General features: G+C 51.0%; 2 protein-coding genes across 3 annotated transcripts in view; one reads left to right on the forward strand and one right to left on the reverse strand.

Annotated features, from left to right (window-relative positions):
• The first annotated feature begins 11,413 nt into the window (after positions 1-11,413).
• On the forward strand, positions 11,414-43,255 carry LOC104511796 (calsequestrin-2). The gene is made up of 11 exons (XM_010154543.1): positions 11,414-11,821; positions 25,271-25,355; positions 27,183-27,283; positions 29,026-29,137; positions 30,526-30,599; positions 31,033-31,163; positions 35,258-35,303; positions 37,774-37,828; positions 38,484-38,584; positions 38,912-38,986; positions 42,351-43,255. Exons 1-11 carry the CDS (start codon positions 11,588-11,590, stop codon positions 42,537-42,539), a joined length of 1,203 nt encoding a protein of 400 aa, XP_010152845.1. The 5' UTR covers positions 11,414-11,587; the 3' UTR covers positions 42,540-43,255.
• A 15,452-nt stretch (positions 43,256-58,707) lies between these two features.
• Positions 58,708-65,778, reverse strand: part of VANGL1 (VANGL planar cell polarity protein 1) — a 30,203-nt gene continuing 23,132 nt past the window's right edge. For both annotated transcript variants that reach the window (XM_010154544.1, XM_010154545.1), the window contains 3 exons: positions 63,208-63,340; positions 60,949-61,183; positions 58,708-58,968 (listed from right to left, as the gene is read on the reverse strand). In XM_010154544.1, coding sequence (XP_010152846.1) covers positions 58,708-58,968; positions 60,949-61,183; positions 63,208-63,340 — 629 coding nt within the window. The remainder of the gene's footprint in view (positions 58,969-60,948; positions 61,184-63,207; positions 63,341-65,778) is intronic.

A 65,778-nucleotide genomic window follows, 5' to 3' on the forward strand; every position in this document is an offset into this window, starting at 1 on the left:
GAATTTCTTCCTGATATCCACTCTAGATCTCCCCAGTTTTCAATTTAAACCCATTATCCCTTGTCCTGTCACTACATGCCCCTGTAAAAAGTCCCCCCCAGCTTCCTTGTAGCCCCTTCAGGCACTGGAAGGTGCTATAAGGTCTCCCCGGAGCCTTCTCTTCTCCAGGCTGAACACCCCCAACTCTCCCAGCCTGTCCCCATAGCAGAGGGGCTCCAGCCCTTGGAGCATCTTCGTGGCCTCCTCTGGACTCGCTCCAACCAGTCAATATCCTTCTGATGTTGAGGGCTCCACAGCTGGACGAAGAGCTTCAGAGTTTGGGTCCTAATTTAGACCTGTGTGAGTGGGCACTGGGTCTGCAAGAAGGTACAGCCTTGATAAGCTACAAAAAGGCGCCCCAGAAACGACACCATTGATTAGAAATCTCCGATGTGTACGCATCTGGCAGTTGGCGAAAAACTGTTGGTGACTGGATGTGTATTTCTGACCACCTGTCACAAACCAGCCACGAATAGAAAAGAGAGCGGAATCCCATTAATTGCACTGTATCATTTGACAAGCTCTATCTAGCTAAATCTTGAAGGACCTTCAGGGGTTGGGCTCTGATCCAGGAAAAGAGTGACCCTCATGCTTAACTTCTAGCTCAAGGGCAGACCTAATTGAATGCAAAATTAAGCCCAGGTCTAAGTGTTTTCCCCAAGTTCAGGGTGATACAGGCTATCACTTCAGAGAAGGTCAACATCACAGCATGTCAGCATCAGCGGGGAGAGGGATGGAGTGCTGCTTCCTAGTTGACTTATGCTAATAGATTCCCCACCTGTGTCTAGTAATTTACAGGCAAAAAAACAACCTTCTGTCAGTGGGTAGCTCTAGATAGCAGCTGGTCACCGTGTCTGGTTCACTGGAGTTCAACGTGAACAAAGTCTCTCCGGGCCTGAGGACTGTGGGCAGGTTCGCACACTCCTGCGCCCTCTCCCTGGGTACCGGGTTCACTGGGTTTCCTTCATAATGTTCCCAGGGGATGGAGGGAGCTTAGGGCCCGGTACTCAAGCAGTGGTCTCTCAGCTCTCATCTGAGACACAAATTAAGGACAGAAAGGAAATTTGGGGAAAAAAAATATTGCAATTATAAATGTCAAAAGAAATATTTTCGCTGTTTTATCTGAACTGTGCTGTCTAATTAAAACATAATTGTGAAGTCCTTCATGTTACAGAATCTGTGTTTTCTGCCACTGGAGAGTTTTAGCTGAGTATTTTTCAATTAGCACTTCAATTAATGTCATTGAAGGTTTGCCTGAGATAATTTGTAGGTAGTCTTCCCCTTTTTGGTACATGCAGTTATGTGGGTTCACACTGTCAGTTTAAATGATGGTGTTCAGCCACGTATGTCCATGTATGTTCACAACTCGTGGAAGTCAAGAGGACTTGCTTAAGTCTTAAGTTTCACAGAATCATTGAATCACAGAACTGTTTGGGTTGGAAGGGACCTTAAAGATCATCCAGTTCCAGCCACCCTACCATGGGCAGGGACACCTTCCACTAGACCAGGTTGCTCCAAGCCTCATCCAGCCTGGCCTTGGACACTTCCAGGGATGAGGCATCCACAGCTTCTCTGGGCAACCTGTCCCAGTGCCTCACCACCCTCTCCAGGACGAACTTTTTCCTGATCTCCAATCTAGACCTCCCCTCTTTCAATTTAAACCTGTTCCCCCTTGTCCTGTCACTACAGGCCCTTGTAAAAAGTCCCCCCCCAGCTTCCTTGTAGCCCCTTCAGGCACTGGAAGGTGCTATAAGGTCTCCCCGGAGCCTTCTCTTCTCCAGGCTGAACAAGCCCAACTCTCCCAGCCTGTCCCCATAGCAGAGGGGCTTCAGCCCTCGGAGCATCTCCGTGGCCTCCTCTGGACTCACTCCAACCGGTCGATATCCTTCTGATGTTGGTGCCCCCACAGCTGGATGCAGCACTCCAGGTGGGGTCTCACAGGAGCAGAGTAGAAGGAGAGAATCCCCTCCCTCGCCCTGCTGGCCATGCTAGCAGGTGTGTACGTGGGGCCTTTAAGATGTTTGAAAAATATTAAGTGAATCATTGAACCAGGCCCTACCCTGAGTTACTTAGCTGCCTAAATCTCTGCTTTGTGGGTCTAATCTGGGCAAACAGTAATCAGAATGAACTGTAGGAGCAACAAAAATATGTTTCTCATCTTCACAAGACTAGCCTTAAATATCTAATTGCCTGTTTAAACCCTGAAAAATGTGCTACTTGCAAGTGAAATAGTGATCCAGAAATGACTGCAGCCTGAAATTGGTCTTTAAAAGGTCATTGTGTTCATAAATCTGCAGGCTTTAACTCAGACAAAATAGTAATATAAGTAGTCCAGAAAATGTCACTTTATGGCAAGGCAGGCATTTTTATCTTCGTCAAAACATCCCACATAGCATAAGGAAAGCTCTATAATCCTCCTAGGAATAATTCCCTCTGTACTGTATTGAAAAGGAAAAAAATAAAAACAAAAACACACAGAAAGGAAAAAAAAAAAACCCACCAAGAAACAGGTTTTGATCAAGGAACAATGATTAAATTTACTTATTTAAAGCTACCTTTGTTTCCTGGTACTCGCTGGTAAGAACTGAGCACAAACTGCTGTGCTAGATCATTTTGGATCCTCTTTTCACATATGACATTTGCCTAACTGCACTAACAGTAACTCCAGCTCAGATTACTCTGTCCCTGCCCAGTATATGCACACCTGCTAATCCGGGGAGCTTCGTAGGAGCTGAGTTGCAGCCTTCAGCGTGCGATGCTACACACAGCCCTGACCTGCACCTCCCGAGAGACAAAAGAGCCAAGACACCACGAACATGCTGTGGGACAGAAGAGGACGAACACCATCACCATCCAACCTCATTTCTTACTTCAAACCTGTCACATACCCCAAGCTGACTTGTATCTCCTGTGCACCAAAATACCCCCCATTCAGGGGTCTCCAGCCTTCACTAGGGCCACAGTACTCAGTAAGGGGCCTGTTGGGAGCAACGTCCTAGTTTGCTCTCCCTGTCTAACCATGAGGAATATCTGCACGTTGGCCACAGGCTGGCATCTGGTGGTCTGACCTTCTCGCTGGTGCAACTCCGCTTGGAGTTGTACAGCTGGCAGCTGAACAACCAAGCCCAAAGTCATCTTGAACTTAGAGGAGAAGGGTCTGAGCCATATCCTGTGTAGGAGCCGTGCCCTAGGCTTTGAGACCCTCCTTACCAACAGTGCCAACAACAATGCACCTGCAAAACAAAATTCTTCCCCTGCCTGGAGACAGCCTGTCTCCCACAGGGATGTAGGTGTTCACACTTTCCCTGCAACACATCCCAGAGTTTACCCTAGAAACCAGGCTCTGGCCCTCTGTGCATCCTCTTTGCTCCATCCCCTTTCCCCCCAGGACCCTTCTGCCGTGCCCCCCATGCAGCTGCCTTGTCCTGTCTGCCAGGAGCTGGGAGGCCCCTTGGCATGCAGGGATAGGAACAGGAGCACACGGGGATGGGAACAGGAGCATGCCCTGTGGAATGACTCTCTGCACCCGGGGGAGGGCTGACCTCTTCAAGCTGGCATGCTGCAGGCAAGCGTTATAAATAAGAGTGAACCCAGTAGCCCTTTATGGAAGCCACGGCCCAGGCCTCAGCCTGGAGGTGCTGCCAGGGGGTGCTTAGCCTGGAGAAGAGGAGGCTCAGGGGAGACCTTATCACTCCCTACAACTGCCTGAAAGGAGAGTGCAAAGAGGTGGCTGTTGGTGTCTTCTCCCAAGTGACAAGTGATAGGACAAGAGGAAACAGCCTCAAGTTGCACCAGGGGAAGTTTAGGTTGGATATTAGGAAAAATTTCTTCACCAAAAAGGTTGTCAGGCACTGGAACAGGCTGCCCAGGGAAGTGGCGGAGTCACTCCCTGGGAGTATATAAGAGATGTGGAAGATGTGCTTAGGGTCATGGTTTAGTGGTGGACTTGGCTGTGTTAGGTCAACAGTTGGACTTGATGATCTCAAAGGTTTTTTCCAACCTAAGAGATTCTAGGATTAGCTAGAAACCTCAGGTTAGAAAGAAAAGCAAAGCCACGCTCTGGCACAATATCATGCTGGCGCCAGGCTTGTGGAGACGCAGCTACTGCCTTTTCTCCAGGAAAGTGCTGGCTGCATGTTTTTGAGTATGTTGGGGTTTTGTGTGTGTTTCCCATAACAGGGCTGGTGCAGGAGGCTGCTGCTGGGGTCTCTTCCTTCTAACAGGGCTCCTCTGAGCATCCAGCCTCACCAGCTGGAGCTTCTGCCTCCACTCCCCATCTCCCACCACGAGACTAGGAAATGTTCTGTACTGGGATGAGGAGTCTTCAGCAGCACAGGCCAGTGCCTCTTCAAGCATGGGTGACAGTTTCTAAGGAGAGGTGCAAAGAGATTCAAAATGAGAGGTGAGATGTTCCTCCAGCCAAAACACTGCTAACCATCTTTAATTGCTGGAAGGTTTGATAGAGAAGCTTTACCCTCTTTTGTGGCTGCAGGCAAAAGCTTGAGCACAGGCACCCAGAAGCTGCCATGCTGGAGAAAAAATATCACAAGCAAGAGACTTCTTGGGATCTCCTGGTTTCTAAGCTGACTTAATGATCCCATGGAAGGGGATACCTGAGTCATTACTTCTGAATGTTTGGGAATGCCGTGTAACTGTACCCCAGCTACTTAACAATATCGATGGTGGGTTTCCTTCTTCACATAGAAGATTATGAATTAAAAAATTGCCTGACATTAAAAAAGAAAAAAGGTATGCCCAGAGCATTCATAAAGACATGCCTGTAAGACATCAGTACTGCCTGGAAAGCTATTCACCCTAGAAATGCACATGCACAATGGCTGCCAACAGAATTTTTAGAGAGATTCAAGGCTGTCCCAGGCTGTACAGAGTCCCGTTAGAGAAGAGGGAGGTCAAACTGGAACAGAAATTCAAGAGCAGCAGATCCTTTCTCTCCCCTTACAAAATTAAGGAGCACACTAAGCTTGTCCAGCTCATCATCCAAAAGGAATGAGGTGCCTAGTGGCACAGTGAGCTCACCCCAGCGCTTCCCGGCCCTGCCAGCTGCTCCCTGGGCAGGCATCACGGTCCAGGCAGGGGAGGGGGAAGGTTTTGAGGGTCAGCGCAGGAGGATGGGAGTGAAGGAGAGCTGAGCTGCCACTCCAGCGCAACAGGTGTAAATCTGCTGGGCACAGCTCCGTCAGCAGCAGCCGGCGCCATGCCGCTAAATTAAACACCCCTCCACTCATCAAGATGTTATTAAATACGCCCGTGCTCTCGTGGCTTAGGAGAAACCCGAGGTGCAAGTGGCACGCCAGACCTGGCCACCCCAACCCTGCCTGGTGCAGGGTCCTCGGTTTAGAGCCTGGGCCTGGAGGGCTGGGCGGTTAATGCGTGCACAGGTGCGTGCAGGCAGCGACACGGACGTATGCTCGGACATACCGGTCATGGCCAAAGCTGGGCAGGAGTCCAGTGATCCCACCTCCTCCAGGAAAAGGGCAGGGGGTTGATGGTAATGATCAGGCTGGGCTGTATGTGCCCTAAGGGTTTCCAGAAGGGAATGCACCATGTCAGACCATGTGGTTTATTTCTTTTATTTTTTTATTAGTGTTTATACTATGATTGTATTGCCAGTAATGGCTGGGGGCCCCTGGGCCAGAGCTCAGCCTGTACCCACTCACACCCCAGCTCTTGGGTGACCAGCTTTGGGCCCCACTTGCACATCAGCTCAGGGCTTGGCTCTGGATCATCGGGTTTTCATGGACATCACCCACAGCTCAGCTCTCACTATCTCTCACGGCCAGGTCACTGAACCAGCTTTTTGAAAACACAGCCAGCAGCAGTTGTGTCCCCTTCTCCAGCTCTCCAGCATGCCAGAATCCTCAGGAGCTTGGACCATTCCCAGGATCCCTGCTTGCCTAAAGCACTAACCCCCATCACTCTAGTGTCTACACACCTTGCAACATCATACCGCCCCCTGGCCCTGCCGGCATGGTTCGGAAGCGGAACCGAGGCACAGAGGGATTTTTCTGAAGCTCCATGGGAAAATTTGAATGTCCATCTCCTACCCACAGTCACTTCCTGTTCCTCCCGAAGCAGCAGTCCACATCTTTCCCCCTGGGTCATGAGTTCTTGCAGGCATATGCACGGGGACGGTGGGACACTGAAGTGCAGCCCTGCACACTTATCAAATATGAGTGGGGCCATTGCAGCTTATGTCATGGTCTTTCCTGGAACATTTTCACTGAGGGTTTTTTTTGCCATCTCACTGGTCACTCATTAGTAGGATCCGGGCTTCTACTAACACGTCTAACACGATGCAGGTACGGCCAGGGGCAAAGCTGTTGCCCCAGCTAGGGTACATATAATGCCAATTTTAAGCTCTTCCTTCTTTGAAACCCCCTGGGTGTGTTAGAGATAGCGCCTGTTTGCTGGCTCCTGTATAAGCAACAGAAACAATGCCAAATACCCTCGCATCCCAGTGCTACATGCAGGAAGCTCCCCAGGGGAGCCCCTCCAGCCTTTCCAGGGTGGGATGCCTGTAGGTAAGTTGTACCCAGCTCCCACGGGCTGGCAGAGCTCTCAGCCCAGCCGGGAGGGGTAACAGGTCACTGGTTCTGTGTCCTGCTGCAGGCTATCCGCAGCCTTTTCCAGGCCACCTAAAGGGTACCCCAGCGACTGCAGCAGGCTGCCTTCACATGTCCCTTGTCAGACCCCCGCAGCCTTGTCTGCTTCCAACATATCTCCTTATGCTTTTCATTTTCAATGTATTGCTTGCTTTCCCAGCCATTTCCAGCCATGCCGATGGGCCATTTCCATTTTGCCCTGAGTTAAATCCTTTCTTGCTGTGTAGGGTTTATAAACGCATTAGGGGGTAACTACCCCAGTCCTTCCGGGATGGTCCCGGTTATGACCTTCTAAACTATTTTCTGACCTGTGTAAGACACAGGTGCCAAACCAGGTCCCAGAGAGGCGCAATGATCCCCATAAGGTGGCACAGAGCAACATTAATCTGGGAGAAATGATGTCTAAAAAAGACAAGACTTTTTGAGATGTCAATGGGCAGAGACCCTACGTGGCTCAGTGAGTCAGGACTTCTGAGTTCAAGGGAACTTGAGAGATTCAAGGGAATCTGAGTTCAAGGGAACTGATGTTCCCTTTGCAACTTCTACATAATTTCATGTAAGTGCTTTTGTCTGTGCTGTGTTTTATTTTCCTCATCAGAAGTAGTGCCTGTGTGTCAGAAAACAGAAGGGTTTGTAGCATCTTCTTGTCACACAGCAGGTCTCGGGACACCCAAGTCTAAATATACGAAGATCTCTGTCAGTTTAATACAGGAAAAAAGGGGAGGGAATGTAAATGATACAACTTCTCTGCTTTGTACTTGCCATCACTGACATGACTGTATTAGAGTAATATGAGTGTAAAGCACCATGAAGGACTCGTCATCTTTCAGGGCTGAAGGGAATGGAGGGAGAACTAGGTTTTCTCACACTGCAGAGCTTTCCTCGAGGTGACAGTGATCCCCTCAGTCTCCTTAGGAAGGTTCAGCATGTCTCCGAGGCTTCCACCCTAACGACAGCACTACCCTCAAAGTTATTACAAGCTGTGACCTTGCTTGGCTAGCTGGTGGCAAAAGACGTATTTTCTGAATACTCCTATCTTGCAAAACATACAAGGTCTTAGGAGCTTGAAAAGAGATTAGCTAAAGCAGAACCTTAAATCCTGAAGCTCTGGAAAAAAAAAAAAAAAGGCTCACAAGCATTTGGATCAGCAGTGGCTAGGGACCTCTTTTACTGCGTAAGCTGGAAAGGACAGTGAAGGTGAGAATGGCAGTGTGGAGTGCGGCCGCAGTGGCTGGGAGGGAAGAGCAGCAAGTGGATATCCCTGATTTCTAATACAAGTTGGGGGAAAAAAAAAACCAGCAAAAAGGAAATTTTTATTTATCCTACACCCCTACCCTGCATTTCTGCAGGCCTGACGCGAAGGGCTGAGACTGCACTGTTCTGAGCACTTTGCTGTATTTCTGTCGCTGGCTACCTACGAAATTCAAAGAAACAAAGCAAAATCCTGCTTCGATGCGTGTCAGGGGTGGGTTTGCAACCTGATTCCCTGGAGTCAGAATTTTGCTCAAGGTATGTACCCCAAAGAGCCTAGAATAGTGGATAAACCAACAGCAAGCTTTTCCTTTAATTCTCACTCTCTTTGCCTGAAGTTTTGGGGCCAGTTCTGAATGTTGTTTGAATAATGGGAGCACACGCCCAGATGGATGGGCATTGAGCCTTGTCAGCTCATTTCTCAGAGAGCTTTCAGGTGAATGGTGGGGTGGTTTTCCAGGGGACAGCATCATACTGATTTCTAGAGGCAGGACTAAAAGATGGTTAAGGAGTGGAGCCTTGCAATCAGCTTGTATCAGAGACTAACAGATGCCAGCTTTTCCAGGGAATGAGCTCAAGACAAATGTCTCAGGACACAGTGCTGACCATATCATTCCCTCACATGGCGCTGCCCACAGAAACAGATGTTTTGGCAACCATGGACAGCTAAATGGGATCAAGAAGACCTTGAACTATGCAGAAAGACAGCACAAAGTATTTTTAGTGAACCTGTGGATGTAAAACTCAAGATTTCACAGAAAATCTCTTTGCCAGCCGCATTCTCTCCTCCTATGGGGAGCTGCTGTTACTCCTACCCTACGGGGGGGATCTGTCATGCAGAGAAACCTTTCCTCAGTGTCCCATAGAAATGGGCCTCCAACAAAACTCAGTTTCCCCAAATCCATGAGGTCTAAACACTGTCCTTTTCCTGACAGTGAGCCTGTCCTAAAATGTCCACAGGATTTAGCACTAACAGCCCTACTGAGGATTTGAGTGGAGAGACAAAGAGATGGACTTTCTGATGACCATGACGTTTGGTGTCAGTCTGCTGAAGGAATTCCCTTTGGAGCAGAAGTGAAGACTAATGGTCACAAATCTTCGCTACTCATGCCATAGGCAGATAAAATAGATGTGTTGGGAGTTAACGAGGCTACACTTTTCGTGAATAAAATATCTTTTTGTTCCTTTTATTTAATAGGAAAAAGAGGAGAAAATGAAAATTGGGTTGTGTCTATTTTTAGGCAGATTAAAAAGTTATTCAGACCAGAGAGAAAGTTCCTCGAAAATAGCTGGAGCGATATGAAAGTGGAGCAATTGCTGAAGATCTACAAGAAAAAAAGGAGGGCAGGAACCTGAGAAACCAATTGTGAATTGGTGTGAATGTTTCTTTTTTACAGCCCTGTCTGATGTGTGCCTGCTGCCAGCAGAAGCCTGCTCCTCCACCCCAAATCCATGGGGTCCTTCCAAGGCAACCAACCAGCTGCTTGTATGCCTGGTCATCCCACAAGCTCAGCTGTGCATTTTACAGCCTAAACGTCAAGCAAAAGCCCAGCCAGTCCTTGCCACCCATTGTGACACAAGTCCTGTGTCTCTCTAAAAGCAATCAGTCATATCCAGGTTTGTCCCACCTCCCTCTAGAAATGAAGGGTGCCTCTGTAGGGATTACATTTCTGAGGCTGTCCTGCTCTCGTTTCTACCCAGATTCCTCAGGCTTCACTATTAGGACTTCAAGTTGCAGGCAAACACTGAACCTTTGAAAAGGCATGAGCGGACACGAACAGGAGGATTTGGAAATAAGACAGACTTGGAAACTGTTGTCCATGGAGTTGCAGTCTGTGTGCCATGGGCTGTTCAGCTTGGAAGTGAAAGCTAAGGGGATGTGTGCTCCTAAATCACCCAGGAGGTAGGTGTAATCTTCCCAGGGCAGTGATTGAGTCACCATGCCTGGAGGTACTCGAAAGACATGTGGTTGTGACACTTAGGGACAGGGTTTAGTGTTGGACTTGGCAGTGACATGTTAACAGTTGGACTTGATGATTTTAAAGTTTTTTCCTACCTAAAAGATTCTGTGATTCTATAATTGCTAAGTAATTCTTAGCAATTCTTAGCCTTTTACCCCAAATACTGAAATAATCCCAGCCATACAATTAGGTGGGCACAGCTAGTTAGGGCGAGAGTTGCATGCACCAGGAAGGGACATCATCTCCTGCCCGGTGGGGACGGAGCACGGCTGTGATGGAGCAACATGCAAGAAGGAGGCCTGATAAGGCCACTTGTCTGCACATGGCTTTGGCGGGGGGCGGGGGGGGGGTGCGGGGGATGGACCCGTGCCCCCTGTCAGGCTCTTCTCTGCCAACCCCTCAGCGTGCCTTCTCCAGTGGATCCGCGTCAGCCCGGGTGCTGGCACGCGGCCAGCTGGCCTGCCTGCATCTGCCTGTTGCTGCCAGTCATGGGCCAGCGCCGACACCCCCGGAGGAGGAGGTGGGAGAGGTGAGAGCCTGTGCCACTGAACCATTCTCCCCAGGCAGCATGGTACCGGGGGTGCAGCAAAGAGGCGGCCAGCACTGAACTACCAGGGAAGAGGGAACTGGTCACCGCTCCCGGGAAAAGAAGAGGAAGGAATATGCAGAGCCACTTGCTGGGAAATGCAGTGGGGTTGTGTGAAGACCCCAATAGGCAGGTCCCCAGAAGGGACGCTAGCAGCGATGGTGGCATCTGCCCATCGTCTTGAGAGCCCTGGCTCCTGCCCCAGGACACTGGCCTGAGCATGTGCCTCTTGCCCTTCATCCTCCTTAGTACAAAAAGCTTTTAGCCGCTCACCAGCAATGTACAGGTCTCGGTAACTGGTGGGGCATGGGAGGCTGCAACATAGGCTTCCCTCTGCTTTGGGATTATAGGTCCATGGGTGAGCAATTCTGGTACCCGACAAGCAGAGAAGATGCTTCAAAAAAGCTTAAATGTCAGACAGCAGCTCCGGCCAGTGCCCCGGGCAGGAGAAGGAGGAGGGAGTCCCGCGAGTGCTCACCTCCTTTGCTGCTGAGGACTTTTCCTCTAGAGGTGCAGATGAGGATCTGGAACTGTTTAACCCGAGATCTGTCATCCAGAGCCTAATCACTGTGATGCCCTAGGGGATACAGAGAGATACCCTTATTATAAGTTGCAGCAAATACCTTCTATTTTTGTTAAGCTCTAGTAGGACAGACTGTGCTTTGGTTCCCTGTACAAGCAAAGTCTGTCCCTCCACAAACCCTGCCTGTATATCCCAGCATCGACATCTTCCGCTCCCTCCCTCTTGCTCGCTCCCTCTCTCTCAGAGGATGCAGAGTGCCAGCAAGTCCCTCAATGGTGTCATATCTGTCCTTTTTATTCATTGCAGGGTTTATTTTTAGCTTGAAACAACTGCTTCCTAAAAATGGAGTTCCTAATGACACGGGAGCTGGACACAGCTATGTAAGGTATCCAGGGCTTGGCCTGACAGCTTCTCCTGTCTGTCTCTTTGTTGTGAGCCCAGGACAGCAAAGTTTGCTGCTCCTCACCAACCTTGCGGCGTTTGGGCTGACCAGAAAGAGAAACTCGGTTTGAACTTCACCTGGAGCCTTTGGTCTCCCCCTCTTCCTAAATCAAGAAGGAGGGGGACATTTACCCGCCCTCTGCTGCACCCCAAGGGCTCCCCCATGAAGGCGACTTGCTGGATCCTGGCAGGTTTCTACCTGCTTTTCTTCTGCAAGGCGGAAGAGGGACTGAACTTCCCCACTTACGATGGGAAAGACCGAGTGATCGACCTGAACGAGAAGAACTACAAGCAGGCCCTGAAGAAGTACGACATGCTCTGCCTGCTCTTCCACGAGCCCGTGAGCTCCGACAAGGTCTCCCAGAAGCAGTTCCAGATGACAGAGATGGTCCTGGAGGTAAGCACCGCTGCGTGTCCCAGCTGGGGTCGATACCGCAGCATTGGGAGCCGTGGAGAGGAGCCACTGGACAGCACAATCAAAGGGTCTTGTGCAGGGGTGGGGTTGAGGACCCCAAGTTTTGGTTTGTTTACTTGGATTTGAGTTACCCCCCGAGCTCTGTGAAGCCTGGGAAAAAGCCTCTTTTGTGCTCTTCTGAGTTGTTTGCTGGGAAATAAGCTTTTTGAATTGTGCGTCAGAAACGCAGGCTATAGGGAGTAACCTTGCAAACCTCCCCAACATGAACTCAGCTCAGCTGAGCTTTCACAAATCTCAGCACGGACCCAAGTCCATAGCTTGAAATTTTTAGATCCTTTTGCATTCTGTACAAGCCAGTATCCCCCTTGGATTCTGGATTCAGTCCCATTTTCTATCCCACTAGGAGCAATCAGCCAAGAAGCCTTACCAAACTGTGCTGCAAACAGGCGTCCTAGCTCCCCATCTCAAAAACTCCCCGTTGGTGAATCATTAAATCCCCTTTTGTTTTCCTGACACTTGGTTGCCTGCTTGGAAACAGTCTGTAGCCACTTGTTAATGCAACCATTCACTTCTGTGCTGGAAAAAAAGTGTGTTGTTAATTCTTCAGTGAAAGAATGATTAATTAATGCTCAGTAAAATAAATCATGGTAAAATTACAAAGTAGATTCATAGCATTCTTTTATAGTGTAGCTGTGATCTAGGGAATCATACAGCAGCAAGGCTGGATTGTTAGGTGCTCATTTCCTACCAGGGTCTTACTAAGATTTCCTTAAAGGACACACTTGAAAAGAAAGTGAGAATTGCAAAAGAAAAACATAAACTTGATTTATCAGATCCAGAGAGAAAATGCATTGCACCCCTAGGAGTATAGGGAATGTGAATTAGAAAATATGCTTGCTGAGGGCTAGGACCTGCAAAGGTACAATGTCAAGTTCCAAGTCTGCTGACCTCCTCAGCAAACTTGGCAACAAAAAAGATTCAAAAGCTCACCAGGTTTTACTCACCTGTCAGGAAACAGTTATGTGCTGCAGGTGAGTGATCAAATAACATCTGGCAAAGAAAAACCAGCGCTGGAACTCCAGTTGAAACGTTTATGGGTGGTAGTATAATCGCGTTATTATTTAATGGGATAGCTATTTCGTGCTCGATAGACGGCAAGCGGTTACTTGATACATATTTATAGAAACCTGATAGAAGCAGGTATCTGTTCTGTACTATCAGTTTTAGTCCCCATGACACCTATACCCATGTTAGCAATCAGCCCTATCAAGGGCGCGATGGTTACAATGCAATCTGGCTTAAAGCTTTTGTTTTGCAGGGTTTGATTCAGCAGCGAGTACATTAGCTTAGGGCTCCGGTGATTTGGTTTCAAATTGCCTCTCTGTCATGGAATTCTTATGTGACCTTGGGCAAAAGAGATGGAGGATTAGATCAGCAGCAGCCTACGTAATTGTAGTGCTCCAGTCCACTAATGCTCAGCTACCTGCTAACCGTGCCACACAGCCACTAGCGCTTGTGCCTCTGACCTCAGGATTTCCCAAGCACTTGTGGTGCTGATTCAGTGCACGTCTCTAAGTTTCATAGTCTGTGTATCCCCCACTCCGGGACTGGGAGCCGCAGCAGCAGTGATCTGACAACCCAGGCACAAGAGCGACCTGCACTTTGCCTCTGTCACCCCAGGGAACTCAATGGGGAGAGGGTCTCAGAAGGCAACAGAGAAGACAGGATGTGTCCTATCTAGCACAGGGCACAGCCCAGCCAGGTCCTAATGCTCCCAATTTCTGGACTAAACCAACCATGGGAGCACTCACAAAAGGAGTGGGCAAGACAGGTTGTAATCTGTTCCCTCCTGTGACAGCATTCACCTCCCTCACCTCAAACCATGATGTGCTGCACCATGGGGGTGACTCTCGGTCGTTCCCCTGCCAGAGCTCATCCAGCTGTGAACTTCATCAGGACAAGGAGAGGGGAAAGAAATGGCTGCAGTGGCTCCATGGCTGAGGTGTGGAGCCGTTCACCTGGGAGATGAACTGCCTGGGATGGGCCTCCCTGGAGGCTGTCAGCAGCTGAACCCAGCTCCCTTGTAATTTGGGCAAGTACTCGGAGTAGTAGGCACAGGAGCAATGACAGGGCCTCTCCTTACTGCCAAACCTGGGAAAAGTTCACTCGGGAAGGCTTTACGTATCTAATTTCAGTAGAGGGTTCAGGGCTCTGAGTGCTGAATGTCCTTTACGCCCCTAATGAGGTATCTAGGAGGCAAACACTCCAGCCCTCATTATTCCCTGTCAGACAGCTTGGGAGGTTCCTGGCGTAGGGTGCTGCCTGTGGTAAGGTGCTCCTTTCTGGAACAGCTCACGTTATTCCATCTGACTGCACTGACAATTTGCCTGCTGACCCACACTGAGATGTGCTGCTTCCACAGCCTGGAAAGCATCATGTCTTTAGCCTCACCTCCCATACAATGGGACTGGTCTCCATCATTGGGAAAAATAGGGAGCCTTCATCCAAAACGCAGGCAGGTGTGGAGCTAAGCAGCGATCTGAGCTGGGTGGTTAAGAGTTTTTATGTCCTCTGGCCTGTGCACATGAGAGGGCACAGGCTTAATGGATGATAAGTCCAGAAAACCCTCAAAGAATCCATCCTTTCTGTTTCTCTCACATGCATTTTATAGGAAAAGTATCCAAAAATCAAAGACCTGGAGAAATATCTTAGACACCAAGAACACAGGAGAGATTCAGCATGGTTTCCTTGAAACGTGCAGCTCGTGGTCAGTAACAAGCTCTGATGGTGGCTTCTCCCAAGAGTGAGTGGCATGTGAGGCTCTCTCTTAACTGGGTCCTCTGGGGTCTAATGGGGGCTCAGCTCACGTGGCAACATTTCCTCTTTTCGGGGCACTTCAGTCTCTTCCCTTCCAAGTCCCTGCTCTTCAGGAGATTTGCAATAGCTTTATTATGCTTGAGATCCCTGTCTCCAGAAAATTTGGCTGAAAAGGGCCAACAGCTAGAAAAATTATTAGGGGGGCAGCTGACAGACAGACAGCTGCGGGGAGTGAGAAGAGAATCACGAGTGTCTCACATCCTTAGGAAACTAAGCTGAAAACCTGGCAGCACATGAGTGAAGTTAAGCACGTATTTAGGGACTTTATCAAACCATAACTACGAACAGCAGACTGAGAAGAAAGTGATGTAAGAGGAAAAATTCCCTCCCCAGGACAAAAGCCCGGCATGCAGGACTGCTGACACTGTCACAAGCTCAGGCTGCACACCAGCTACCAGAAGAAAAGGGATGCCATCGTTTAGCTGATATTACATCAGTGGGACAGCACGTAGGGTCTTCTGCTCCCCACACCCAGGCGTACTGGGAACTGTCACCAGATTCCCACACAGCCCAGAGTCTCTTTCCAGTTTAGAAAGAAGGTGAAGGCCATCATGACGCTGTCCTGACAGCTTCTGCCACCTACACTGCTGGGTGCTACCTGGTGAGGACAGGGTCCAGGGGCAACCGAGCCCCTCTGGGAGCAAAAGCAGCTTCTTTGGACCATTGTTCGTACGTGACAGCGGCTCCAAGGACGGCAGTGCCAGCCCCTCAGGTCAGGGTGGGAACGCTGGGGCTGTTGGGTTAGTCTGTCAGGAAAATGGTCAAAGCAATGTTTGGAGATGCAACTTCCTACTGCGTTCTGGCTAGGGGTGGAAAAGGGTAGGGGAAGGAGTGTAATAAGACAACCCAGGGCAGAGACAGCATGAGCACGGGCTGCTTCACAGCTCAGGTTAAAGGGCTCTTCACCCGTGCTTGCCTTTCTCCTACAGCTCCACTCTGCACCACTGACTACTGCAAAGTACCTGCAGCTTGAGTGGGGAAAAGTCTCTGTACAGGGCGATGCCAGAGGCTGAACCAGGCAGTGCTGGAGCTAACAGTAGCTATTCCTAGTGAGGAATACAAGAGCCCTGCACACCCCATGAGGTGAGCACAGTGAAGAAGCAGATGACACAGCCAAACACAAGGCTTCATGATAAGTATTTAATAGACAAGTAAGAAAAAAAGCTACTTGTCCTAAAAGGTCTCAGCTTGAGTGAAGGAGGGGTAAAGGAGGAAAACATTAAAGCTGTGAGGCTGCAAGATACCGGCTCTGCTTTTTGTCTTCTATAGAACTCACTTGCCATAGTTCATCCAGTCTCCTACCACCCTTTCACAAATCTTCTCCCCTCTCCCTCTCATTTCGCAATCTCCTAAATATTGGGATAGTTTCTCCTGCCAGTGGGCCAGCACCCATTCTCTAGGAATCCTGTGGCAAGAGTAATGAGCAGCAGGGTTAGGGGCTTTCCTTTAGCACTGGAGAAGCTCTCTCCAGCTACCGGGTTTGTCTCACTACCACAGCAGGCTGCCTGCTGTGCAGACCATCGGCTCCGGTACCCTCTCCTCTGCTGAAACTCACCCGGTCCTGCCTCCCCTGTCATTCTTCCCTTGTCATCCATGTGCATGTGTAATATCCTTAAAAAAAACCACTCATTGGTCAAGCGCAAGTATTTTAGGCCCTTTAATGCAACAGTGCCCCAGGGATGAAAATTCATGCCCTAGCACAAACCAGTCTGCTTAGAGGAAAGAGAAGAGGGACATGGCGCTCTCTTTTCCATATCAGGTCTAGGATCAGCCTGGCTCCTAGCAATAAGTGGCAGAACAAAGTGAAACTCCTTAACGTATTTGGCTAATCCTGTAACACAAGGGAAAATCTCTACGAACCTGGGGACATGACTCCATGAGATCACATGGCATGAGATCTCCCCTCCAGTGCCCAACCAGTCAGAAGTTACCTGTGTGAGAGGGAAAGACAGATTTTGAACTCAGTAAAAGGCCAGGGTTAAACTGGGTGCAAGGTCTAGCTACTCCCGGTTGACTTGCAAGGGAGGATTTATTTTCAAGTGTTGAAACTACTGCAGTTTCCAGCTCAGGATGGAAAAACTGATGCAAGATCAGGTGGGCTTGGGGTAGTTCCACCCACGTAGTCTTGAAATCTCGAGAGCAGATGGTTCCCACGAGAGTTCAAAGTCATGTAACCTATAGCAAAAAGGCCTTCTCTGCTTCTGCTGCGACACAGAAAAAGGTTTACAAGTTTAGGTCTGTGCAGTTTATCCCAGAAATTCACAGGAATCAGGAGGCGACATTCTAGTTTATCCTCATCTCTAGGTAGAGTATAAATATAAATATAAATATAAACCCAAGCGCTTTCTTTAAGCACCCTTCTCTGTTTCACAGACTCAGATTTCAGCCTTTTTCTTTGAAAATGGGCATGTTCACAAGACAGTGCCTCAACACGATTTCCCAGGCTGGGTAGACAGGTTACACAAGACATGTTCACTAGTGCCACAGAAACTGCCAGGTGCCAGGGTCCCTACAGAGCAAAGCCCCAGGGTGACAGATGAGGCACATCTGGCTGGATGGGTATGTGCAGAAGCCTCCAGTGCAAGTGCCTTGTACATAACTGCAATAAAAGGGGTGTTTTGGTTTTCATGGCTACTAAAGCAGTGCCTTCCACTATGGATAAGTGAATGCAAAAGTAAGGAAGTAAGGGAAAGAAAAGGAAAATGTGTGCACTGATTACTTTGAGACCAGGTATGTAGGTCTCAACTCATCAACAGCCAGCAGAGAAACAGCACTGATTTTTAGCAGTAACACTTAGGAGAATTTCGCTCACTGACATGCCAGTCACAAAATCAAGTTACAGCGAGGTCCCTGTTTCACAGATGGGCACATTGACATCCAGGGACAAGTATGTGATTTGGCCTTTCTGTATAACAGTGGCAGAAACAATTTCCAAGGCTGTTTTACCTGTTATTGCCCAGTTTCTTTCTTTGAAGTCCCACCATCAGGTCCCAGCAGTGAGTTTGGACTAGCTGCATGAGCAGCATCTAGCATAAGATCCCGCTTCCAGTGCCACACTGCTCTATGAGAGGCACCTTTCTCAGCTGCTGAAGTATGATTGAAGAGAGGTGTCCTGACAGCAGTTGTCAGAGCAGAGACCAGGATCTAAAGAAAATCAAGCTGGTTTCATCCAGAGACCCAATCTCTATGCAAACGCCACCTGGAGATGCGGAAGACCGCTGCGAGCTTGGGTTTGCTTACTCACACGGTGCAAGGCCAAGCTTCTTGGGCTTTGCAGGCTTTCTCAGCCCTGGCAAGAGGAGCTCTTCTCACTGCCTGGCTGGAGAGCAGGCAACCTCTGTAGGGGCCATGCAAGACCTTAAGCCACATGGAGACTCCTTCTGTGTTGCCCCTCCCTTCAGCAACGCAGTTGAAGAAAAACACTGGAAAGCCCATCTTCTTAGGTCTCAGCCACCCTCCCACACTAGTCAGCTTCCCAAAAAATGTGTCAGTGAGAGTTTCCCAGGCCTTCCTGCTGGGCTGGCTCCCAGGAGGCTAGGTCTCACTCTTGTAAAACGAGATGCCCTTGCCCCATCCTGAGTGGAGGGCCTCGAAAGGACAAGCTTGGGGTCACACTCGCCTATTTGGTGGAGGTGTGTGGAGTTTATAGTTATCCTTTCACATTCTCCGCCTCAGACCTTGGCATTTCTTAGGAGCCTGCCCACGGGCCGGGGCAGCTGTTGCTCTGCCAGGTGGACCGGGTATGGTGGGCTCGCCCACTGCCACCTTACTCCAGAGCCTGGTCTGCCAGTGCCCTTCATCTAAAACCAAACTAATCAAAGCTTGTGACTGCCCTTCCGTCATGCCTGAGCTTCATCTGCGGGCAGTGGAAAGGGGATACAATAATTCTCTTTAAACACCCAAGAGAGAGGAGAGCTATTTAAGCACAAAGCCTAAGGATAAGTGGGCTATGAATAAACTAAGTATTGAAACTAGGAAGTCCCTAATCACCAGAGGAGGAAGACGTCAAGGGGAGAACAGCCCAGTGAGTTTTAAATGGACATTGACCCGTTTGTGACAGATCGAATAACACGGTCCCAGGTTTGATGACCAAAGATGTCCTATTACAGCCTCTACCCCTAAATAACATGCACCCAGGCAAGGAATCCATGGCCCAGGAAAGATGTGACTTAGCAAGATCCAAATTTTCCTTTTTATTCTTTTTTTGTCCTTTGCACGCTGGGATTTACCTACATACATGAGACAAAAACTTGCCCGAGGAAATAGAACAAGCGGCAACGGCATAGAAATCAATTCCCAGGGGGGCCACAGAGCAGGCATTCACTCCCCCCCTCCCCGGTGCCCTGAGACACCCATCGCTCCCTCCTTAGCAGTGCTGATGGTGCTCATTCCTGTGTGCTTTCTGGCACAGCTTTGGCCAAGGCCAGCTGCAGTACATGATACGTCCTGTTTCTGGGAACCCTGTCCGGCCCTGGCAGGAGATGGACCACTGTCAGCTAGCAGAACTCTGACACCTTGAACCCTGCGCAAAGAGGGCTGCGTGTTTTTTAAAGCTTTCCTCAGTTCTTGCTTCTCACCTCCTTGAGTAAAAGGCCTTTCTTGTCTCAAGGACCCCTCCGTTCCCCTTCACACGTCCTTCCCACGGATGCAGGATGGGAGCTCCCAGCTCCCCCCTGCAGCATCCCGGGCTCTCTGGGGTTTCAGAGGTGCTGGCTTACACTCACTAGATCAGAAACGCGAGAAATCTGGCCTGTTCCTGGGAGCTGCAGGCGTAGGAATGACATGGGAAATGGTCTGTGTAGGGGAATGGGCTTGAGTATCAAGCACGCTTCCCTCCTCCAGCACCTACTGAAAGAAACCAGCTTGCACTGGCTTCACACCAGCATCCAGCCATCAGTTTCAGAGCAGCCCCTCTGCCAAGGGACTTTTCCCAAGGACAGCCCCCACACTGGACCTCCAGTCTCTGTTTTGTCGAAGGGGCGCTTAATGGGGCGGCCCCTGGGCACCATCCCAGGCCCCGCAAGCTGGGTGAACACATGCACGCATGCACACTCGCACGCCCCGTGCCGTCTTGGGCGTGCGAGCCGCCCAGCTGAGTCGGCAAAACATCTGTGATGCAGCGCCAGCAAGGACTGGCCAGGAGCAGTGGCAGGTGGCCCCAGCACCCGTGGGTGCTGGGCAGCATGGGAGGCAGCATGGGCATCAGCCCCAGTTAGCTCACGGCTGGGGAGGCTGCGCCTTGGCTTACAGCTCGCTAAAATTAGGGATGCCCGCTGCAGATAAAAATATAGCCCTAACTATGCGAAACCTTTAGGGAGGCAGCCAAAGAGCACATCGTATGTCTGACTGGGCTGAGCGGCTGCGCGGCAATTAAAGCCACCGGCCGGCGTTCTTGGAGCGTTACCTGTGAAAGCCACCTCCGCGGGAGTGACCTTTGGGTGTTCCATATTTGGGGACTTGCCTTTTAGTCCGAGGAGCAGCCACCCCCTGGGAGGGCAGGTTCAGCAATAAACAGCCTTTCCAGGCAGCTCAGGTGGTGGAAAAGGGCAGGAAGGTGAGACCAGCATTGCTCCCCCCCGGGTCCCACTGCCAGCAGGGGTGGCTCTAGTGGCAGCTGCTCCGCAGGCTTCTGCCCCTTCCCTTTGGCCACCATGACGCTTCAGGACTTGTAGTTCACCGGTCTGAATTATGCAAGAACCCAAAATGCTGCTGGCGGGGTGCGCAAGGGGATGCTAGAGGAGGCCAGACAGCATAAGCAAGGAAAGATATCCCCTTCTGCTCGCCAGAACTGCCCACCAGCTTTGACAACAGAGAAGCCAATCGTAGCGTGAAGGCATGAGGTCTGCAGAAGGATTCAAAGTTTCTGGGGAAATATCCTAGACTATTGCCATCTCCTTCGGCTGTTTCTGAAAAGAAAAACCTAACATTCTGGGATATAAAATCATTATCATCACATCAACCAGGTTCTGACCACCAACACCAACTGCAGCTTTAAAGGAGAGGAACAGTGGAGAAGCGTAGATTGCTTGAGGGACGTTCCCTCATCATCTTTGTATTGCTTGAGTTTTGTTCTTCCACTGCTGCCAGCTAGGGAAACAGAAAGCTCCCCATGCTTCGGAGAAGTTCACTCATGATGGCTCTCCCAGAGACCCAAATGTCCCTAGCGCCCTGCATCCCAACCTGAGTGTCTGGGAAGGATGAACTTTACTGCCTGTGGGAGCACCAGGCAGGTGCTAGAGAAGTGGGAAGAAAATCCAGACCACAAAGATATAATGTCACTCTGCAATGAAAAACTGGCCATGCTGGGACACCCATCCCTCCCACCCCCATTTGTAACCCTCTCTGATGGATTTTGTCTGCCATTTAGCAGCAAAACTGATACCAAATGCAAGTTTTGATATTGTTTTGGCACAATCGGTATCTGCAGCTGGAATAGGAACGCGGTCAGGCAACTGGTGACACTTCTGCTGCTTTATAACCTATAATTCTGTAGGAGTTCAAAATGACCCTGCGGCTCTTTTTAAACCTCCCAGAACTTCCCAGCACCACCTCTACGTTCAGATATCTATCTACTTATCTACGGTAGGGGTGAAGCTGAGATGTTCTGTCAAGGAGTTGTTTCTTTCCATCCCCATTATTCAGGTTGTCTGCGACTGTTGACACCAAGATGAGGTGCTGTTTGCTTCCTTGCTCGGTGATACTCAAGCTCCACTTTGGGCTGGCACCTCTCACACATCCCAGAGGGCCATGCACTCCCTCGTTCTTACCCAAATTCAAGTATGGACATCACCCGAGGGAAGTGGGAGGAAGGAGGGGTGCTCCCAAACTCACACCTCCTTTTCTCAAGGCTCCACAGGACACAGCTGGTGATACTGTGGCTAGAAAGTGTGCATGGCAAAGTCTTCGTGCACACGAGAGGAAGGCTGCAAAACATGCGTGGGGTATAAGCTTGCAAGCTACTGGGATCTTTGCTCATGGTCTCAGCCAGCTCTGCCTGCCCGAAGCTCCTGCTTTACCGCAGGGACTGCATGACCAGTTAGGTCCAGTTCTTCCCGGGCAGTTTCTCCCCTCCATCTCCCCATGCAGCTGTTAAAGCTAAATTACTCGCTACAGAGGCTGACACAAAGGCGAGGGCGAGGGCTGGCCAAGACTTCAAGCAATATGAATTTAAATGGAGGAGGAGGAGGGGGAGGAGGAGGGTCTGTGTTCTTACATTACAGCTGCCTCTGTCCCAAGGTCCTGAGCCAAGAGGATTGTCAGGATTAGAAACATTATCTGCATTCAAATCCCACCAGCATTATGGAATCAGAAAATACTGTAAGGGGATATATAAATGCCTGATACTGTAATGAGCAGGGGGCAATCGGCCAAGCTGCTGTGCCTCTAGCATACTCTTTATTTTGCTGACTTATGGGGTTCCAATATAGGTGTGGGAATACGTCCTCACCTCAGCACTGGTCAGACTCACCTGCTGCAGTGGAAAGCACGGGCAGGAGCGATGTCTAGTCCCTGCGTAGGTGGCACTAAAAAAAGCCACCATAGGTACCGCCACCCCGCAAAGGTCTCCTGCCTCCAGGCGCTGCCACAGTGGGAAGAATCCCTAGAGCCTTGTCTTGCATAAGGACTCTGCTGGTGCAGGACTCCAGTGTGCTGTGGATGGGCGCAGGCCATACTGCTCACCTCATTATCTCGTTAGCAGGGAAGTCACACACTGTGCACCTCTTCTCTTGGGACAGGCCCCTTCAGAGGAACAGCTCCAGACACCCGTACCCAGAGTACATACACCTCACAGAGACAGTCTAACTGGGCACACGAGCCCGGTCACACCAACAGGCACACCTCCAGCATTTCTGGGACCTCGTTTTCCTCCTGAACCTTAACGAAGCGCACACTCCCGCAGCCTCGCACAAAGGGGATTTCATCCCACCACCCACATTTTCTGGACAAGTTTGCTCTTTCCCAGCAAGCTCCCATGCTCACAGCTCCACAGCTGCACCCACAGTCCTCCAGAGAGCTACCCTGTGTATGCCACACGCTGACATGTGTCACTCCTGATTAACACTCCCTCTTTGGCACCCAGCTACTTGTCTGCAGCAGGTATTGCAACCTCACGCAGCAGAGGCGTGTTTCTGAGCTTCTTCAAACACCCCCACAACACCCTAAGCATCTCCTGTGTGCAGGAGTCAAGAACTATTTGGCTTAAACTGCCTTGACTTTGTCTGGCACATGGCTCACATAGCTGTAAATAGCTGGATCAAGTATGGACCGGACTGGACATGACTGGACAGTGTTCTACCCTTGGGCTTTCTCTATTTCACCTCTGGGCACAGTCCAGCCAGAACCTCAAGAGTAGACTCTGAGGAACTTCTTTGCAGCCCTACACAGCTGCCTACAAGGGGTGACTTGCTGATAATGTCCCCTAAAGCTGATGATTCCACAGGCTCCGTCCCTTTGTCCAGTAAAGGCAGATGCCTATACTGGGGAACAGAAAACAGCTTTTCCCACCATCGCCTGCTTGCAGGTGTCCAGGAGGCTGGCAAGAAGTGTCCCTCTCTCCCTGCATTATTGTGTACCAGCTGCCCTCAGGTGCTGTAAGGTGGACAGCTGTGGTCCAAGCCAGGAGATGAGATGCCAGATGAGTCAGAGCAGTGCTCAGATGCTTTATCAATGGATGTGCAAATATGGACCAGTACTCTGCCCCATCCAGGCAGTATCCCCTGGAAGAATGAGCCCTGAACGTGCAGCCTTACCTTCATTTCAAAGCACTGGCAGAGAGCAAGGAAAGAGCGATAATACTGTGTGTTTTCTGCATAAGACAGAACACCCCTTTTGCCTCATTGGTGGGGTTTTCCCCCAAAAGAATTTCTCCCTAAAGCATTTCCCCCAGGATGCTGTGATGGTTAGTGGAGAATACGACCTTCTGGATGGCTTTGGGACAGACCTGGGGACATGGATTAGGTGGAAGGGAGAAGACAACCACATTCCCTGTCACTCCCCTTTGCCCAAGCAAAGTCCCTGAGCCTTGATGCCCACGGTTCCCACCATCTCCCCCCAGGATTTCAGGGAAGGACTGGTCGCTGCCAGCACCAGGAGCTGGCTGGCCTCACGATGCCCCAGGGTGCAGGTGAGGGGGCTGCCCCGTCGCCTTTGCTCGCTGATGCCTTTAATTGCTGCTTGCTCTCACAGCAGCAGGGCACAGGCTATTTATAGCAGGGAGTCAAGGGGCCGTGCGGCCACGGGGGCAGCGCCGCTGGGTGACATTCAAACCAGCTTTGAGGCTAGAGGGGTCGTGCCAAAATGCGTCCTGGGGAATGGTGTTCCTCATAAATCAGCCCACCCTCCCTCTGGCCGTGGCTTTTCTTCTGCCCCCTGCCAGCCTCCCGCCACCAAGCACAGGCAGCTGTGCCCTAATAGGGACATTCCTATCCCATAGGTGCTGACCTCTCATCCCCATCATCCCCCTCCATCTGGGAAGGGGGACAGCAAAAGCCATCAGCATCAGAGGCATTCGTGGAGCAGGGAAGGAGAGGGGGGAGAAGGGGGCTCTTACAGCTGCTTGGTGGTCTCAGAGCCTTATTACCACCTTGTAGGGTCTCTGGCATGTTTGTGGTGGGGCTAAGTCAATCATGTGATGAGTAAAGGGGCTCATTTCCCAGGGTCACTGCATCTCTACGGAGCCCATCTGGAATTCACAGGGTCTCACCCGGGGCTGCTCCCTCCCCGGGGCACTTGCAGAGCGTCTCTCCTTTCCTCACGTATCTATTTTCACAAAACAGGCAGGAACTCAATATCTTCAAGAGGCCCCTTCGTCAAAAATGGTGGGGAAGGGGGGAGCAGTGGTTTCTGAAGCTGCGAAGAGGAAAACATGAGCATGGCTGGGATTAGCCTCCTTTCCTTAGGAAAAAGAGGGGACCAGGAACTGGGGTTGACTGAAGCCTGGACAGGAGACATGATTTAAATCATTTCACAGGAGAAGGGACCACTTTTCCCAGGCCAGGATTCCCTCCGCTTTATTTTTCTGGGAGACTGGTTTAGATGTCCCACCACATGTACGAAGGAAACAGCGATGCTGCAGTGCCCTGCATCCTCTCCAGTTTGCAGCCACTGCTCCCTGGCACCAAGCACTCCCGGAGTTAAAATATCCATGGTGCCCACACGTCACACTGCCCCGCAGGAGGTCACCAAGGCACCAGGGAGGGGACAGCTTTTGCATTGTGTCTGTGGCACAGGTCTTTCTTCCAGCCAGGCCCAAAGTCTCCGATTTGGCCAGGAGCCCTCTCCCTATGCCCAAGCGTCACACACCAATTAGCAGCGCATGGCATCACCAGAAAGCTCAGCGCTGCCACACAGTGGGAAGAAACCCAACCCCTGTGACCTCCTGGCAGCTTGTCTCAGCAGGGAGGCAGCATGTGACACGTTCCGTCCATTGGTGCCCTCTGAAAGCAGAATGTGGGTCACTTGTGCCTGTCGTGCCCTGCGAGCAGAGCGTGATTCCCTTCAGCTACCTTGTGGTGTTAATGTCACTAACGGTGGGCTCTCTGGTTCCTCCCACAGCTGGCAGCTCAGGTCCTGGAGTCCAGGAGCATCGGCTTCGGGATGGTGGACTCCAAGAAGGATGCCAAACTTGCCAAAAAGCTAGGTGAGTCCCATATCTGGTATCTCTGGAATAGCTCGGAGAGGGTGTCAGAGTGATGCTCAACAGCCAGCCCTGCACAGGACAGCCAAATCCTTGTCACCAGGATGGGGAGGGTGATGGATTGGACACTGACCACTAGCCCACCCCAACATGGGAGTGAAGTTAGGGGGTGAGGATGAGACGGGAGAGCAAAACTCTTCCTGGCAAAACGGGTGATGGTGGCAATTGCACACTGACCACCAGCCCACCCCAACATGGGAGTGAAGTTAGGGGGTGAGGATGAGACGGGAGAGCAAAACTCTTCCTGGCAAAACGCTGGAGAGTGCCAAAACCAACCCAAGGGAAGAAGAAAGCCATGATGGTGGAAGCTCACAGCTTGCTCAGCTGTAGACAGGGGTCATGGAGTAAATTCGTGCTCTTCCCGCACAGAGACATGTCTGACCCTGCCCTGCAGAACCAAAACCTACAAGGACATCACATAGGCCTCCAAATGTCACCATGGCAGACTGACCCCCAGCTGCTAATGGGGGAGCCACAGCCTTGCAATGGTTTGGCAGCCAGGTGCCAACCCTTTTTGACTTGCTCCCCAGAGCAGAAGAGGAGACCTCCTGTGAAGGTGCAAGGCTGCTGCAGTGCCCACCCCTGGAAACAGCTGCCTTCCTACTTCAGCCCACAAAGCAATATGGAAATAAGGGCACCTACAAGAAAGATGGAGGGGGACTTTCACAAGGGCCTGTAGTGGCAGGACAAGGGGTAACGGATTTAAATTGGAAGTGAGTAGATTTAGATTCTTCCCAGAGAGGGTGGTGAGGCACTGGAACAGGTTGCCCAGAGAAGCTGTGGATGCCCCATCCCTGGAAGTGTTAAAGGCCAGGCTGGATGAGGCATTGAGCAACCTGGTCTAGTGGAAGGTGTCCCTGCCCATGGCAGGGGGGTTGGAACTAGATGGTCTTTAAGGTCCCTTCCAACCCAAACCCTTCTGTGTTTCTATGATTATGGCACATAAATACCACAGTACCTAAATATACCACTAGACTTAAGGTCAGGGACTGTTCAAGCACACTGGACTGTATACTGGGCTGTAATTTTCTTTCCTAAATTAGAGGCCAGGTCTGCTGATGGAAGCTAAACTAAAGATGAGAGCTTCTGCCTCTCCAAGAAGGAACAAACTACCAACCACCTTGACCAATGGTACCCTGCCATCATGCACTGCAGGAGCTTAGTGACACTGATTTTGGAGCCCTCACCTGTGGCAACCAGCCGTCGGTCCAGTGATACACCATTCAGATCTGCCAGCCTGCCATCTGTGGCATCCCTACCATAGGTCCCTAAACCTTTTGCCAAGGCTAGCTAAGGCACAGAGAGTTTGAAGCTCACTTTGGCTTCCAGTTCACTGTTTATGTTCACATAGTTCAACCTTCTCTGGGTAAGGAGCACAGCTTGCATCAAAATCCATTCTCCATCTACTGTCAGGTTGTTGAAACTTGCCATGAGTTACATCCCAGTACTACTAAGTGCAATATAGATAGCCAAACTAAACCAGGTTCCCAGTACAGAGCTCTTCCAATTGAGGCTAAACTGTGACTGGAAGGCAAAAGTTCAACATTTGGGAAGAAGCTAGCACAAGTTCTGGCTGAGGTCTGTCCCTCGTGCCATAAAACATCAGTCAGGAGATTGCTCAGCTTGTTTCTGACTGGACCAACACTGCAAACTGGCAGTTGCAATTTCCCAGGAGGCGTTGCTAGAAAAACAAGCAAGATGCTCACTCTGTAGTAAAAATGCTTTTAGTGACGTGTTGACCAGATGATGATTCCTGTCTCCTCCTTTCAGGCTTGGTTGAAGAGGGAAGTCTCTATGTCTTTAAGGAGGAGCGGTTGATTGAATTTGATGGCGAACTGGCCACGGATGTCTTGGTGGAATTCCTCTTGGATGTAAGCACAGATAAGCTCAGAGCTAGATAAAGCCTTTCAGAGAAGACTTTGCAAATACTCACTTTGCTACAAAAGATGGGTTTATCTTTATCTGAAATTTTGTCTCTGTTTGCCACGTACTGGTAGAGATGACACTAACAGCTTCCCAAATACTTGCCTGGCATTGAGTTTCCGGGGAAGCTGGTACCTTTATATGCCCCAAACCACAAAGGTGTTTTACGCCATTTCCCATTTATGGTGTGTTTGTTTGGAAGCAAGGAACAATCCCACATAGCTAACCGCTAGTCACCTGCCTCAGTTAGCAAGCTGGCATGCAAACTTTGCCATCTGCAGATTCTTTCACTCTTTCTGGGTTTGGTTTTTTTTGGTTTTGTTTGTTTGTTTGTTTTTTAAATATGGGCAAGCAGGGGAGCTGGCAGGGTTTGCTTCCCAGGCTGCCTAAGCAGTCACCTGCGGTGCGGAATGATGGTAGGGAGAGGCATGTCCAGTGAAAAGAAACATCTCCCTAGGCCCCTTAAGTCTCCTACAGCAACGTCAGTGGCTGCATGCACCAGGTACCACGGCCAAAACACATGCAAGTGGCTTCAGGCCTGGGAGGGCCACGGACAAGACAGGTCCTTGCTGCCACCCCCGCAGCGATGGGATCCCTGGTTCCCATGGCTCAGGCCACTGTGGCAGCAGGGAGCTGCGCACGCTGCTCTGGATGCAGCGGAGGCACAACTGCACGCTGGAGCATCACTCGCAAGGGGTGCAGCGAGATGTGTTTTGGGAGGTTTTGTTTGCTGTGCTTCGCGGTGTGCCACTGTAAAATCATGTTCTGCAAACAAAGGGAGAGAGTAAGGATTTCTGCTTGTGTGTTTTCCACACAAGAGGGAAAATACCCAGCAAAGCAGGGAAATAACACCAAACACATCTGTGGTGCCTCGGCAGCCTGAGCTCAAAGGGAACCAAACCCAAAGGTACCCTACTCTTCTGTAGGCTGCACAGTGGCCTACCTGCATTTTTTTTTTTTTCCCCCTAGTGAAACCACACTTGATTTACAAAAGTATTGCTGGGCAAAATAATCAGACCAAATCTTTTCGCCAGCAGTGGCTAATTGAGAAAACAGAAACAAGGTTTGGACTAATGACAGGCTGAAACAGTTAGGTCTTCCAACTTCCTCATCAACACTGTGATGTGTCTGGGGCCAAAGCACGGGTTTAACCCATTCTGCGTAGAAGGATTAGCCAGGAAAATTCGCATCCAGACTTTCCGCTGCTCCAAAACACTGTTTGGCTACCCTCTAGTCTGCCAGTTTTAATGTTTTCCAAAAACAAGGACTTTGCAATGACCTCTTCCAGCAAATGACGCTTGAAAACAAATATATACATCATCCACAGAAGTTCAGTTCCCGTATCAGCCCCTTTTAACTGCTCTCCCTTTTTCTCAGCCTCACTAAAACCAGCTGCAATTGCTACCCCTTCTCTCGCAGCACAGCAGGTCCCTCAGCATCCGTTTGGGTGATCCAGACCTCTCTCAGCTTCCCTCTTGATGCTTCAACCTATGCAGTGAACCTAACAGCTCCCTCTGAGGGTGACCTGCATCTCTCAGCTCTTCTCACTGAGGCAGAGAGCACTAAGTAGGGTTTCCAGTAGCAGCAAAATCGGGTGACCCCTTTCTCCCCACTTAGGCCATTAGCGGGACACCCTGGCAAGCATAGGTTGGTGCTGCAACTCACATTATCAAATGCATTTGTCACGCAGCTGCTAGAAGACCCTGTGGAGATCATAAACAGCAAGCTGGAGCTTCAGGCCTTCGACCAAATCGACGACGAAATCAAACTCATCGGCTATTTCAAAGGAGAAGACTCCGAACGTAAGATGAACGTGTTCCTTGGTGGGGCTTGGAGCCTGGCTGGGGACGCTGGGGTCAGTTATCTGAATGAACGTGAAGGGTGTTTGTTAGAGGTGTGTGGCAGTGCCAAAGCAGCCAGTGGTTGAGGTGGAGTTTGCAGGCAAATTTCTGCTGTTGCTATGCTCGAGCCCACTCCTACACCAACTCCAGTGACCCTTCTGCTGGCAGGAGAAGGGGGTGATAGTCCAGGATCTCCTGAAGTATGTCTGCCTCACCCAAAACCAGCTGAGCTTAGAGTTATGCTGTGTGAGCACCTAAAGGGAGCAAAGCTCACCCTGTTAGGAGCAGTGAGCCAAAAGGTTAAACAAACTCAGATGGAGGGGGGAATAACGGGAAAGAGAGGGGGACACATTAAATCCTAACTTGGCAAATATAAAGCAGCGGTAAGCAGGATGCCTTAGGGCAGCCCAGCAAAGGCACTGAGCTGTTTCTCCTAGCTGAGCCCCAAGACTGAAAAGAGGCTGGTCCCATGCCCTGAGGGATGTGCAACTTGGAGATCGTTGCAAGCAAAACCATCAGCTTTCATGAGTCTTGAGAAACCCTCATGCGCGTCTCTCCCTGGCAAGTCCCAGCAGTCCCCTCTGCCAGCCACCCTGCTCGCTGGGCAGCACTGGCAGCATCCACCCCATGCTTGCAAGGCTTGCCTTTAGCAAAAAGACAGGTACACCTGAACGAGCAAGGTATCACCAGGTCTGCTGCACCACAGCAGCCATCCACCTCTCCCTTCGGTTTCCTCGCCAGCTCAAAACGGGCTGCAGGGCAGCTCGGACAGAGCTGCACCCCTAATGCTGTTCAGTAACAAGTTTTTTGAAGAAAAGTAGGAAATACCTGTTGTAAAGAGCTCCCTTCAGGCTGAGAGCATCCTTCCTGACCAGAGCTGAGGACCTGATACCAATAACAGTGAAAATGTACCTCGCTCCTCTCCCCTCCTCCTGCAGCAGAAGCGTGCCTCATCATGCTTGGTGAATATTTAGGGAACAGCAGCGATCCTTAATGTTGGAGCAACTCCATATATTTCCCATGTATACTGCAAACACCCTTATCCATATGCTGGACTTGTAACCCCTGGATCTGCTTCATGGGACTGTTGATTTTGGTCTCAGTTAAACATGGCATGCTGGGATCTGGAGTTTTCCTAAGCACTGTGGGAGTGCACAACACGTGTCCTGTTCACTCCACATGAAATGGTCCTTGTTTGTAAACCCTGGCAGGGTGGAAGAAACACAGTGCCATCGTCTGATGCATTTTGCAATAATTTATATTTGTTCTTCCCCAGTGCCTTCTGTGCTGATCAGAGCGTGGCCAGCTGCCTGTGAAATCTTTTCTTCATTCTCCTTTTCTCCTTCCAGATTACAAGGCATTTGAAGAAGCTGCCGAACACTTTCAGCCGTACATCAAGTTCTTTGCCACCTTCGACAAAGGGGTAAGCATCCACGGACCTCTCAGCCTCCACCACCTGTTTTTCAAGCTCAGGATGTTCCCAGATTTAACATCTGGCTCCAGCTTCTTATTTTCAGCATTCCTGTAATTTGTGGTATTGGTGTCCGCATTTGGATTTGGCCAGGTCATGAGATAAAAGGCCATTGCTGCAGCGTGGAGGCAGCTCCTGGTCTGGGTTTGGAAACGAGGTCCATTAGGTTTGGGGACCTCGACTCTGGCCTTGCTCTGCCCCAGTGCTTGACACCAGTAGTGTAGAGAGCATCAGTGTTTTTTTAACCAAGGGAAGATCCATTCATATTTTGTTGGCCACCCTTAAGTGTGCAAGCACCTTGACCTCAGCTCTGCCACCGGGAGAGGCTCTGGGTGGGCAGAGGCATGTCGGGCTCACCCACTTCTGACCCTCTGCACTGCAACAGGTTGCCAAGAAGCTAGGCCTGAAGATGAACGAGGTGGACTTCTACGAACCGTTCATGGATGAGCCTGTTCACATCCCGGATAAGCCTTACACAGAAGAGGAGCTGGTTGAATTTGTGAAGGAGCACAAAAGGTGCGTAGCATACAGGATGCTCCTGGCCACTGAAGGTGGGTAAAAGCTGTCTGTCATCACAGGCTTGCCCCTCTAGGGAATCCCTCTCAAGAAAAATTAGGATGTCAACCACCTTTTGGCAATTTGATCACCCAGGTTGGAGACTTCAGCTGGTCTTTTCCTACTCCCAGTATCTGTGCCACAATCAGAGCCCACCACCATGGGGCTGGGACAGCACGTCTTCCCTCCTCCTCCCCACTTAGCCCTCCCGCAAAGCACAGGGAGGCTTGCAGGCAGTGGAGGGTGGGAAACTTGCCCATTTGCCCATGCTTTTACTTTAGGTCTGTACAGAAGATGATCTTCTTTAAGGCATCTCAAGCCAAAATCAAATTCTGTCCACTCCTTCCCCAAAACAACCTCACTGATGGGTATATGCCTCTCCTCCAGGACAGCTACATCTGTAGGCAGGCTCTGATCTCAGACCAAGCTCAAAGGGACCGTGATGGGCCACACCTCCTGCTGACTGCAGGTGGAGAGAGGCAGCCACTGCTGTGGCTGTGTTGGGCTTCAACTGCAAAGGTGCTGAGCACCCACAGTGTTTGATCAAGTCAGTGAGAGCTGCGGATGCTCCATGCTTTTGCCATCAGGTTTATTGCACAGTTCTTTAGGAACTCAGCTACTGACAATTTGGAAGCGAATGGAAAGTCTGATCCTGTGTAAATGCCCCAGGTTAAATATAAGGGCACAACTACCTCTGAAGTGCTACATTTTTATACCTTTAAAAATACAGCACAGTGTAGAGTCACACAGGCTATCTGCTGCTCCCGCAACTGCGTTTCCCAACAGGAATTCAAGGGACCAGGAAAGATTTCAAGAAAAGCAGGGCCATCAATACTGTTAGAAGCACCCAAAATCAGGCTGAGCGGGAGGTTTGTGTTCACGCACGGAGGGTTTGGAGACAGGAGGTCACCTCCAGAGGCTGCAACTTGGAAACAGATCTCTGCTTTTTCTGGAATATGAAGGGATCCTTTATCCCCCATGTACTCACAGGTCACTTTGCTGACCTCCTGGGCTTCCTGACCTCAGTCCTTCCCATCTTTTATTCCCCAAGCTCTTTCTGTCAAGCAGCAGCATCAGGAGGCTGATTAAACCCACTCAGCTAAGTGCCTAATAAGGCAAGCTCTCCACCAGCACAAAATTGCAGTGGAACCCCCCCCAAGCCTTACACGTTCCAAGATGCTATGTGGTGCTTGGTAGGAGCGAAGGGCTGGGCCCTTTATTTTGCAAGTGCCAAGGATCAGAAAGGAATTAAAAGGTCTGATGAAATCGTATGCCTGAAATCCCAAACCTGCCAAGGTGCTGCCCTGACAGGGGGAAAACCCTGGGGTGACAGTGATATGTTCCCAGCAGTTAATGCAAGTTTGTCAGAGCCTTGTCCACCAGGAAAGGACCTAAAGCCAAAATCTAGGAGTGGACTTAGTCAGAAAAGGAGATTATCAGGCCTGAAGAGAAAAACAACTTGACCTCAGCACCTGCCGTGTGCTCATTCCCTTAGACAACTCAGCAGGATCTTCTCCCTTGCAGGAAGGTGTAGAGGCTCACTCGCCTCCTTCCTCTCACACAGCAGACTTTGTCCCTTCATCCCAGCTGGAGGGCATGGGCCAGCTATCCCTCCACTAAGGTGCAAAGCCCTGCTGCCACCTCTCTGTCCCCTAGAAAGAACCCCATGACATCCCTGGGGAAAGCTCCCAGTGCTCCGCAGCAACCAGGCTCTTCGGCATGCTTTAACCAGAGTAAATCCTGAGTAACCCTGCAGCAATCAGTACACGTAGGTATGATCAAATCCTTCGCACTAGTTTTCTTTCTCCAAGAGCTTCCCCCAGGGAACAGCTAGGGAAAGCATCTTGAAACTCAGTACAAGTACATAATGTGCATTCATCTGATATAGTCTCCGGTTCCTGGCAATAAGGAGACTTGCTGGGTCAAAAATGGTATCCCTGACCTTGTGCTTAGTGGTTATTTCTTCAATATCTATAGTTTATTTTTTACCTCATTTTATTTTGATGCTGAAGGTATCCAACTGTAATGAATTCAGTGGCTGAATTATGCATCACATCAAAAGAGCGCTCCTCTTTGTTCAGTTTATACCTGCTACCTAATAATTTTGCTGTGTGCCTGCTAGCTCTTGTGCTAAAAGGAACAGTGACTAGGCATTCCCTGTGTCATTTTTTCGGACCCCTTACCAAATCCCTCTTCAGTTACCCCTTTTACAAAACCAAGGGTTCTTACCTATTAATCTCCACCAAATAGAGTTCATTCCATACCTTCATTCACCACTGCCATGTTTCCATGTCCATTTTGAAGTTGTCCCATATCCTTTCCGTGATGGGATGACCACAACCATACATACATTCACTGTGGAGCTGCATAGCCTAGTTGTCCACTGCCATAATGGTATGAGGTGCTTTACTCCTTAGTCATCTCCTAACTGTAGACTTCTTTTTGCCTTTTGCCTTTGGAGCTGATACTTCCTCAATTTGTGACACCTGGGCCCCTTTCCTGAGTGGCAATAATTAATTATAACCAATTTAGAACTCATTGTTGCAGCTGTATAATCAGGGTTGGTTTTCTGCCTTACTCCCTGTGTCTACCATGCAGACATTCAAGCCTCAGGAGATCCCAATGTATCTCCTCGTATTCAGGTGTTGGCCATCTGAAGAATTGGATGTGATGAGCAAAAGCTGCTGCCATATTCTTATTTCCCATCTTTTTCAATCTATGTGAGAATATGTTCTGCATATGATCATGCTAAAGCATATGCTATGAATCGTAATTGATTAATTCCCTCTGTCGTGAAAACTGACTATTCACCTCCACCCTGCGTCTTCCAATGTCATTAATCCTCAGGAAGACTCCTCCTCAGAGCTAACTGCAGCTCAGTTTCTCTGAGAGACTTCAGTAAGGGACCTTGTCAAATGGTCCTCGAAGGCAGTTCACCTCACTGACCAGCATACCTTCGCCCACGAGCTGACTCTCTCTGGGAACTCCAATGGATCCATGGCCATAATTTTCCTCTCCAAGGCCGTGCATCTCTTGTGCTACCATGTCACATTCCTTCAAAGGTCTGTTAACTCTTCCTGTTAGCATCATGCCGACAAGGAAGTCACCCTTCCAGATCTGCAGTTCCTCAGGTCCTCAGGTTTCTGATGAAACCTCCAAAAACGTTCCTTGTTTCCATTGCTCTGGTAGAGGCAAATTGAAGCGACAGGTTACACATCTCACTGATGCAACATGCTGCTGTTCCCTTTGCAGTGTGTCCTAGGACCTCATGGACAGATGCTTCTCTTTGCAAGGGCAGGTCAGCCAGGGAGACTTGCTCTGCTGGGGAAGCCTCCCTGAACACCTGATGCCACAGTGAGGAGAGGTGCAGAGGATCACCTGTGCATGACTGCTATGGCCTGGTGCTGCTTGGGTGCCTCTTTAACACCTCAATCACCTCTCAGCCTGCCAGGCTCTCTGCTACGGATGTGTCTGGAATTACTTACTATTCATTTTTTTGTCCTTTATGAACTACTTCTCAAAAAATTTGCTTTGGCCAGTCTTATGGCTTAAATTTTCTTAGCAGTGGCTATTATGATCTAAATTTCCTTGCCAGAGGTTATTCTGTCTTCTTTGATCCAGCAGAGTGATTTTGTGGTGGAATTATGATGGGGTAAAACCAGGAGAGAAGGAGAACAAAGCCCAGTAGGAATGTCCTAGGCACTGCAACACACAAGTGAATCGGTCACCTCGTGCTCTCAGCATGGACAGAACAATCTGCCATGTGTGGGATTAATCCGCCAGCGTATCCCAGCATAGAGAGGCATCTCATCTTCCCAAGCACAAACAGTGGCTGCAGTGACTCCAGCGGGGGCAAGGGCAGGGTTTCATTGCCATAAATAAAACTATAAGTTGACCTACTGTGCCCCCGTGCTTGCGTTCAAAATGTGGTGTCCAATGGTGCTGACTCCAACCACCAACCAAACGTGCCACGGTGACCTTCTCCGTGACGCCAGCAGCGTCGTTGGTGACAGTGCTGGACGCATCCTCAAAGAGCTTTTCTGTCTTCCTTTCAGGGCCACCTTGAGGAAACTGCGTCCCGAGGACATGTTTGAGACGTGGGTAAGCACGCGTGGTGGGAAGCCTTGCGTCCCCTGCTAGCTTCCAAACAGAAAGCACTCATCAAAAGCTCAAGCCTGTCTGGGAAATCCATGATCGTTCCTTCCTTGCAAAGCTACTTTCCCTCCTCGGGGGAGAATGGAAAGCCTTGGCTGTGATGCCTAGTGCCTGAGTTCAGTGTGCTCAAATGTGCTCAACTGCAGTGGGCAGCTGAGCTGGGTCCTGTTTGCTCCACAGAGGGAACAGGGAAAGCTAACCACGAGTGCCAGGCGGGTGTTGAGCCTCTGTAGCAGCCGTGACATAGCTGTGGAGAGCGAAGGATGCGCGGCCGTGATACAGCTACGGACAGCATCCTTCCCAAGGATGCTCTGTCTCACGTCATGGGCATCAGTGGTGGTGGTGGGGTGACTCCAGTGACCTGCTCACTGGGTGAGCCACGGAGATCGTACTGAATGGATGACTCATGGAAATTGTACCAGAGCAGTTGTACAATTCAAAATGCAAGTGAGGGCAGGCGGTTCAGTTAATTATATAAATTACGGAGCAAATCGTGCCTTGATTGCACGTCTCACGGTGTGAGCAAGCTGCAAGTCAGCGATTGTGAAGAACTAACCAGTGGTTTAGCACCGATCACACGCAGAGGACTCTCCTGGTCTGCAAGTGTGGGGGGAAAAGGGAAGGGTGAAAATGAAAGAAAAATTGTGTATAACAAATTATCCCTTCAGCGTGAATGAGTACGATGTTAATAATCAGTCAGGGACCTTCAAGTGCCAGCTGAATGCTGAAAAACAAAGCTGAACAGGTGCTTTACAGATCCTAAGGAAGATGCAGTCATTCCACCAAAAAGCTCGGCACATTTATAACAGCACTCAGTTGCCTCCTTGCTTGGCTGTGTAACATGAAACCCTGCGGGACCCCGAAGCACCAAAAAGCTTGGGAGTCTTTAATACAACAAGGCGAGAGGTAATCAAACTGAACCAGGAGTTATGAGTCACTTGGGCATGATAGCTTTGCATTCTGTTTTGAAATACAGATTCTGTACAAAGAGAGTTTCCAAGATCCGCTGAAGTCCCTCCGAGTTTTTTCATGGGGCTTCAGTGGGACCCAAATTTCACAGGCAGTGGTTTTTCTTTCATACTGAATATATTCTAAAATAACCTCAGGAAAAGTGTGAATCGTCAGCGGTGGGATGTTCACTTTACCAGCAGCCTGGGAATAGAGAGCTTGCCACTGCTACAAGCAGGGGACTCGTACCAACAGGAGACAACGGGCTGGATTCTGATCTTGCTGCAAGTTCAGAACATCCTCAATGCTTGTACTGGAGTTACTCCAGTTTTGTTTGCTGCCTTGGAGGTCAGAGTAGAGCTACATTATATAGAAATACATATAATTATATACTGCCTATATGTATTTTGTTTTATTTTGCTGTCTGTCAGTGCTGCTGGCAAATATGGAGAAAAAGCAACAGTGTAGATTTTGCCAGCTGCAAGTGGCCTGAGTCCCAGGTTAACCTGCCTAGAATGCCCTGGCGAGGACGTATTCCCTGAAGATGCCATCAAAGACCCAGCATCCGCTATTGTTTTTAAAGATAATGTTTTCCACTTAATCTTCCAAGGTTGGGTTTTTTTTTTTCCTTTCAGTTTTTGATGGTGGCTTTGTCACCTCTGGGCTCAGAAGGGAAAAGAAATTAGCATTTAGATGGGAATTTTTTCTCGCATTAAAATCAATTGAAATGGAAACGGGGACTGGCAGCGGGTGAGGAAGGCGAAGCCGATCCATGGGATAATTCAGAGATGACATTCATAGCAGGCGGATGATGAACCAGCCAGCAGATCTATTGGCCTTTGCCAATATCATTACCCATTACTCATGTGTCTCTTGGAGAAAAGCAGTCCAACAGGCCGTCATTTCTGTCCTCCACTCATTGGAGCCACGAAATCAGCCTCCCACTGAATTCCCCTCACTGCTCACAGAGACCCTCACCTAGACCAAGAGACCCTTCACCTCCTGAAAGGTGCCCAAGTGAGCCACCTCGCCTCTCAAATTGTGAGGAACCTCCTTTGCTGGCTCCGAAGGAGCATGCTGGAGGGCTGAGTATAGTAGCAGATATTTGTTTCCCCACAAACCATCCCCTGACAGCTGCCAATTGATGAAGGTAGGTGGCCTTGGGCATGGCGGGTGAGCCCATATTCCCATGCTAGAGAGGCCTTGCCTTTGCCATCTGGGTGTCCACCTCGTTTTCAGCTGAAGAGTTTCAGCAACACTACGCAAACTACCCTCTTCAGTGCCTAATACTGCCGTGACTCAGCTGCACCTCAGCTCCCAGCTCTAGCATCTTGGTGGGGCTCCATTCAAGCCTCTCTTTGCAATCACCCTGTTTGTTTGAAGGCATCCCACTGCTCCCCATCTCCAACAACTGCACGGCCTCTGTCCTCCTTCCCTGCCCCATCAGTAACAGTTTTGTTGTTTCCAGGAGGATGACATGGAGGGAATCCACATCGTGGCCTTCGCCGAAGAAGACGACCCAGGTAGGAGGCCATTTACCTCCTTAAGTGACTGTTACTAGAGAAATTGTAGTTTCATGTGCTTTGTTTGCATGGTGGAGCCCTGCACCCAGGCTAGGACGGAGAGCTGGGGTGCTTCTGGGTGCTTACACTAGTGGGTATGCTAGGTGGGATTCAAATTCTGGATATAAACGGGTGGCCAGCCGAGGTATAACGGTCATCTCCTCCACCTCTGTGCCAGAATTTGCTCCTTAGCTCTGTGTCCATCTTGCCATATGGCTCCACGACAGTGCTGAGGGCTGGGTGTGCGATGGGCATGCAGGAAAACCTGTGGGCATCAGCTCCTGAAAAGCTGTGGTGTCAGTGCTTCTCAGTGCCGGAAAAGCTTTGGTCTGTCGGGTGCTCAGCTCCTCCCTCGCCACAAGAAAATGGTGACATTGTTCCACTCCACGGGAGGATTACGAGACTTAATTCATGTGTAACTAATTTCAGCACCCAGAGAGGATGCTCGAAATTAAAAGCCTTATTATCAGGCGAAAGAGCTGGGAGACAGCATTTTAATGAGGACCATAAACAACTCCTGTGTGCTTCAGGGGGTGAGGGAAGTTGAAAACCCCACAAGCAAAAAGCGCCTGCGTGTTTGCGGGAGAGAGCTGCAGCGCTCCATGTATCATTTCAGATGGCTTTGAGTTCCTGGAAATCCTGAAGCAGGTTGCCAGGGACAACACCAATAATCCCGACCTGAGCATTGTCTGGATTGACCCCGATGACTTTCCTCTGGTGAGTGGCAGGGGTTCCCTGCCTTTCTTGGTTTCCTATGGGTAAGGGGTGTGTGCACCAGTGCAGGAATTGCCTCAGGGAATTTGGGTTTGGAAACGACCATGGGCGATCCCTGAGAGCTGCTCATCTGGGTCTGCCTCCTATGAAGATGGTGCCTTGGGAACATCCCCAGGGTTGGCACTTGCCTGTGCCGTGTGTGGCAGCCCAAGCTTGCCTTCAGCCTCTCTCCCGTGCACCCATCCCTGCACGCTCCCGGCACCACGGCCTGAGTTGATGCTACGGGGTGTTGCAAACGCCCCCGGCTGAGCTTTGTTTCTCACTCTGCAGCTGATCACTTACTGGGAGAAGACCTTCAAGATTGACCTGTTCAGACCACAGATCGGGGTGGTGAACGTCACAGACGTGAGTAGTGTGTGCCCAGAAAACCCAGCGATTCCAAGATTAGGGTGCTAGAAAGGATGCCACTGGAACCGGTGGGACTTCTGCTGTTAAGTGCAGGTAGAACAGGCTTTTTCCCCGGGGAAAAAGTGTAAAGACCTCACCATTCCCACATGCGGCGGGGTTCAAAACACCTCCGACGTCGGGCTTTGGTCTGAGCGTGTTTCTGCTGCCGCGTCTCACGCAAACGACATCTGCTGAGGACAGGACCGGCCTCTGTGGTCTGAGCTTTGGGGTTTTGCCCAGTTTTGGTTCCAAGGTCTCACATTTCCAGCCCACAGCGTGCACCTTTGCAGGTGCCCTGGTCTGACTGCGCCTGGGTGGGTTTGTGAAGGAAAAGTAGAGAAGCAAGCCATGCTTAGGGTAGAAGGAGAGAAAAAGGCAGGTGTTTTTGCAGCAGAAGCAGAACGGCCCAGCTTGAGTGTAGGAGGGAAAGACCATCATTCCCAACAGATGACAGGGAGAAACTGCCCAGAAACCTGAATAAATACACAGCCTTAATAACAGTGTGGCACAAACTGGTGCCCGAGGGATGCTGCTGGGGTGAAGAGGGCATACTGGGGATTGCTGCTGAGCGCAATGTAACGTGCATCACAGCCCTGACATGACTACAGAGAGAAACCATTGTTCCCCTGCCTGACCCTAACAGTCCAGACGATCGGAGAGCGCGGAACGCGGCACGCTCCAGCCTGGCGCGCTTATTCCCTCAGTTTATTTTTGATGGTTAAGTGCTGGGTGATTTAATCTCTTAAACCTGTGTGGGTTTCTAAGTGTCTCTGGAAACAGAAATCTCTCCACTGCAGAAGTGTTTGTAATTTGGTGCTTGACTCTGTGATTGAAATTTCAGCCATATGGGAACCTGATGTTTCATTAGAAGAGAGCAGAGGGGGACTTAGAGTTGGGACAACTGTCCGGGGCTGTGTGTTGGTCCTGGCTCCACCACCAAACTTGCTCCCCACGTCCTCTCTCCTGTACCTTCCCAGAAAAAGGGGGACAGCGGGGGAGTATTAGGCTGTTACAACAAATGCTGCAAGACCTTCAGATGGGAGATGTGGTAGGAGAAGGCAAAGTGATGGTGTTATAATGAAAGTGGAGACCCTGGATCCTGCCCATCCCATTGAAGGGAATGAGAAGGAAATGCGCAGTCTGGCCTGAGAGTTACAGAGCAGATGTGATGCTGGCGGGATGCGAGCGGTACTTTACCTGTACTAGAGCAGCATCTGCCGGACCGTGGGACAGACACCTAGAGAGTGGGGACCCAGGGGGTTAAGGCTTGTTAGCAGAATTGTTAAGGGAGAGCCAAAAGGGAAGAGGGCCGAGATGGCATCTGTCACCTAAAATTATGAGAGAAATGAACAAACAAGCCAGAAACAGAGCCCACGTCTTCCAGTCTTTTGCCCTTACCACCAGTATCTCTCTTCATTATATCACTGCAGCTGGCCGTGTTTAAGTCATACCGAAGGTACATTAAAAGGCTATCAATGAAAATTCATGGAAGTAGGATTGTCAGTGGCAAGAGGATCATATAGAAATCAGTATTAGGCAGGAACATATGCCTTATTATCCAGCAGTCATCGAGAGACCTGTGAAATCTCATGCATTATCTAGCTTTGATAAAGTAAAGGTTGTTGATGATAGTATTTGCAGTTTTTATTTCATTCCTCTCAAGTCTGTTTTATATTCCTCAAGAGGGAGATTTAAGAAAGTTCTAGGTTGGCGGGTGATATCTAAAACAAACACTGAGCTCATTTTGTTATTTCAGTGCTACATCACTGCATTCAGCCAAGTTACACAAGTACAAACCGGGGCTTGCACGACGGAGTAAAAATAAACACTGCTGTTGGCTTCGGTGGACATAACCTCCGTGACCCCATCGCTTCTCTAAAAACCTGCCAAGGCAAACACCAGAGCTCCCAGCAGCCCCCACTGGCCCGTCACATCGTAGCCGCGCGGGACAAGAGCCATGACACTACAGAACGTTGCTGCTGTGTTTGCACAGCATTGTCTCTAGGTGCAATGGGCCCACTCCCCTTCCCCTTATTTAGAGGTGTCACTTTTTGCTGCACAAACAGGCCTGAGGTCAGGGACAAGCTCATTTGCACAAACCAAGAGCCGCACCGTGGCTCTTTTTTATCACAGTTTTGGTGTTTTAGGAGGAAAATATTGTCAGGGAGAAAGACCTTTCCCTGAGCAGAATTCGCTCTGGCTGTTAAGCAAGCCATACAACAAAGAGGTACCACAGCCAGGGAAAGAAGTGGGGTGCCTTTGCAAAAGCCGGTAGTTATCTTCTGACATATGAAAAGCACTTGCAGCATCAAATGCTGAATGAGACAACCTCACAGCACCTCTGCAAAATAGGAGGCTGATCCTATATTATGGAGGGGAGATGGTGAAGGGAAAGGAGATTACCCAGGCATTTACTCAAGGAACCTACAGCAAAGCAGGGAGAAAACCTTTACTTTCCAGGTCTCAGAGCCCATCTAACCTATGCTTCCTGTGCCTGGTTAATAGCTGCAATTTAGACAGTGTCTTCCGACTGCATTTTAGACAGCATCTTCTTATTGAATCCCCCCCATCCCCTCCACACTATGGAAGTAATACAGACAGCTGGAGAGAAAGCGCAGGGGGGCACCTGTGGTTCAGGGAATTGGTGTTTTTCACCATTTTTCAGCTGGAACACAGTTGAGATGATCTGAGGAAAGGCTCTCCCAGGGGACTAACACTATCACATGTGGAGAGTCCAGAGCAACACCCTGAGACAAAGGTGATGGTAAAAGGCTGGTGAGAAGGGATGCTGAGAGCAGGGTGTACAGGCTCAAAGGAAGAGTTCCCAGAAGGGCTCTGGAAGGAAGGAGGGATACACTGTGATGTCTTGTGAGCAAGGGCGATGCACAGGGAGCTCGAATAGGTGTTTTTATGCTCTCTTTATGCAGACTTGGAGTCTACAGATCTGGCCAGGCAGGGTGAAGTCAATGCACCAGGTGGCTGATGCTCTTGCTCACAGGTGTAGGCACTGCAGGAGAGGGACAGGCAGCGGGCACACATGTAACCCAGGGCAAACAGTACCACACGTCTGTGTAAACCCTGTCCCCGTGCCCCCAGCCAGAAGCACTGGCAATGCAGGGAGAAGAGGTAACCCCAACGCGTGGGCAGGGAGACACTGGTTGAGCCTGTGTCACCACTCCATTGTGCCACCACTCAACCTCCCCACCCCTCCATCCCCTCCGTGTCCCACCTGTGTCCAACCCTTATGCCTGCAGTAGCAGCGAACATGCTCTCTTCCCTGTGCCTCTGCGGGTGGCTAATCCCTCATCACCTCTCCCTGCAGGCTGACAGCGTCTGGATGGATATCAGGGATGATGATGACCTGCCCACGGCTGAGGAGCTGGAGGACTGGATAGAGGACGTGCTTTCTGGGAAGATAAACACCGAAGATGATGACGATGATGATGATGACGATGACGACGACGATGACATCGACGATGATGATGACGACGACGACGATGACGATGACTAACTGTGACTCTGTGCAGTCTGACTTGTGGGGGCTGAGAGGCCTCCCCCCGCGACAGGTCCCTCCATCGGAAGACCTGTGTTTGAGCGTCAGCAAGCACCGCTGCTCCTCTTTCTCCCCTGCCCCGCTCCCCCTTCCCGGACCCCCCGGCCTGATTCTCAGCGGTGCTGAGCCACCGGGATTGCCCCTGCGGCGGGCGGCGCCTGCAGGCACCCAGCACCGCTGTAAATCATGCCTCCTTAGTAAGGACAGTAGGAATCTGCAGGCAATCTGCCCCCCGTGCCCCAGGGCAGGAAGAAAGTGCCTGCCTGCTCCCTGCCAGAGGGACACAGGGAGCCAGTTTATATTTTCCATGCTCATCGGCCCAGCACTTAACATCCAAAGACCAAATCTCACCTCAAGACATAGGGAAGGCCACTGTGAAGTTTAGCCCTTTCGTTAAATGCAACGCCCTTTGCAGCTGCTCTGCCAAGACCACCCAATCCTGCAAGTTCTGCTCCAGGAGCCTGTAGCGATTCAGTAACATGCTAGGAGCAGTGAAGAGCTTTGGGAGGAAGGTTTTAGGGATGCAGTTTAAGTTTGCAGTGATTCCATAAAACAACAGGATATTCTCGTCTGGCAGCACAATGCAAATCCAAACACCACGGTCGCTGTCTGAACCTCTTTCTTCGTGAAAGCTCAGGCCAAAGACAGGGTAAGTGCAGGTGGTCTGATATGGGAGAACAAAGCTTGAGAGTTCCTGATCCAGGTCTCAGCCCAAACCCTTGAGGCTGGAGATCACGGCACTGAGCCAAATCGTTGGTTTTAACCCCAGAGACACACCAAAGCAGACCTCAGGCCTGTTCCAAACATCTCTAGCCAGGTCTGGGCTGGGCCTGCCTTGCCTTTCAGGTGAACCTCAGTGGGACTGAAGGTGATGCACATGAGACAGACAGCATACTCCTGTCAGTGGAAACGTTCACAGGGGCCCACCCTGAAGCCCTCCTATTCCCCACGACCTTCCATCTTTAGCTGACTTCTAATCCAAAGCCTCCATGACATCTTTTCCCATGACCAAGATGTTGGGAGGGAACACATCCGTCCAACCACATTAGATGCTGGATAATGAGAGTTGGGCAATGAGCAATGAAAGGATTCAAGCTGTTTGGCTTTTAAGTATTCAGTCACACAGTTAATCCCTGCTCCGAGACTCAGATGTCCCATGGCAGCCCGTGAGAGGCCTCTCTTGGCTGCAGACTCCAAAGGAGCTCAGGGCACCAGTTTGCAGTCAAGGAGGTCACTCACAAAGCAGAGGGTCAGCAACTCAGTCCTGGCATGTGCAGCACCATCCACGTGCTGGTCACTGCGACAGTGTCAAGTCTCCCCGCTTTCCCATGCCGGCAGATTTCGATTGTCTTAGCTTATTAGGTTTGACAATAGTGCAATGAATGGAGAGTTCGGAGAAAGTTTTATCTTTATAAATCCATTTATAAATACGTTCTCCAGCCGTTCAGACTTGTTAGCATAGGTAGGGTACACACGTCCTCTCTTGCTACAGACGAAAAACATTGTTCTGACCTTTCTTATACTGGCTTACATCAGAGGTAAGTGATGTTAGGGGAAATAACGGTGCGAGGGACAGGAGAATCAGAGCTCATAATACGAATGCGAATCAGCCTGATGAGAAACAAGGTTTACACACTATATATTTCCTTTACCAGATGAACTGCAAAGCAAGATTTTATAGATTTTTTTTTTTTCCTGCCTGTTGATCAGTCTCTTTGACTCTCTCTCTCTCTACGTTAGCTGAAATAGAAATTTGAAACTACTGGTATAAAAAAGCTGATGTACTGATATATTCCTACGTGTGCCATATCCCCTTGGTGGAAAGCGCCAGCATGAACAACGCGCAGCTGGGTATCTGTATGTCTCTGCGTATATGGATGAACAATGTGTTTGCATGGTATATGAGCGTAGGCCACGTTAGCTCCTCACTGAGCATCGCTCGACCCGTGCTTGAAGGCACAGCCTATTAGCAGAACAGACAGGACAGCAAAGCCCCCAGGCCAACTATTTGCCCTTTTTTGCTTCCTTACAATTCATAAGCAGCGCCTGGAGGGCTTGAACCAAGTGAGTTTGGGGAGAGCACCCGCATGGTCCCACTGGGGTTATGAACAACTCAGCCCCATCCCATTTAAAGCCCTTGGAATGCAGAGTGCTCTCAGCCTGGAGGTCCCCTCCTCTCCTTCACTCACACCCTGCTCTCTCCTGGCCGGAGGGGTGCCCAGCACCCTCCACCTGCTCCTTTTGTGAGAGGTTTGCTGGAGGACCCCGGCTCGCAGAGAGAAGGAGCAAGAGGGACTCAAGGTCTCATGGATGCACATGGGTAAGGAGCAAGAACAGGCAAAACCAGCCACAGAGTGGTCTCCTAGTCTGTGACTAAGGGACAAACACTCACCCGAGAAAAGTACCCGTTTACCTTGGAGCTATTACCAGGAGTAAATCACACACAGTTTCACCCTGCGTGAGGCACCAGCCTGCACAGGCCCTGCAGCTCCACATCGGTCGCTGCGAAGTGCCACGAATTTCTCTAAACACGAAGAATAAACAAAGGGTTTATTTCCTAACTGGCACTGCCTCCGGACATCCCAGTTGCCTGGGTACTTCTCACGTAGCCCCATTCCCACTGTGGGTGCCCATCCATTCTGGCGTGCCTGTCTCCAGATGCTCCGAGAGGCACAGCTTACGTGGCTAGGCCCTGCGAAGGGCATGGGGGACGTGTTCAGGCGCACGGGTGTCTCACCGGCACGTACACAATGCACCAAGCAACAGAGCTCGGGGCGGGTGTGTAATAATTAACGTAGCAGTGCTCGGGCTACTGAGACTGAGCTCGTACTGGTGTCCGTGATTTATGGAACGTCTCCCTTGAGTTATGAAAGGGCTAATCCGACGGCGGCCACTCCTTCATGGCGCCAGTCCTTGATGGGGCTTCCCTTTCTCTCTGCCCTCATCCCTCCATTTCAGTTTTCACTCTTCTCTTTGCCCATGAATGGGAACTTTTATCGTCAGCTTTTGGGATAAACACATAAAAAGTTAAGAAAACATTGCAGCAGAGGAAGGATTGCAGCAGCGGTGGTGAGTAGGCCTCTCCCCTTCACCCACAGCATCTCCTCTGCCCCGAGTTCACCGTGACCGGACCACTGAATGAGGCAATACCTCTTGTGAAGGAGACGGCAGCTTGATCCCAAGCATCTTCCCTGCAGGGACAGGGGAGGTGGTGGTATGGGGAGGTGTGACACTCGGGAACCCCGGCACGGACGCTCTTGGGCTCCTCTGCCAGGAGTAGGCACGACTGGCATGACAAAGGCACTGGTGGGCCTGGGGAGCAAAGTCAGCCTAACCCTGCCTCCTACACACTGAAAAGCAAAATGTCAAATACATTTGGATGACGAACCAGGGGGAAAAAACCTTCTTTATTAAAAAAAAAAAAAGGGCGTGGGCAGCACTGAGTGTTTCTGTAGGAAGTCTGTTATGATGGTCCCTCTGTTAGCAAATAGTTCTTTTTCTCCAAAATGTTAATTAGACATATTAAATGGGTCTTAATATACATAAAGACAAGGAATCGTATTCTGCCCTCATCCAACTGTGAGTGCTTCAAGCTGATTAGTCACTTCAAAGTACCCAAAAGCCTAGTCTTACCAGCCCCCAACAACAGCAAGTGATAGGCAGCAAGAACACAAAGTCATAGAGCACCTCCTTCCAGTCCCCAGCCATGGGGCCAGCGGCCACAGAAGAGGGGTTTGGCTGGTGTGCTGTACCATCGGGCACCCCGTCCTGCTCATGGGCAGCGATCCGGGAACAGGGAAACCCGTCAAGAGCCACATACTGCAGCTGTCATACAGAAGCACGAAGGAGAAAGCTTCTGCCTTTGCAGTGAACCCAGTGACACTGATGGAGAGGCTCTGTGACCCCAAAATTGCTCTGAGCTAACGTCGAGCATTCGGGAAGCAGCTCCAGAAGGAGAGTACATGGGAGGCACTGTGGAAATCACAGATTACTCCAGATTTTCAGGGTCTGTGGTTTTGTGGTGTTTCTGAGGAGTGGTGAGAGTCTCCTGTGCTGCGATTGGGAGAGGAACGGCCCTGTAGTGAAACCAGAGACCTCGGCTGCTTCCCATCCCAGAATGAAGCTGCTCAGCCAGAGGCAAACATGCACGGCCCAGCCGAGGACACCAGCTGCTTCTCCGTGTCTGTCTACACATCGTACCTCAGAAATGACTGATTCATTACCGAAACCAAACAAAACCACTGCCGTGTATTCCCAGGGAAATAATCAATTAGACAGGAACCTATCACTTCCCAGCTGCTGATGACATGCAGTCCCGTGAAAATAGGCCAGGATCGCATCTGGATTCCTCTCTGCCCAGCAAAGCTTTGGCTTTGGGGGAGCCACTCCTCCCAGCCAGTTGCACACGGATGCCCAGACCTGGGGGGCTGAAGAAGGGGAATGGGTGAACAGGTGACAAGCACCAAGGCTCTCTGCGGCAAAGCAAACTGCCTCCTGGCTACTTTTACACCCCAGGTGCACCTACGCCGTGCAGCGCAACACCATCCGCTGGAACCTGGCAGCAGCGGAGCACCACAGGAAGGCTAATTAACCTCGGTAATGAGGCTGCGCCAGCAGGACTGTGTCCTACCCCAGACCCAAGACTCGGTGTGTCGACCCACTGTGCTGCAGCATCCCCGGCGTTTCCTGCTCCCTTGTACCACTGCCATTTGGGCAAAGCAGCCCTCCAACAGTCAGTAGCCCTTGGGACCAGCCGTGGGATGGCTCTCACACCTGTTTGGCAGAAGGTGATGTCTAATGAGGACGCGGAGCATGGGGCAGGGTCCAGGGCAGAGCCAGCCCTCCTGGTGCAACTCCCAGAATGCTTCCTGCCAGGTTTAAAAGGTGCTAAACTATTAAAGGGGAAGGGGAAAAAAAAAAAGCAACAGAGCTTCCTTGCAGCTTGAAGACCCATTTCTGGAGTCAGATTACGGGCAGCTTTTGGGATGGAAATAAAGATCCTTCTGGTGCCTTGCTCCCCTTCCGCTCCCCCTTCGTGCCTTCTCTCACTGAGCCCCTGTGATGAAGGGGATGAGTAAAGCACTCAAAGGGCATCTGGTGTTGTCCCTAATGCTGTGAAAAACAAGAAAACAACAGCTTTTTCACTTTCTTTTCACTCTGACGTGTTACTCTTCTGGTCTTCGGTGGCTCCTCTGTTATTTTCTTCCTCTCTCCATAGCCTGCCTTCCTCTTCTCCTCAACCCACACCCACAGCATATGGTATTGAGGGTCACTTAAGGCCAAGGCCCTCCCCTGCCCCTACTCCTTGAGCTCATCCCCAGACCAGGGAGGCAACAGCCTCCCTCACGCCACTGTCGGGAACCAGCCATGGCGGTCCCCATGCCATGAGCCGTGGCTGTGGGCATGGGGAGGGACAACATTTCCTTCCTGAGGAGAAAGCCAACCGGACAAGGCTGAGACTGGCTTTCCTTTTTGGGGGGACACAGGTGATACATGGTAAAGGAGGAGCTGTTTCACCAGCTTAGGCACTGAGGAAATACCAGGATGTTTTCTTGAGTGGCACCTTCTCCCATTGTCCCAAAATCCAGATGAGGAGCCATCACACTGCAAGCAAGCCCAAACTGCTGCCACGGCGGGAAGAGACCAGTAACCCCCAGCACCACCAGCCACCACACCACTACATCCCCTCAGCAGAAGACAAAGGGGTGTGACTTCACACACAAGAAGTCTCCAGGGTGAAACAAAGTGAGTTTTCTGAAGGGTTTATCCCATATTTCAACAGCAGCCAGAAAGCCAAGCACCTGAGAAGACCAGTAGTTGCCTGGACTGAGCCTTCCTTTGGTCGTGGGTGGCAAATGACTTAAATAGCCATGCATGACCTCATCCTCCACTTTTGGATTTGGAAGAAGCTCAGGTTGAATCAGGTCTCTCCCTCAGTAACGCAGGTAAAATTAAAATTATGTTCGATGAGAAAGCGGCCCTGAAATTTGCCTGGCGTTAGATTTTTGCTTTAAAATTCAATCTGACGTGTCAAAGCCCTGCTCCTGCTGATGACAAAGAGGCTATTGAACGACAAAAAGTAACTAAACGTTTGAAGAACGCTGCGGTCCCCGCAGAATGAAATTGCTGAAGGAATTTGCACAGCTTCCCACAGTCTAGTTACTGAATTACTAAACCAGTTTCTCCCAACCACTTACAAAGCAAAATTATAATCAACTGTAGGATCTGGTATTACGAGGACTCAAGAATGAGCTTTTACAAAATAGAAGTTAAAAGGTTTGCAGATCTGTTTCACATCTGTGGCCCAGATATAATCAGCTCCTTCTCCTCCCCTGTTCTAAAGCATGCCCACAGCATCTGACTCGTGCTGAAGCGAGGGCCAAAGAGCTAAAAAGTTCTGAATATCTCTTAAAACTTCCAGAGAGGCTGAATCAAATGTGTGTTATCAAGAGCTCCCTTCTTTCAATGCATCCTCTTGTCATTCATGCTAACTTTTCTAGTAGTAAGAAAAAAAAGACAGAAAGAAGACAACCAAAACTGCAGATGTGTGTTTGGAAGTCTGATCTTTGCCTTTAGAAGAGGCTTAAAATGTTTCCATTTACAGAGTAGCTTCATGCCTAGAGCCATTTGTCCTGTCTCTGTTTTTAAAATCTTTGTACCTTCATGTTTCTAAGGATGCCGGAGGGAAAAAAACACACGCCCTGTTCTCCGAGGTCTCTTACACTGATTTCACGTTGCCTCCTCCTCCTCTTATTGTCTCTCTCGAGGTTTTGCTGCTTCCTCTGTATTTCGACACATAAGCAAAGTGGACGCACCGACTTATCCCAAACGCACATCCACAAGGGAAAACTCATCTCCCTTTTCCACTGTCTAAATCGTATTTAGTGCTGCCCACACGGACCCCAAAGGCTGCTTGTTCCCTCCGTCATGGCCACGGCCCCACCAACAAACCGTGGTTCTCCTCCTCCCGTGGGCAGGACCCACGGGCTCTGGGAGACGGTACCGCTGCGTGAGGGCTCTTGGCGTCCCCAGGGTATTCGCATTCGCTGAGCTGGAGTCAGGGTAACCCCGCGTCATGCACAGAAGGGTCCTCCTTCACCCCGCTCAGCTCCCCAGATTTTAGAGGAAGGGAAGATCAGCTCAGGGCTTTGGAGCAGGCTGTCAGTCTTGCAGTGGACCCTGACCTGGCCACAAACCACTACACAAGCAGTGGCCAGGGAAAAAAATAACCCCAAAGCTTTTTCCAAATTCATTATGGAGCTCCAGCTGTGGAGCCCTCAACATCAGAAGCATATTGACCAGTTGGAGCCAGTCCAGAGGAGGCCATGAAGATGATCAGAGGGCTGGAGCACCTCTGCTATGATGAAAGGCTGAGCGAGTTGGGGGTGTTCAGCCTGGAGAAGAGAAGGCTCCAGGGAAACCTTATAGCCCCTTCCAGTACCTGAAGGGTCTACAAGGAAGCTGGGGGGGAACTTTTTACAAGGGCCTGTAGTGACAGGACAAGGGGTAACGGGTTTAAATTGAAAGCGGGGAGGTTTAGATTGGATATCAGGAAGAAGCTCTTCCCGGAGAGGGTGGGGAGGCACTGGGACAGGTTGCCCAGAGAAGCTGTGGATGCCCCATCCCTGGAAGTGTCCAAGGCCAGGCTGGATGAGGCTTTGAGCAACCTGGTCTAGTGGAAGGTGTCCCTGCCCATGGCAGGGGTTGGAACTGGATGGTCTTTAGGGTCCCTTCCAGCCCAAACCATTCTGTGATTCTATGGAGGGAGGACAGGAAGATGGGGAAAACCGCTTTCTTCCCACTTGAGGTGCTCTCCCTTTTGCTGGCAGCACGTCAGCATAAGCCAACACACGTGCTCACAGCGGGGCTGTGAAACTCGTTACAGCATCTCACAGCAACTCGGGTAACCCTGTCCGCAGGTAGTGATTTACACACACACGCAGTCACCCCACTACACCATCCCCACCTACATCTGCAGACACGGTATGCACAGTGCTCCCTCTCCTCTCAGCACCTCCTGACCCGGCAGTGCATGGATACACAGATGAAAAGGGAACGGACACCCCTGCCCCAGTGGATTATCTGTCAGTACCGGAAAGGACCGTAACCTAAACCCATCACCTTCCCAGTCCAACATAAATCCGGAAGCAGTGTTGAAAGACAAATCAAAGCGCTCCGCTTGGCCAACTCCCAACCCTCCTTCCCTTCCTGCCTGCATGTTGTGAGGCATCGCACCCTGCTGAGAGATCCCGTTCCCCTTGCACCCACCCCACCTGCTCTGAGCTCCAGGGACCCCTGGCTTGCTGCACACGCTTTCTCTGGGAGCCCTCAAGTCCAACCCCTGCCTGTACCTCCCAGGAGTTCAGATCTGGGGCTGAGACAGCAGAGCATCTCACCAGGAAATGAAGGTGAGAAGGGGTGTGAAGACCTGCCCACCTCCACAGCCAGATGGAAATTGATGTTTCACAAAACACAGATGTTTCATTGAACTATTCATTTAGCTAACAATAGCGTTCGGTGAGGTGTCGCTAGTTCTTCAGGCAAGGCTCTGGAGCCAGCTGACTAAGGTGACAAATCCCTTTTTTAACCCATTTCTTACACCCTGGCTGCGTGCGGCCCCTTTGCCACGTAGCTCCCCACTGAATTCCCAAGAGCTGGTGTTTTCTGAGTGTCTGTATGTGCGAGGCCTGGTCCCAACGCCTGCTGGGGTTAGTTGGGCTCACTTATTCAGCCACCAAATCCCCTACCCCAGCGGGTTGTTGCTGTGCCCCATGGTAGCCACAGCCTTAGGGTCAGGAAGGGCACCACAGGAGAGGCATCTCGTTCTCAAGTGACCCTGGTCTGGTCGATCCCTCAGGCAGAAGGGGTTATGTCTCGTTTAGCACCCCGCATCCCTCCAGGTGGTGTTTACCAGCGGAAACCTCCATGCCCTTTCTTGTCAGAGGCCTGGGTCAGTAACACTTAACCCCACACTGTACCAGAGGCTCCATCACACCTCCAAGACCCTCGCAGCTCCAGCAGCAGACTTGGCCAAAACCGAACAGCACCCTTGGCTCTTCATTTCTGCTGAGCTACGCACCACGGCCCCTTATGATTCAGAGAGCTGAGCTCTGGGCAAAGGACAAGGGAACTGGTTCCTCTAGCAAAGCCTGCCTTCCATCAGCTCCCACAACCCACAGCCGGAGAGAAAGCGGCGATCGGACATCGATTCGGCATCGGCACCAAGCCACAGGTGGAATGGAGCATGCTGAACACGCAAAGAGCCTAGGACCAGGCTGACGAGCCCATTGCCTTGTTTGTGCCAAATTCCTGCTTCTTCCCTCGACCAGCTCCCACAGGGCCTTTACCTACACAGCTCCAGTCTGGCGAGCCAGGCCTTCCTCTGAGGGGCAGGAGGGGACCAGCAATGGCCGCACACCCCGGGCGAGCTCGGCAGGGCGGTAGCGACATGGTTTCCTTTCGTGGCCCATCTCCAGGAGCTGCACTGCAAACAGCCCAGGGCTGGGCACTGCCAAAGCACCAGCAGGATGACGGGACCAGATCAAACGCAGAGGGATCAAGGGAGGGCAGGAGGCAGGACCGAGCACACCCCCCACCCCACCCTTCCTGCTTCCTCCCAGGCTTCAGTTCAGTGCTCTGTAGCCCAAATACATCCATTTTCCCCCCAGGCAGAGAATCACCCGGTTGGATGTTTCTCTCCGTCAGCGTTTATACCTGTGCTCCTTATCTCCACTGTATTTTTTCACGGCACAGCAGCATCCTGTGGATTTTTCCAGCAAAGCCAGAGAGGCGACACACTGTGCCGGGCGCAGCCACGGGGCCAGGTACTCCCCATTAAAAGGGGCTTTCCTGAAGAGCAGATACCCAAAGACTGTCTAGGGAAGGCTGCTCCCAGATTTCCCCAGGCACGGCCGCTCTGTCTTCCCAAGCTCTCGGCACACTGGCGATGGAAACCGGAGGTGGGGAGAGCTGCACCCACGGGCGCTGTCAAGGCGAGATCCCCGCGCGTTGTTTTAGCGGAGCACGGGTTCCCATCCACACAGACAAGGAGCACTGGATTTTCCGCCTCTCCTCCTCCCTGACAGGTCCAAATAAGGAACTCGGCAACGAGTCCTGCTCTTCATAATTCGTGTGCAAACTATGAGAGGAGACAGGAGGCAGAAAAACCTGTTTCCCCGCCAGCCCCCCGCCAGCTGCATTTGCTCCCCATCAACCGAGATTTCAGGTGTTCAAAGACTTACCCTTCCTCCTGCAGGAGTGATGAATGAGTTTGCATTTTACTGTGGCAGGGCAGATCAGAAAGGTCTAGAAGGAGGGTGACAAAAAGAGCCTGAAAAAAAGGTTAAACCACATGTTTGCAGGGCCCCTCCCTGCCACAGCTAAGGAATGCTTCAAGGCCAGAAAAGCTTTTTTTTTTTTAGGGGGGGTGGTGTCTGAAAGGATAAGCGGAAGGAGTGGGACAATCAAATCTGGTTTCAGTTTATTTCCAGAATTTTACTGTACAAAATATGCAAAGTGTAAAACGGTTTTATGTTTCAGTTTAAAAACAACAAAACCCCATCCAGCTATAACTTAAGAGAACCCAGCTTGGAACAGAACAATTTACTAGGCTAGACCCACAGTGCATTAATGTCACAGACACCAGGAATTTGCTTACTTAAGTTCACCATGAGAAAAGAACAGAAAGACCATGTACCATTGCAGTTAGAGTCACATGTGCAAAGAGGAGGGGAAGGGAAAAAAAAAAAAGGGAAAAGAAATGCTGGTTAGTGTCTATTAATTAGAAAACCTTGGCAAAACCCACCTTACTCTACAGTTTGTGTAGAAAAAGGAGTATTACACAGTGATCAAGACAGGGCAAGGGAACGGCGGCCACTCTCAGCCCCTTCCCCAAGACACGGTAACGCTGAATCAAACAGGCACAGAAGAGCATAAGGTTCCTTCACAGTTACGTCTGCGCAGGCAGCGAGCCGCAGCCTCCCCCCCGAACGCAGGGGGTACCCCCAAGCATCGCCGGCGAGACGTGCCCGGGAGGCAGCCGGAGGGCAGGAAGGATTCCCTCTCCGGGCAGAGCACGCAGGGCCTCGGCGCGCTGGAGGGATAACAACGCGGTCTCTTGGAGGGAGGCAGAGGGATGGGTAACGCCAGATGCGCCGGGGGACCCCGCTCAGGAGTATCCCAAAGGAATCCGCCACCGGTCACGGAGCAGCTGTCAGAAACGGCAACTTTTGGTCATCATCTATGGGAGGCAGCAGCCTGAACGCAGGAGGATGCATAGCCCTGTAGGAGACTTCACGGCCCTAAGCCATCTCTTTTAGGAGAATGGGAATTTGAGGAGAAGGAAGAGTTAATTCAAGAACAAAACCACCACAGCTCAATCCCAAGAGCGTTTCCTTCTTAACAGAGTTTAAAGACAGAACCACCAAGCTGGAGGCTTTAGACACGCTGAATGCACACACCTAGAGGGGAAGAAGCACACAGACACACAAGCTGAATGAGAAGGGACATCCGAGCACAGGTCCCGCGCTCCGCTCTCGCACGGCGGGGCAGGACCCAGCGCCACGGAACAGCAGAGCCTGGGACCAGACCAGAGCGTTTTTGCCAAGTGACTGCAAGGCTTTTGTTTCGCGGTCGAAAAGGGTAGATTTGCGGGTTTTGGTAAGCAAGAAGAAACAGGCTTGAAGACGTTTCTACATTTAGGATCTTTCCAGTTTCTTCAGCAGCGAGGGTTGGAAAGCAGCACGACACTTAAAAACTGCTTAGGCAGGGCCAGCTTCAGGAATGGCTTCCCCGCAGCTTTTGGCACACTTGGCAACGGCTGATTCCCAAAGGAAGAAGTTAAGGACTGGGATTTGTTCAGACCTCCCCCAAAGTCACACCGTATCATGAGCTACCCCAAGCGCTGAGCTGCAGCCCCTGCACCTCCCCTCTCAGCGGATACGAGTTCTGCCTCACTAGGGAAGAACACGGGGAGGGGAGGATGGGAGCAGCAGGTGGAGTGACTGAAGTTGCTGGCAGGAAAATTTTTTGGAGGCAGAAGTCTGAGGAAATCCGCCTTTCCCTCCAATATCCCCCTGCGGGTGGGGATTACCCCTGAAGACACCTGGGACACCCCAGAAGCAGGAGCTGCCTGTGCTCTGCAAGCAAGCTGCATCACACCACCTTTCCATGCAGGGAGCATCCCTCCCCGGTCGCCCCACTGCCCACAGGGGTGGGTGGGTGGCAACGTCTCCCCTCCACGGGGTGAAAACCGCTAGCTGCAAGCAGCCCCCTACCCCACCCCAAGCTGACCCCAGGGACTTGGGTCAGGAACTGGTACACTATGGAGGGGAGAGCTCAATGCTTCCAAGAGCACTGCCTGCTCTGCTCCAGGGAGCAGGAAAGGAGTCAGAGCCCTGAGGCAGCCCCACAGATCCTACACAAGGATGGCTGCAGCCACGTGACGATGAGGGGCTAAAGGACGTGCTGGCAACCTTTGACCATCCCTAGTCAGAGCCACAGATCCTCCACAAGGATGGCTGCAGCCACGTGACGATGAGGGGCTAAAGGACGTGCTGGCAACCTTTGACCATCCCTAGTCAGAGGGCTGGTATCTGCCCCTACACCCCTAGAAGCTGCAAGAAATCAGAATCTCTCCCTCTCCAGCCACGAAAGAGAAAGTCAGCCTTCGTGGAAACCCACAGCCACTTCCATCTGCTCCTCAACAGCTGAAAGTCTTAGCTGCATCTGGTTTTGGAAGATCTCAGCATGGCTTTGGGTTTAGGCTGTAACACATCCGAGAGCAAAAAACAGCGCCTTGAAAGAATCCGAGCAGCATACTTGAGAGTCACGGAAAAAACACCAACATGGAAGAGAGGAGCAGGGAAAAAACCACTCCTGGCTGGGCAACACGGCACCCTATCAGATGGCTTTGGTGAAGGATGGGCAGCACAAGGATCTCTCTGCAGGACTGTCCACTTCAGCATAAACAGGGTTGTCTCATAAACCACCTAAATTCTAAAAAAAAAAAAAAAAAGAAAAAAACCCACCACACCCCAGCAATTCCCAGCCAGGTACAGGCATCCAGGCTGGGAGAGAGGGGGGAGAATATGTGCAAGGAGACAGTGCAGGATTGGAGAGGCGTTCGGAGGATAACAGCCTGCGCTTGGCTGGCAAACCCTACAAGCCTTGTTTATACTCAGCTCTTGGCGAGCTCTGCAGAAGGACGGACTGCTGGATTTTGGATCAGAGCTCCGTTCCCTGTGACTCGATTCTTACTCATTAGCTGGCGATAAACAGAGTTAAACAAACCAGCCTGCTCCCACCACTCAGCGTTTTTAGAGAGTCTCGAAATTCCTGAACATGCCACAGATCCATCTGTGGATCTCAAAGCACTTGATGCCAACTTCAGCCTCACCACACCCCAGTGAGGTAGGTACAATAGCAGTCCCCTGATTTTGCATGGAGAGAGGAAACGGGAGACATCCTGAAAAATAAAATGTAAGGCGACCCCGCCCCCCCAAAACCCAAGGGATATTCAGGAGTCCCCTTTTAGGCTGTCCTCATCCCTAAGCAGGTTGCATCTCTAAAGAGACTGTTGGAGAGGCCAAATCCCCTCCTTCGGGTTTCACCGGGCAAAGCATCGACGCGGCGGACGCGGGGAAGCGCGTTCAGCGTGGGAGCTGGCCCCCGTCGGCAGCGGGCAGGACGGGCGGCACCGAACCACGCAGGTGAGGGAGCAGACCCGCAGCGAGCATGTGCTGCTTCCTGCGGGTTGGTCCACGCGTTCGGGGATTTAACGCGATTAAGACACGAGTTTCCTGAGCAGATACTGTCAAACAACCCCCCTTGTGAGGGAGGGAAAAGGAAAGGGGAAGGAAATCCTGGCAGAGTAAGGAGGTTTTGCAGAGGTGCCCGAGACAAGGTGCTCTGCGGCACATGGCACGGCCCCAGCAAGGTGGTTCTTGCTCTGGCTTCGCAGAAGTGAGCCAATTCAGCCACAGGCAGTAGCCTCCACACAGGCCTAAGGGCTCCACAGTCTCCCAAGCTGCTCCCAATCTCTTCCACCCTCCTGGTTGTGCACATCCTGAAAGCCAGATACATGAATCTTGGGAGAGCCAAGTGTGAGATATTACATGCTGTCCTTCCCTCCAGGAGCGAGTAAAATGATCTGTTTCTTCAAAATAAAATACCGCAGAGGCCCTGGTCGATAAAGGAGCCCCCGTACAAACTACCAGAAAGCCTGGCCTAGAAAAACCTCAAACGCTAAGTTTAGAGAAGGGAAAACTACCCATTTCCCATCCTTTAAGGAGCAGGGGCCTAATCTCATCACATACTGCACCATTTAGTTTCTTCACAGCCACACCTGGCACATCCCATGGAGAAGACGGGATCCAGGTGACTACCACAGTTGTAAAAAAAGATGCAGGAGACTGGAAGAGTCACTTGGATGGGGAATCACCACTTTGGACCCTCACTCACCAGGGTGCTCCCTTGATCTCAAGGGGACTACCCACAGGTGCAGCCTGGCAATGAAAGGCACTGGGATAGTACTTCGCTGCACGGGGGCCCTCTGCGTTAAGACATCGCACAGAGGGTGGGTCAGACCCTGCCCAACAGAGAGATCTGCACGGCAAAAGACTGGGCAGAACAAATCCAGTATTTGCATTCACACAGGCAAACCCAGCCCTGCAGAGCTGGGGGGGGATCCCGGAGGGACCTGACTGAAGGCAGGGCAATGCCAGCGTCCGAGCTGGCTCCAGAGGCACGCGATGCCTCGTGCGGGCACTCTGACTTCGGACACTGCTTTAGGCTTGTTGGTAAAAGCAAACCTTCCAAAACCACGCAAAACTCCGGTGACGTTGAAGTCGGACGTGAAAGCTGCGCTGACAGGCAAAGGCAGCCTAACAAACCAAACGGTGTCTCAGGAGCAGATCCCAGCCCTGAGCGGAAACTCCTGCAGTACAGAAAGGCCAAGAAAGGCAGGCAGATTTTCAACATTCAGACACGGTTTGGCATTTCTTAGCTACAGCTGAAGGCATACGGTGGGGAAGGACGCACTGCAGTGCACAGCAGTTCCCCAAAGCAAGTGCACGTGGTCAGCCCTTCCCTGGCTCCTCTCCTCCAGGAGCAAAGCACTTTTGCCCGTCTTTCCTCCAGATGCACTTGAAGCTGGCTGGAGACAGCGGGGCACATTCCTGCCGGCACCCCCTTCCCCTCAAAGAGGCTGTCAGGCACAGGGAGGGTCTGTGATTTATCTGAGGAGGAGCCAGCTACTTCCCTACCCCGTCCTCGTGCAAACAGGCAGCTCTCGCAGGTGCAGAGGGACGCGGCAGTAAGGCAGATCCCGAGGGGACTGTGGCTGGAGAAACACGTTTGGAAAACCAGACAGAAGGGGACAGAAATGAGGAGCCTTGGGAGTGCCCGACAAAAAGATGCGGGTGAGCAGGTGAGAGATAACAGGGAGCCATGTCACGCAGAGCAGTTTCACTTACAAGCACTGGTTAAAAAAAAAAAACAAACATAATTTGTAAAGCTGCAAGATGGGCCAACCCAGTTCGAGACGAACTACTTCAGAGACACTGAGAGCTAAACCCCACTATGCTCATACCGGTCCAGCACTGACAGAAGAGAGCACACGGAGAGGAGGAACAGAAGTCTTCAGTCTCCAGATTAGGTGGTCACAGAAGCAGCCCTCTCCCCCCCGAGCGAAGGGGGCTGCCGCACTCCCCGTACAAGCAGAGTTCTAGAGCAGAGAAGAGAGCAGGGCGCTCTTACAGGTAGCAAAAGGCAGAGATGCAAAAGCAGACAGCGCAAGGCAGCGCTCCAACAAAAATATCGACGTCGCAGTCGTGAGGAGAAGGAGAGCGTGAGATTTACGGTATGCCTGGAAAGGGGGCGGGAAAAGAAAGTCTGTTCTGTCTCCAAGGCTGAGCTAACCGAGCCAAGTCACCCTGTCGCCTCTTAAGATACTTCTTTCTAGATAAGATATCCCAACTCCCCCCTCCCCTTTCCAAATAAAGTGCAGATGGTCAAATATTACTGGTCCATCATCTGCCAGTTTCAGTCAGCATTGGGGAAATTAAACCCAAAAGCACAATATTGAAGAAAAACAAAAAGTCCCCTAACAATCCACCCTCAAAATCCCTTAGACTGAAGTCTCAGACTGTAAGCGGAGGACAAATTTATGAGATTTAGGGTCTATGAACTCCTCGGAAAGTTTGATGAAGGGGATTTTCTTCACATTAACAACAAGGCTGAAGTCCAAGCACTTGAGGACAAAAACAGTGCCGTCTTGTAACCCGCTTGTGACCGCTTCCTCGCTGACAAGCGTCCACTGCTTGGAGAACCAGCGATCCCTGTCGTACTGGAGGGTTGGGCCCGGGTTGAGGTAACGCTCCAGGAATGCCTATCGAGAGAGGGACACATGTTAGCACCGGCCCCGCAACTCGTTCCGCGTCGATGCTCTCTTCCCATCCCCAGCTACAGCTCTGCCAGCACAGGCTTGCCACGCTGCCAATGGTTTCAGCTTCCACGCTTCAGGAGACATCCTCTCCACAATCCCAGCTTTTCAGACCCCAGGAGCAGGCACAACCACCACGAGATCCTCTTTCAGTCCATCCCAGCAAGCCTGAAAAGTTATAGCCGCGATTTCTGCTGTCAGCACTGCCATCCAGCAGTAGAATTCATAAACCCCTCCCAGCCTCATAATCCAACCCAAAACTCCAGTCCCAGACAGGCAGATTGGATAGCTGGCCCTCCCTTCTTCAGGCCAAGCTAAGGCTGCAAAACCAAAAGCAGAACAGGGAATTCCATCTGATGTCGCTCATATTTTCAAGGCTCCTTTGCCATCTTCACGGCAGCAGAACTCCCCCTTGCACTGGCGAGGTCCCAGGAGGATCACAGTGAGAGGGTGCTAAGCCCCATCTCTTGACAGCGTTTCTGCTCATACCACAGTAAGTCCTGGCTAAGTGTCCAGGAGCAAATTTTCACATTTCTAACCTTTCTCTAGGGCTGTGAGGTGTGAGGGGAAGGATGGATAGTGAGAGGGGGATTGTGTGACCCATTTCTCTTATCATTCAGTGCCTGCAAGTCAACAGTCATAGTCAGGGGTGAAGCAGCAAACTGACAAATGACCAAGTGGCCCACAGATTAGAAACACTGAAAAGAGACAGGAATTTAGGCAATAATTAGAGGCAGTCCAAAAATTCAGCACTACAGAGAGAACAAAAAAGAAAAGTAATGGTCCTTTGCAGGTTGTCACCTGCATTCTGCTGCTACCATGAGCCAGCTGGGAGAACAGCCTGGGGTTCAAGGCTGCCATCTCAAACATGTCTTTGGTACTCCCTTTGCTGAGCTGGATATGAGAACAATTACCTTGTACGCGGTTCCAGGGATCTGGACAGGCTGGATCAATGGGCCGAGGCCACTGTGTGAGGTTCAACAAGGTCAAGTGCTGAGTCCTGCCCTTGGGCCACAACAACCCCCTGCAGCGCTACAGACTTGGGCATGAGTGACCGGAAAGCTGTCTGTCAGAAAAGGACCTGGGGATGTTGGCTGACAGCGGCTGAATATGAGCCAGCGTGTGTCCAGGTGGCCAAGAAGCCCAGTGGCATCCTGGCCTGCAACAGGGACAGAGTGGCCAGCAGGACGAGGGCAAGGATTGTCCTCCTGTACTGGGCACTGGTGAGGCTGCCCCTCAAATCCTGGGGTCAGCTTTGGGCCCCTCACTACAAGAAAGACACTGAGGTGCTGGAGCGTGTCCAGAGAAGGGAACGGAGCTGGGGAAGGGTCTGGAGCACAAGTCCTGTGAGGAGCGGCTGAGGGAGCTGGGGGTGTTCAGCCTGGAGAAGAGGAGGCTCAGGGGAGACCTTATGGCTCTCTACAGCTCCCTGAAAGGAGGGTGCAGAGGGGTGGGCATTGGTCTCTTCTCCCAAGTGACAGGACAAGAGGAAACGTCCTCAAGTTGTGCCAGGGGAGGTTTAGATTGGATATTAGGAAAAATTTCTTCACAGAAAGGGTTTTCAGGCATTGGAATGGGCTGCCCAGGGAAGTGGTTGAGTCACCATCCCTGGAAGTGTTTAAAAGACGCGTGGATGAGGCACTGTGGGACATGGTTTAGTGGTGGTCTTGGCAGAGCCAGGTTGATGGCTGGACTCAATGATCTTAAAGATCTTTTCCAACCTAACAATTCTATGATCCTATAGAGACAGGTGATGCTGTAGAGGAAGCATCAAGACCTGATGCAACCTACAATGCGCTGATATCACAGACAGCAACTACGAAAACCTCCACTGACCTCTCCCAACCATTTTCTCTTCTGCGTGCACACGCAGACGTGCCACTCCTTTCTCCCTCCTTCCTGCACCAGTGCTAGAGAAAGTGTTACCTTTGGTGTCATGTTATTGGTGATGCAGAAGGACAAGTGTTGCAAGATGCTCTCCATGCTGTGGTACTGCTGCTGGCGGGTGGTGCGAAGGTACTTCTGCAGGGCTCTTGCCATGGAGGGGAAGATTGCCTGGGCTGCTTCTCGGGGGTCCATCATCTCTCCTGGAGCTTTCTGCTGTTCCTCTGCCTGGAGGCGTTTGATGTGAGTGAAAGCTTCCTCTACTGCAACCACAAGCCTGCAGAAGGAAAGTCAGGACAGTAAAAGTCACAACAAGAGAAGTAGGATGAGCCTGTGGTTAAGGCAGAGCTGGGAATTTGGGATTTACAAGCTCCTATTCCCATCTCTGCCACTGACTCACTGCCTGCCATCAGACAATTTACATAAAATCTTTACTGACGCTGAGAGGTAGACAGCAGCTTTTCTTTCCTTGCCCAAGCCATCCAGAAACTGAGAGTCATAAAACAGGATTAAGACTTTAAAAGCCTGGAGTGTCGTACTCGGTTCTGCCAACACAGCATAAACATCAGCTACATGACTCAAACGAGACACAGCTGCCCTCGAGTTTAACACGCGTCCGAAATCATGGTTCCAGCACACAGTACCGCAGAGCCAAGCGCAAGGGTGGGCAGGCACTCGGGAAGGAGCTGGCTATAAACTAGCGTGACCCAGGACAGACTGCTCCGTGACACTGCTCACAAGCTGCAGGCTGCTCCAGTTTACCCAGCTGGGTACAGACCTTGTGCTGCTGGATGATGGCTCTGCACCCCACCACCGAACAGTGACGGGGCTCCCGTCTTCCCACCTAATACTGCGGCTACAGACGTCCTCTGCAAACCATCCCGTGTTGGCACAGGTGAGCAAACACCACAACCGCACCGTGAAGGAGCAAACAGCTGCCATACGACACTTGCAAGCGAGCCCAGTGCTAAGGGACAAGCGAGGGGCTACGCTGCAGCTAGTGAGGAAAAAGCAGCAATAATGGAAGAGTCGCCCAACAAACTACTCTTCTGCCCCTCCTGACGAGATTTGTTTCACAATAGATTTCCACTCAAGTCACCAACTACTGTCCATGCTACTCTCAGTACCAAAAGCATCTTAAAGCCAGGGGAAGGTGACTCACGACAGGCAGAAGTACAGCCTACTGCACTGAGACTATACACCAGGAACAGCACGAGAAGCCTTGACCCCTGCCCATTCTGTTTAATTTGGCTTGGAGGAGAGGTGGGGGGTGGAAATCAGTTTCTAGTTTCCTCGTGTCTTTTTGTTGCAGCTCTGACCTTCTCCCTTTGAAACATCTGGCCTGATCTTCCAGTGACTGATGGTTTTTCCTCTGACTAAGCAGCTGCTCTTACTGACCTCAGCAAGCCCGGGAGATGTGCCCAGGCTAGGATGCTACACTGCACGAAAAGGGAACCTTAATTTCCTACTGCTCAGAGGCTGGAAGAGAGCCCAAAGGACAGTGGCTACGGAGCACAGGTCAGACTGAAGCAGGCTATGGGGGGGACACTGTGCCAGCACTTTTCCAACAAAATATAAACTGCCAGAAGAAAACACAAAAACAAGCCAGCTCCTTCCAGTTACGGCACATTCCTTCTAAACACAGCTCCACTCAGGGGTGCCTGTCCGTAAGCAGCTTGCCTCAAAACTCTTAGGTATGTTAACTACAAACTGTAATTAGGGTCCAGAACAAATAGAGGCACTATCGCAGGTCGCCTCAACAAAGCATCAACTCTGCAGCCTAAGTGTGACTGGCAGAAAACACAACTACGTTCCAAAATAAAATGCAACCACTTCTGGTCACGTCTTTCCTCCCCAACTCATTGAAAAGGGCAAACTGTCCCTTTCAGTCATCTGCCAACAAATGTTCTCCTCTCCCACGAACGGCAAGTGTTCCACTGATCCTGTCCCTGGATTACTTGGGCTGAGACAAGCCTGGGCATGGGGGAAATAATGGGATTTCCTACAGCAAGTAACTACGGATTTGTCAAGCACTGGACTGTTCCCTAATCCGTGACATTGCATTAGCTTATCTGGCACAATATACACGAGCTCTGCTTTACGTGTGTTCGTCAGATAATTCCAGCTGCAAGCTGCCACCGTCCCTCGTGCATCTGGGTTTCACAGGCTCCTTCGCTGTGACAGATTTACAGCCAACCCCCAGCCCTCAGTCACGGGTGTCCCACTCGTCAGGCTCAGCAAGCCCCACGCCACTGAGCCTCGCAGCGCCGAGGCACGGCACCCGGGGAGGACCCGCTTTACCTTGCGCGGCGTTTTTTCACCCGGCGCTCGTGGTCGGCCTCTTCGTAGTAGAGCTCGTTGTGGCTGGAGTCCCTGCGACGGGCCGCGGCTGCAATCATGGCACGGGACTGCCCCGAGGCATTGTTACCGGGGCCTTCAGGAGGCGAGGAGGAGCAGAAAGGAGGCAAGAAAAGTGGCGTTACTACCACAGGGCTGGGGCAGACCAGCTCCCCAGAGCACGTCACACGTGCTCTGTGACTCCAGCCTTTGCAGTCGAGTCTATAGACCTTCCCCAGCCCCCCAGGAGCTCAGAGAACGCCAGCTAGATGGAACAGCCTGCAGAGAGGGCTTTGGCTTGCGGACGAGGGCAGTTAGTCGGGAGGAAGGATGTCACGCAACGCACACGAAGGCAGAGGTGAGGTGCACATGCCGAGGATGCGACTTACCGCCCGTTATATATGTTTTCAGTTTGCAGGCAAGGGCAGCTGGAACACAGCACACGTCAGCAACAAGACAGTGTGAGAGCAGCAAGAAGCAGGGAGTTGCAGAGAGGAGAAAGACAAACAAGAACATCAAGAGACATGGAGATGAAGGACGGAAAGCCAAACTCCAGAGTTACACGCAGGGAGGATAAGTGGGATGTGGAGGCAGGAGGGTCACCTCTATTCCAAGCACAGGGCTTTCCGGGAGGGCAGATGCTGTCAGAGCAGCAGTGCTGCACCAGGGCAGACTGGGTCTATAGGCACAGCAGCTCCTCAAGCAGCACCTGCCACCAGCACTCCTGTCGCTGTGAACGGATCCTACACAGCTACAGGAACAGGGAAGCCACAGTCTGCTCCAACACCCAGCCAAGAGGCAGAGCTGTCACTACAGGACCTTAAGTAGCGACCTTAAAGTGCAGCAGTAGGTTCTGCAGCTCCACCACGAAGCTCACAGCTCTGGCTGTTTGGGCAGAGAGGGGAAAAAAAACCTGTTGCCCCAGAAAAGTCTACCAATCCTCTTATGTAGGCAGAGGCGGGTCTACCGAGAGGGGAAAAATGAGAAATCTAGGAGCATCTCCAAACCACCAAGAGCTGCTTTGCTGACTAACCGCTCTGAAAGCCCACACTTTCAACTGGCAGTGGTTAAGGCCAACCAGTTGCACAGACAGGCTTACAATTGGCCTGATTGTGCAAGGGCAACTATTATTTTTTTTTTTTCCTAAAAAGCACAAACCAGATTCCAAGACAGAAGCCTGAAGCTCAGCAGTGGGAAGGATGAGCAGTCACACAGACAGCTTCTTAACAGTCTAAACACTTCAGACTTTGTTTGACAGCGCTGAAATGGAGGGTATGATTCAAGGGGGACAATAGCTCCCAAATTTGGGTTAGAACTGTAATTTGCCTCGTGGACTATGCCTGGTGATGAAAATCTTAGGTTTGAAGGTGAGCCTCCCCACACTGTGTAAGAGATTACAGCAAGATGTTTTTCCTTCCTGGCTGCTCCAGTATCAAATGCAAAAGCTGCCAACAAATTAGGCTGCCTTAATAGCATTACTGTCTTTTCACATGGAGGGTGTAAGAGACTGTCAGGATGCCAAGGTAAGCCGCAGCCAGAACTACACACTGCTTCGTAAAACGGATGGGAAACTTAAAGATGTGCCTCTAAGCCCGAGATTTCCATGTCCGCAAAGGCAGCGGCATTGCACAAGAACAGCCCAGGGAACCGCCACTGCCCCAGAAGGGAAGTCACAGGTTCTCACGAGCTTGACTCTTGGAAAGGCCTGCCAGCCACATCTGGAGCTGCTTTCGGTTCCTTCTCTTCCAACAACGTTTTGTGAGCTAGCAGCTCCTAACACTACCAGACCGTCAGTCTTCTCTCCGAGCCTGAGCATCCCAAGGTCCCAGCAGGTGCTGCAGGAGCAGAGACCCTGCCGCCTCCTGCGGAGATGCTGCAGCAGGAGACACACAGGGTAGTAACCAGAGTGGCACATCCTGCAGCCAGCCCAGAAGCCCTCGGGCCAGAACGGTGTGCAGACACCCTCACATTCCACACACCAGGCCTCTTTCAGCAGCTGGGAGTAAAGATTTCATCCCTAGAAGAGCACAGAGCAAGTCTGTTTGCTTCCCCTCTCCAACTAAATCTGTTCTCTCCCACCCAAGAGCTGCTTCACCCCAGGCATCAGAGCACACACGCTAAGCAAACCTGCGCCTCTGCCCCCCTCCTTCACCCTTTCTCTGTCAGGATGGGGACATCTCACTGTAAGGGTCTAAACCTCCAGTTAATTTTATGGAGCGCTGCATTAGGTTTGGGTAAACATTTAGAATAAGGTACCTGAAACTTCTGAAGTCACCAAAACAAAAAAGGCAGCAAAAAAGGCATAAGGCACTGAAACTCTGCTGAAGTCCAATCAATCATGTCCCACGTTTTTCCATGTGGGAGATATTCTTCATATTTCAGCCTCTGCACGCAGAAACACCTTGCCCAGTTAAGTGCCTTCAGTCTCTTCTCCCTTCCAGCTCTCAAAGCCTTTCAGTAGTAACCTATTCACAGGCAGGATGTGCCTTACCACATCTTGTCACAGGACTTCAGCCGTCCTGCAGCGTAAAAGCT

This window comes from Eurypyga helias, unplaced genomic scaffold, assembly GCF_000690775.1.
Source record: "Eurypyga helias isolate BGI_N326 unplaced genomic scaffold, ASM69077v1 scaffold21316, whole genome shotgun sequence".
NCBI lineage: Eukaryota > Metazoa > Chordata > Aves > Eurypygiformes > Eurypygidae > Eurypyga > Eurypyga helias.

Coding starts and splice junctions, on each gene's coding strand:
- LOC104511796 (XM_010154543.1), top strand. CDS start 11,588: ATGAAGGCGACTTGCTGGATCCTGGCAGGTTTCTACCTGCTTTTCTTC. Junction 11,822..25,270: donor TGACAGAGATGGTCCTGGAG/GTAAGCACCGCT, acceptor TTCCTCCCACAG/CTGGCAGCTCAGGTCCTGGA. Junction 35,304..37,773: donor AGGACATGTTTGAGACGTGG/GTAAGCACGCGT, acceptor TGTTGTTTCCAG/GAGGATGACATGGAGGGAAT.